Genomic DNA, 72089 nt, shown 5'->3' with positions numbered 1-72089 from the left:
AAAGACCAACACAGTTGGAGGCCTGCTCAAGAGACTGAAGGAGAGCCTGAATGTATTCCAATGAGGGTGGCATTCATTGTTCCTCAATGTAGTGGAAATGTGTGTGCATTTTGTTCAAAACGGGCCACACCTGCTAAGTAGGCCTAACCTCGTCAACCTGGTCCACCAACCCCAATACTTTGTTTGTAGTTTCTACAACATGACGTAAATTTCCACTACCGACCAGATCATAAACCCAAATAGCTATGCCTCCCCTGACTGGAGGCTACACACCTACAAACCTTAGATGTCAGTCTTAGCCAACCATGACAGAATATAAAATAAAACACAGATCCATCTTGATCACATGCTTTAGGCCGAGGTCGCTTCTCGCCCTCAGGTGTCTTACTGGTTGTATTGTTATGTGATGTTATGTTGTGTTGTACTTATGTGTTGTCCTGCTGATGGTGTATCGTCTTGACTCGTCTATCTTCTAGAGAGGGGTATGACCCTACACGTTGAACTGGACATAAACTACAAAACTGTACAATATACAGTATTTGCCCAAAATACCTTCAGACAGGTAGCACAAGTACAACCATACAAATAGGATATTTCAATCATAAACCTACCATAATTATATTCAAAGGTTTACCATCGATCTTCCATCAGAGAACATGAGGTCTGGCTGAGCCTAAATAGATAATTTTTGTAATATTAATATTAGTCTTATATGCTATCATTAGTATTTTTATCAGGTGACTGAATATTTCAATAAGGATCTGTCAAATGTCCATTAATCACTTAAACCCCATAAAAAATGTTTAAAAATAGCCGATCTACAAACTCATAACCTTTGGCATAATGGCTTGTATACAGTAGATGGTATGCGCATGACATCATCATCATGCGTGTGTGTGGGTGTGTGCGTGCGTGGGTGTGTGCATGCGTGTGTACAGTACGTGTGCGTTTGTGTGTGTGTGTGTGTGTGTGTGTGTGTGTGTGTGTGTGTGTGTGTGTGTGTGTGTGTGTGTGTGTGTGCGTGTGGGTGTGCAAAAATGCAGAAAGACAAGTCATTTCCTTCTTGTAAATCCTGTTTAATTACATACAATACATTTTAAAAGCAGGTACGTAGACAAACAAGTGCTCATCAGGCAAACAAGGTCAGCAGTGACCGAAACGTTGCTTCTTTACTGGAGTCTCACATTGCACAGGTGCAGTAAATGGATTTTGTACCTGTACCGTGCAGGTTGGCACTGTGCAGGTACAAGGTCAGCAGTGACCGAAACGTTGCTTCTTTACTGGAGTCTCACATTGCACAGGTGCAGTGAATGGATTTTGTACCTGTACCGTGCAGGTTGGCACTGTGCAGGTAGTGGTACATTCCTTTTATTGTTGATGTCTTCTTCTAAATCCCTAAATCCAAAAGTAATCTTAAAGATGGAGTGTTGTGGCCCGGGCCGGCCTAGCAGTCCAGGCACCTATGCTGGTAATACTTTCCTCTTCTACCCCAGATTTTAGTGCTGACATTAGAGCTCGGGGGATACATTTAATCTTCCCTTCCTACCTGACGAAGTCCCCTGAGGCCGAAACGTGTATTGTTTTCCGCTCTGTTGTCAATAAATAATTTTGGGAGCTTTTAAAATGGTGTGCAGATCTCCTCTTTCCTTCCTTTGACATGTACTCGTGACACATAAAAATTGGTCAAATGTTTGGGAAACCCCACAAGGAACACAGTTCCACACACCAATGGCTGAGTCACCAGGCACCCCTGTTAAAGGATACATTTATTTTCAAATAGGATAATCTTTTGTATCAGGCACTACTCGATGTCAATAAAGTTATCAGTGTCTCTGGCCATGACTTCCTGATGCCAGTGCATGATTCTCTAATATTCCTCCTACCGTAAGTGATTCATTATAGTCAAGACAGTCAAGACTGTTTTCCCGAATATTTGCAGATGGGATTCTCAGATTATGATTGATCATGTATTTATGCATTACTGTAATCTAGATTATGTATTTATGCATTACTGTAATCTAATTCCTAAGAGCATTGACAGAGCAAGAGACTCAAATACAAAATTATACTTGTGGTCTGCTTTTGATATGGTCCAGGCATGGATAAACAAAGGGAGGTCGACTTCCATATGGAGCTGACTTGTTCTGACATTCCATATGTTGATCCTTACCCACCTGTCCTTCCTCTTCGATGCCTCCCTTTTGACCGATACCATGTCCATCCAAACTAGTCTAGACAAATGTTTTGATGTTTTGAGTACGAAAGACACCAATGGAAACAAGCCGTAGGCTTTCTTGGGTTTCTAATCCTCTTAGAAAACCTTGTATTGAACTGTACTTTCCTGTGCTCTTTTTTGCAAAGTATTCAATCAATAAAATTGATGAGGAGCTTCCCTAATTTCTTTTGATAAAAGCAAACAAAAACCTACGGTACAGTCACATAAAATAAACAGGTTCTTCTCCAGTTTTTAAAAACATGCGTGTTGTGTTTGTCCCACTTAAGCCTTGACTGCATGTGTGCACGCCTATAGCAACGTGAACTTTTAATGCAATGCCATCGATGAAGAGAAGGCTCAAGGCTGTGCTCTCTCCTTTGCGTCCCAAAGTCGATTAACTCGTTGTTAAGTGTGTATGTATCGTTGCTGTCAGGAGGAAACCACCTAACTCCATTTTTGAGGTTTTTGCATTGTTTTTGCATAATTTAGTGCTATTGAACACCCTCTACGTCTGTGTGTTGGTTAAAAAAATATTGAACCAATGAAAAGTAGTAAATGCAAGTAATTGACAATATATAAAGTCACAACGCCAACGTTGATGAGGCAGTATTGCTTTGTTTTCAAAATATAAGGTTTTCTCATTTCCTGAAAAAAATCTATTTTTCATTTCCTGAAAAATGAACATTTTGGAGTTAGGTGGTTTCTTCCCGACAGCAGAGTTATGTAACAAATACATGTTTAATAAGTATGTTATACAAACATAATTTCACATAGGACCAGAGAGAGGAGGGGAATGTGATTTATTATACTGGAAGATTTGGCCTGGTGGCTGAAGAGTCCAGGCCGTAAAAGTGAGATCAAAAGTTTGATCTCTGTAGCTAAAAGCCAACATGTCATGATCTAATGAGACTGCATTAAGTCACCATACAGCAGATTAAGGTAAATGTTTAAAATGTCAATGTAGGTATATAGGACAAGGAGGGGCGAGGAGAATATTACTTAACATGTATGCCCTAAAGGGGTTTATTAAGAAGTCACAAAACTGTTCAGTTTGCAGAATTACAGTACAATTACAGTACATTTCAAGCACAAACTCAATACAAAGACTGTTAACTGTGAGTGGACGACCTTGTTCAATTCATCAAAACATTTAGAGACGTACAAATAGACACTTCTATATAGTCAAAGAACAGAACAGGAATTCTTCATAAAGGAGGTAAAAAGGGAAAAGAAACATATACAGTGAGGGGAAAAAGGATGCAGATTTTACGGGGGCCAGTTTCGAATTGCAGCCGTCCGTAGGTGCCCTTTGAGAGCGGTTTTGAAGGAGTCAAGGGATTCGCATGTCTTAATGACTGTTGGTAGGGCATTCCACATTTTGGTGGCATAGGAGCGAAAATAATTTAGTCCCTTGTTTGTGCCGAATCTAGGTTGTACATGGTTTGTTGCACTCCCTCTGGTGTTGTGGGTATGGACTTCGTTAACATTAAGAATATTTGGTGAAGTAGACAGGCATGTCACACACATCTAGCAGCAATGCTGTTAAATAATCTGAGGTCAGCATACCCTTAAAAATGACATACTGTACCTTGTAGTGGGAAAAACTCAACGTGTTTTTAAAACAAGGGTTTTCACCTGATGGTCTGTAAAGGTATCGTGCGTGCGTGCGTGCGTGCGTGCGTGCGTGCGTGCGTGCGTGCGTGCGTGTGGTCCCTGACCATGCATTCAGTAATGTAGGAAAGTGAAGATAAAAATAGATAGATAGATAGATAGATAGATAGATAGATAGATAGATAGATAGATAGATAGATAGATAGATAGATAGATAGATAGATAGATAGATACTAGGTGAATGTATGAAATTCAATTCAATTCAATTCAATAGCCTTTATTGTCTCCGAGGAGAAATTTGTCTTGGGCACCAAGAGACAGCGTTATACATTACATACATACATACATACATACATACATACATACATACATACATACATACATACATACACACACACACACACACACACACACACACACACACACACACACACACACACACACACACACACACACACACACACACACACACACACACACACACACACAGTTCATAGTACAAAAAATAATTATCCTACCCACACTGTGCAATTTGCAAATATATCAAGGTTCAAGTATTGCAGTATTGCACTCTCCCAGTAGTTAGTTATCTGTTATTGAGTGAACTCAACTCATATTCCTTATGGAGGATGTGGTTCGGGTCTCGGGTGATTTTGAGGCCCTGCTTCCTCACTGTACTCTCAAATATCTCTTGAAGAGAACATGGGGGCTGCATGCCTATGATTTTCCCAGCCCTCTTGACTAGGTTTTGAAGTTGGGAATTGGCTGTGGCAACTCCAAACAGACCCAAAGACACAATGCCAACACTATTTAATCCCAGTCATTCTGAACATTATAGTATAGATTTGCCGACCCCCAGGGGTCATTGAGGACTAGTTCTGTACAACAAGAATGTACAAATTTATAGTGTAGATTTGGGTCCCAGTCCCATAGATCTATATAGGCCTATTGGGGTCCCAGAGGAAATGGCATCAAATGGAAATGGGTGCCTGTGGCTTTATGCATATGAAAGCGGGGGGAGGGGGGTCCTTTATTTTGACCACTGCAGTGCACAGTCTGCACTACATAATCAGAATCCAGGATATCACATTAAATTGTTAAGTGATAAGAGGAAATACCTCTACGTGCCAGGAGGTGGCAGTAGTCTGCAGGAGTCTCAGCAAACGGGAGAAAAACCCATAGGAAAAACCATAGGGCGAAACCATAGATATTAAGAAATAGATGCCTCATTTGCCGCTGCAGTTCATTGGAGCGACGTGTATCCCAATGAAGGCGGAAGTGCAGTGCTGAAGGCTTTTTTTTTTTTTTTTTAACAAATCTTTATAACAGTCATGACAATATACATTACAATACAAAACAAGACAAACAAACAAACACAAACAACAAAGTTATTAACAATACAACATCAGAGCCAGGGGGGATTAGATTACTAACAGAAAACATTAAAGAGTGAACACAAAGCAACAGTTCTCCGCATCTTTCTTATTTAGAATTGCTGAAGGCATTTGCTGAAGGCGACCGTCGCTACCCAAGTGACGTCACTCATGTGACTCGTCTCTCGCTGTCACTCAAGTGACTACTGGCCAATCACAGCGCGTCTTTTCCGGGACTTATGTTACGCACGCGGAAGCTTGACAAGCTTCCGCTTTGCTTCCGCTGTTCTTCGCAAGGAATGTCGGGAAAATAGTGCCTTCAATGGTGACACACCAAGGGGGCAGGCAGGCTTTCCAACGTTGAAGCTCTGGGTCCTAGTGGTACGAGGAGGGACTACAGGCGGACCCGTGGATTCATGACCGGGAAACCCCGTGCAGCTGGGCTTTAACGTTGAGCGCTCAGTTGCCCTACGTCACTCAGGACCTCAAAGTTGAGGTCCTGGGAGGGACTTCCGGCAGTCTTCCGGGTGCTTCAAAACGCCACTGAGCAACTTCCACTGACATGAATAGCTGGGGGGGCGGAGCTTCGCGCTAGTTCAGTCTCTATTATATATATACTCTATGTGACACACGCCTCAGAGCCGGAAGGGGCGTCTATGTCATAGAGTATATATATAATAGAGACTGAACTAGCGCGAAGCTCCGCCCCCCCAGCTATTCATGTCAGTGGAAGTTGCTCAGTGGCGTTTTGAAGCACCCGGAAGACTGCCGGAAGTCCCTCCCAGGACCTCAACTTTGAGGTCCTGAGTGACGTAGGGCAACTGAGCGCTCAACGTTAAAGCCCAGCTGCACGGGGTTTCCCGGTCATGAATCCACGGGTCCGCCTGTAGTCCCTCCTCGTACCACTAGGACCCAGAGCTTCAACGTTGGAAAGCCTGCCTGCCCCCTTGGTCTATGTATATATGTCTATGGGCGAAACCACCCGGAACCTCAACCACCACCAGCTTTGTGGGGGCTCCGTCTTTTTGGCAAATCTAGACCTTCCTGTTTGAGAGCTAGCAAATTTAAGACATTCGGTTGCTTTCAGAATAAAAGCGTGGTTAATTAAATAATTATTACATTACATTATTAGTATTATTATTACATTACAGTTATTGTGAAGACACACATTATGTTTCTGTGTAAAAATAAGTAATTAAATAATGTAAAAAAGTTATCTAAATGGATAAATGCCCAAGTCCATGCACTGGAGTGCCCAAGTCCATTCACTGGAGTGCATGGACTTAATAAAGTGGATGCTGGACAAAATCCCTGCTATGTTTCGACTAGTGTGACATGTACACGCGTCCGGGGAGACCTCCTCTACAACGCCACACTGTCCGCTAAGCAGCAGAGGTGTAAAACAAAAATTGGCACCAGGTCACAGGTCAAAAAATGTCAAAAAACGTCCCATTTCCAGACTACAGTGGACTAAAGTGGACACTGGACAAAAATCCCTGCTATGTTTCGACTAGTGTGACATATGCACGCGTCCGGGGAGACCTCCTCTACAACACCACACTGTCCGCTAAGCAGCAGAGGTGTAAAACAAAAATTGGCACCAGGTCACAGGTCAAAAATGTCAAAAAACTTCCCATTTCCAGACTACAGTGGACTAAAGTGGACACTTGCCAAAAATCCCTGCTATGTTTCGACTAGTGTGACATACGCACGCGTCCGGGGAGACCTCCTCTACAACACCACACTGTCCGCTAAGCAGCAGAGGTGTAAAACAAAAATTGGCACCAGGTCAGATGTAAAAAAACTTAAAAAAACTTCCCATTTCCAGACTACAGTGGACTAAAGTGGACACTGGACAAAAATCCCTGCTATGTTTCGACTAGTGTGACATACGCACGTGTCCGGGGAGACCTCCTCTACAACACCACACTGTCCACTAAGCAGCAGAGGTGTAAAACAAAAATTGGCACCAGGTCAGATGTAAAAAAACTTCCCATTTCCAGACTACAGTGGACTAAAGTGGACACTGGACAAAAATCCCTGCTATGTTTCGACTAGTGTGACATACGCACGCGTCCGGGGAGACCTCCTCTACAACACCACACTGTCCGCTAAGCAGCAGAGGTGTAAAACAAAAATTGGCACCAGGTCAGATGTAAAAAAACTTAAAAAAACTTACCATTTTCAGACTACAGTGGACTAAAGTGGACACTGGACAAAAATCCCTGCTATGTTTCGACTAGTGTGACATATGCACGCGTCCGGGGAGACCTCCTCTACAACACCACACCCTCCACTAAGCAGCAGAGGTGTAATTGGCATTGGCATGCCATACAGCGAGGTGAAAGGTCAAAAAGTGGACTAAAATACAATAGAATATAAAATAATACAGACAAGGCTTTGAAAGTTACAAAAAAATACCTTTTAATTAATCATTGCTAATATAACAGTGTACACTTTCAATGGAAAGAAAAAGGCATACAGTTTGCTTACGGTGTTTCTCATTCACTGTTACACAGAAGAAGAAAAATTCACTCTGCAAAAAAAGTTTGGAAATGGGAAGTTTTTTGACCTGTGACCTGGTGCCAATTTTTGTTTTACACCTCTGCTGCTTAGCGGACAGTGTGGTGTTGTAGAGGAGGTCTCCCCGGACGTGTGCGTATGTCACACTAATCGAAACATAGCAGGGATTTTTGTCCAGTGTCCACTTTAGTCCACTGTAGTCTGGAAATGGGAAGTTTTTTTAAGTTTTTTTTACATCTGACCTGGTGCCAATTTTTGTTTTACACCTCTGCTGCTTAGCGGACAGTGTGGTGTTGTAGAGGAGGTCTCCCCGGACGCGTGCGTATGTCACACTAGTCGAAACATAGCAGGGATTTTTGTCCAGTGTCCACTTTAGTCCACTGTAGTGGACTGTAGTCACTTCACCATAAATTGAATGCAGCGTTGGGCCTCAACTTTGCTGTCCTACGATTCTATGCTGCCATCTGCTGGACAAGTTTTAAACCTCTACCACTTCAAATAGCAGGTAGCCTATCTGTGTAATACACTTGGGTCTAATTGTGCAACACTAAAGATGTAGTAGATGTAGGTAGCATAATGAAACTACTGACTGTTTAAAAATCGATAAAGATACCACACACCAGGCAGTCAAACTAAACGTACAATTCAAGGTTAAGTTTTCTTGTCTGGAGCAGCTGTTATTTGTGTCATTGGGTAAAAAAAAAATCTAACTACAACCCTCAAGGGCCACCTTAGACCTAGAAGTACTGTAATTTACACTTCCCCCATGGAATGCTGAGTAGTAGAAAGTCAGATACAGCAGAGCTGAGATTCACTCCACTATCATGCATCCTCAGGACAAGAATGAATAGAGTGATTGGGGGATAGTACTACACACAAACACATTTTTAGGGGACAAATCTATGCATGCAAATTGTAAAATACTGTGTCTGCAAATAGGCCGTGTTGGGACCCCAGAAAAAGTGCCTAGAAAATGAATTTCGTTCCCGCGTCATGGGCACTACTCATTCAATGCATTTTTTCATAGATAATACCCTTCTGAACTTTGGGTTAAAAGTTCTACTCATAATATCCTGTAGTATTTTGTCACAGGCCAGAAATGTATATAAAAGTATATAACCAAAAAACGAAAATCTTGTGCTGCTGTTTTTGCTTGTAAAATGTGTTATATTGATTTTGGCAACACAAAATCTTTCTCAAATGTCATAAATACTGTATATACCTAACATCTGAAACAAGTACTGGTGCCTTAGTTTACTCATACGTTGATCTAGATCATGAAATGTAGCAAATTTGTTAAAAAATAAAATACTTCAACTAACGTTATTGGCACCCAGCACAATGAAACATACACATAGCTTATGAAACATACACATAGCTTATGTTTCATACATTAAAAATGTCACAACCTACTGTGTAATGATAGGTAGAAAAGAAAAGCAGCACACCTTGGCCCAAAATGGCTGATGGTCTATCAAAATGTTACCACGCCCCCCTAAATTGGAATAATGCAAAAAATGTACAAGACTAAAAAATAAATGCAATAAAGGTCAGAATTATGTCAACATATCATATGCAACATTTATTAAAGTACCCCCCCCCCCCCACAACACCATTGTGAACTCGGACATGTTGAGTACACCAAAGTTTTAGAAATGTTGAGTATGGGTCCCCAGCATGTAGAAACTGCCGGATGCTAGCTTGCATATGTTGAGCAATTTTCACAATTAGCATAATTAACTTTAATTACCATAATCACCTATATGAACAATATTTCAGCAATAGTCCCGGGCCTTACGGATATTTCCATGCCAATCAATATTAAAGGGACCACATTTGTAATACCTATGTATGGGCGATTGGGCGTACATACTGTAGGTGGTTCTGGACAACTACCTATCCAATCAACTCGACAACGGACATAAAAATGTCCCTGGGGTCAGCAGCAATGCGCATGCCGATTTTGAAGTTGGTCGGTTGGACGATTTTCGAGATACGTCTACTACAGGGGTTCTCAACTGATTGTGAACGAGGGACCACCAGCCTGACTTAGAATCAACCTGGGGACCACTATTGTGTTGGGTGGGGATATGGGCTAAGATTAGTGCTTTTGTAACTTAACACTTGCTATGCATCCCATGTGTATACATCCCACTGTTTCTCAACCGTTGACTACTACTGGTAAAATGTCCTAATAATAATGACTCAACCAGACAATCCGGTGCACTTCCCCTTTCTTGAGATTCTAACTCCCTTTTTCTGTTGAATTTCTTGAACTCCAACTTGTCAGTAAATTACTACATGGATGGACTCATCATAGGTCACCAGGTCATTCAGTTCACGGTTTCTCAACTAGTGGAAAGAACATTTAAAACAAATCAACAAATCCTACATTACTAAATGCATGGTCAGGGACCACATGCAATACCTCCACGGACCACCTGTTGAAAACCCATGGTCTACTAGATGGACGTGCACGTACAGAGATTTTGTGCATTAATTATTTAATACTCCTATCTGTATCAATATGAATGTGTATATTAGAGTGTTCTAGATAGATGTAATCATACATCAGAGCATTTCAATGTGTGTCTAATGCTTAAAAATAAAATAGACACCACGTTTGTCAAAAATGTCAAAAGTTCACTCGTTTTCACATAGCCATATGGTTCCAGACACACCCAATCATAATGATAAGCATTCCAACGTGTTTGTAATGGTCCAAAAACATGACAGACACAAAGTTTGCACGTGTAGCTCATCTGGTTCAAATGTTACAGCCAAAACAGTTTTAGTTAGCAGCCATATTGGATTTGGCCGCGATGGCGACCCCAAAGGTCGCCAGCTGTACATTAATGTCAGATGCTGTGACACTTTGTGATCCTTGAATAAATGTTTCATACCATATGTTGTAATAATTCTGACCTTTATTGCATTTGTCTTTAGTCGTGTCCATTTTTTGCATTATTCAATTTAGGGGGGCGTGGTAACAATTTGATAGATTTGTAGCCTTTGTGGGCCGAGGTGCTCTGTTTTTCTTTTCTACCTTTCATTACACAGTAGGTTGTGACAATTGTTATGTATGAAATATAAGCTTTTGGCAAAATTTACTATGTGTATGCTTCATGTGCTGGGTGCCAATCACTTAAGTTGAAGCATTTTCTTAACCAAATGTGCTACATTTCATGAACTAGATTCACATATGAGTAAACTAAGGCACCAGTACTTGTTTTAGATGTTAGGTATATGTATTTATGACATTTGAGAAAGATTTTGTGTTGTCAAAATCAATAACACATTTTACAAGCAAAAACAGCAGCACAAGATTTTCGTTTTTTGGTTATATATATTTCTGGCTTGTGACAAAATACTGCAGGATATTATGAGTAGAACTTTTAACCCAAAGTCCAGAAGGGTATTATCTATGAATAAATGCATTGAATGTGTAGTGCCCATGACGCGGGAACGAAACTGAACGAAAAGGGACCTCACAATATGGCCTAAAATAAGTGATCAAAATTTGCAGTCATATAAACATTGTTCTTGTTTTGTTATTAGTTCAAGTATATATAAAGATTGCTAATTTACATATTAACACAAGTAGCCAGTCTGTCTGTATAATGTGACTTCAACACTGAACACTGCAACTTCATTCACCCGCTGCAGATAAGCTACTATTCTAACCCTATAATATATACAGTATATACTGTACATTGGGTCGTGACGTATCTGCTATTTTTGCCATGTAACACACAGTGTGTCAACTAAGCTAGTGGTTCTCAACGTTTTCAGACCACGACCCCAAAAATAAACATTTAAACCGGGGACCCCCCCACCCTGATAAACACTTGGAATTGTAGTATTTGAGACATTACATTTTGTTTGACTCTGTTCTACAGATGAATATTGTGAAAATAGCCGATCTACACTTTTTCATAATTTTTGCCTTTTTATATTTTTTGACAATTTGATTACTTCTGATGCAGTAATGGTCTTTCTAGTTTATTTTCTTTCTTTTTTTAGGTAAAGGACTAAACACTAAAGCGTCTTACACAACACTCATCTGGAGACCCCCCCCCCCCCCAAAAAAAGAAATCATGTGGGGGGTTGAGAACACTGAACTATAAGCAATGTTCACGGGGCCTAGGAATCCATGGATGCTGCTCCCATAGTTGCCAGATTAGAGACAATGTGGTACAGTAGCACAGTATGACTATGGTATAGTATGAGTTCCAGACTCCTCAGGTTTGTGAGTGTAACGCCCGGGATTCAAACTCCCGTCTCCAATATCTTAACAACTACAGTAGACCAAGGGATATCCCTATGATCCACATATCTCCCCCTATGGACCAGGGGAGATATTAGACATTTGAGGCCATCAGGCTGAGGCTCTGAGCCACTGCTACATGAGCGTGGTTCCAGCAGTCAGATCTGTTGCTGGAATCTGTGCACACTGCTGCTCCTTCAAGTCTCTGCGAAGTGTGCTGCTGGACCAGCGCTCTGTGACTCCCACCCACATCCTCTGTTCTGCAGGCTAGAGAATGTCTATGTACATTCATATCCTGACTGAGCTCCAGATGCGTGCGCGCGCACGTGCGCAAGTGTGTCAAGAGGTTAGTGTGTGTACATATGCGTGACTTCATATACATTGGCAACCTGTGTGTGTGTGTGTGTGTGTGTGTGTGTGTGTGTGTGTGTGTGTGTGTGTGTGTGTGTGTGTGTGTGTGTGTGTGTGTGTGTGTGTGTGTGTGTGTGTGTGTGTGTGTGCATTCATGTTCTCCAGATGTTCCTTCAGTCAGGAAACTTTTCGTGAACTGTTTTAACAATTGGCCCCTTTTTACTCAGAGGGAAACACCAATTGCATTGCGTGTGTGTGTGTGTGTGTGTGTGTGTGTGTGTGTGTGTGTGTGTGTGTGTGTGTGTGTGTGTGTGTGTGTGTGTGTACACACACGCACGCACACACGTGTGCGGGATAAGAAGTCACGTGATTTGGGGTTGAAGATGCTAGTCTACCATGAGATCCTTTGTTCTGCCAAGACAACAGCACACAACAAGGCTATTATGAGGGAACACGAACACACACACACACACACACACACACACACACACACACACACACACACACACACACACACACACACACACACACACACACACACACACACACACAGAAATCCATACTATAAATACGGCTGTCAACTTTCATAAACTTTCTGAAAATGCACAATTGACAGTCTTCCCTCAAAGTTGCAATGTAACACAGCTCTGTTTACACATTTATTTTATTACTATTTATATTCAATATTAATTTGTACATAGGCCTACATTGTTTTGTTTTGATTGTTTTGAATTGAATTCAAGACTTTTAGCTCAAATGATCCCTCATTATCTTCTTTTGTATTAGCCTAGAAATGCAGCCTCCTAAACTCTGTGTGCACATCTCAGGGTGTCTCTCTCTCTCTCTCTCTCTCTCTCTCTCTATCACACACACACACACACACACACACACACACACACACACACACACACACAGTTCCCCCGGGCCGAGATGCAACATAAAACTTGTATTGTGCGTAGCTTTCAGCAGTGTTGTCATTATTCTCTTGCAGTAAAGAGTAGACAGATTAGCCTACATACAATTAACCAGAAATTAACAAACATAATTATTGTTGTGTATTTGTTCAAGAATTTCCAGCACATACTCTGCAGTGGTAGGCTTCGGCTGTAATAATAAACATATACACATACACTACACACCAACTTCAATGTAACCTGCCCCTTCTTCATAGGATATTGTGCACACACACACACACACACACACACACCCACACACAATGTGAAGCTCTCGTTTTCAACCAGCTTTTGTCGGGTGAATTTGATATATCTCCCTCTTAGCTCGCTCAAGCTAACTTGTTTAATTGTTCTTTAGAGGCATGAATCGCATTGGCAAACATCAAAACAAATTCATATAGCCTACTCTACTGTACATTTCATAAATTAAAAACTCTGCCACTCTCTATCTCTCTCATTCTCTCTGACTAATCATTGTGTCCTTTCCTTTCCTTTGAATCCTTTCCTTCACTATCTGCATCGAGTGCTGCTGCTGATCTCGCCATCTCGGTATAGAAATGGATTTATTGGAGATTTGAACTTTCAATATTGTACTTTTTTAATATATTGTTCCACTTTTTGCTTTGGCAATGTATGTTTTCCCATGCCAATAAAGGGCCTGAAGTGTGTGTGTGTGTGTGTGTGTGTGTGTGTGTGTGTGTGTGTGTGCACACGCGTGTGCTTGAATTAATATGTAGCCTAGGTATCATTATTATTAAAGAACTCTCCCTGCACCCCCCCCTATCGCTCTCTCTCTCTCTCTCTCTCTCTCGTTTTCTCCATACAGACTAACGGTCCCTCCCTCTTTAAACACCATAACATGAAGGCTCGCACAATGGTGCTGGTGCTGTGGACACTCACACTAGGGAGCACAGGCTGTTTGTGAACATTCTCATAGTATTCCTTTTTAAGTTTCCTTCTCTTTACTGAGGATATCGGGTCACTTTAAACTTTTTTTTTTCCTGACCGCTAATAAATCATGGGGACAGTGAACGTCTGTCTTAAAAGAGGGTTCATTATCTTGACCAGTTTGTTCGGGGTAAGTGCCAAGTGGTCTCGTTTATTACTTATGAATATATGAACTTTGAAGCCATGCAAAACTGACCAAAAAAAAGGAAAACCTGAATAACAATGCTAAAATTGAATAAACAGCTTCGAATCGGACACATGTCGTTTGTTTTCGTTGCGACAGGCTATCCTGTCTTTCATTCTGGAATCATATTTCATCCAGACTTTCTCTGCGCGGTGCGGGACCCCAGGCGGTACACCAACATTGGTGACGTATCGGATTATGTGACTCAATCACAACGGTCTTTCATAAGTCATAACGGTCTAGAATTAATAATCGCCGTCAGGGTGTGGCCTAACAGGGGTGCTTTTACCACCCATCTTCTCAGGTTGTGCGCCGTTTATGCTATAGTAATACTACTGTAGTCACGGAATTCAATAGGTTACCAATTCCAGTGTTACACCGGTCAATTTCTGTACTGGAGGGGGTGGGGCCGCGTGGGCACGATGTTACAAGACGAAACCGGTACGTCGTTGAACTTGTAAACATAAACACCACCAGAAGAAGACCGTAGATGTATTTAGTAGTGTGACTCTGTGAGTGTGGATGTGGATCTTGGTCAGTTCGGAACTTCGGGTTCAAAACCCCGACTTGAACCAAAACGAACGAAAGCGTCGTTAACAACATGTTTTTTTTGTTTTGTTTTCTCGACATAGTCTCCGCCACACACCTGTTCGAGTCACAGGCATCGATAGGCCACAATTGTCCGAGTAACGTCGGTGACGAGTCGTAGCTGTAGCCTACATGGGCGGTGACCGGGTGTTTTTAATTATAGCCTAATATTAGTAGATGACTAATGCTCAACATAGCTATATAGTCTAGAACATTCATTGGTTCTCAACCTTTTGAGTGCCACTTAAAATATGTGGAAAATATATAGGTGGTACATGTAGGCTACTCGTACGGTACAGTTCTAGTAGATGTTGAGAGGTTATTAATAAATAGGGTGGGAAAAAAAACATTTTCAGCTTTCCCCCCCCTGTATTAATAAATAGAGTCAAGTTGTGGAATCTTAATAATATCCATTTAAATTAATTCCTTAGGTACACATTGTATGGTAATATATGTGCTCATTTGTCTCTGTGAGTTGTTTACTTAAAAGGTTATGCATTCTCTGGGCTTTGGTAATAGTGTAAGAAAGGGTTAAAAAGGAACCCCTTGGGAAATGTTTTCAGGTTGGTACCTTGTAGAATCTGAAAGAAAAAACAATCCACCCCAAAAAGTTACTGAAAATAGAAGTATAGATGTGATCTGAACATTCTCAGCTATTCTTTGGCAGTTTTTGCCCTATGCTTGAATCTTAATAATAACCACTTTAATTAATTCTCCAAATTGTATAGAAAAGTTGGTTAATTTGTCTCAGTAGGTTGTTCCATTCAAACAAAGATTAAGAAAAAACAGGTGGCGTTAAAAAATCCACCCTATGCGCGTAGACCCCTGTTCCATCTAGACTAACATAAGCTATATGACTATGCATTTTCGGCTTATTGAACCCTTTCAATGGTAACCCACTATAGTGTCAAATAAGCAACCGTAGGCCTATAGCCTACAATGTTTATAAGTAGGCTATTTGGGTATATATGGTGGCACTTTGTAGTTTGTACACACCTCCAGTACTATTAATCTAACCAGAGAATAACAGCATGGCCGACTACAGGCCTAAGCATGACCAACATGCATATTGATTGATTGATTGATTGATTGAGAACTGTACAACCAGGAACCACCTACAACTTCAACAGCCTATTTATCAGTGAAGCATAATTTAAAATTAATTTTTCTGTTTCCAAAACATAGGCATATTCAAAAATTAAAACACTGTGCTAATATCTGTGACAGTAGAACACAAAATTTAAATATTGACAAATCAACCTGCCTGCCGCTTCAATCCTTTATTTAGTCTCGATGGGGATACCTGAGTGAGTCTGATATTATTAGTTTGTGCATGTGTTCAAATGTTATAAACGATCCTACTGCAGACACATATATCTGCATAGACTAGTATGCCGGCCCTGCCAAAAGGTCCTTGTTTGAGATAGCACTACACAGTAAATCCATCAGTGTCCATTTATCATTTGTTACTGTGGGGGAGTTCCAGGGGGTCCCCAGCTAAATTAATGATAGTTAGGAACCGAATGGACAATTATGGGTCTTTAACTACAGTATGAGGCTGAACCAATGTAACCAAATTGACCCGCGGTTACATTTGAACACTCTCAGAGTTAAATGAGCACATGATTTCATAGTGTTGCTCATTGTAAGTCACTGAGGATAAGAGCATCAGATACATGGCTTAAACTAAATTGTTATTGTTGTGATTGTTGTTGCAGGCCATCAGTGCTTTGTTGCTGGCAGTCACTCTGTTTAGTCATGGATACCTCCACGGAGCTGAGGAGGTAACGCCAAATACCTGGATCTATCTATCTATCTATCTATCTATCTATCTATCTATCTATCTCTCTCTCTCTCTATCTCTCTCTCTCTCTCTCTCTCTCTCTCTCTCTCTCTCTCTCTCTCTCTCTCTCTCTCTCTCTCTCTCTCTCTCTCTCTCTCTCTCTCTCTCTCAAAATATAATTGTTATCTAAGTTGTGGAGTAGAAGTATAAAGTATTGAAAACGTGAAATATTCCAGTAATAATACGTCAAAATTGTTGACAAAAAAGTAGAGTAGGCCAGTGCCCTGGATGGCAGGGTCAGCTGAGAGTGACAAGCCAAGGTGGGGTGTTTCCTCACATTAAAGACAGTCTTACCACAAATGCAAAACTTGAAACCAAATCTTACAATAAATGCACCACATCTCTGTGTGTACGTCTGTAATCCATGTAACTCGAGAACCGTTTGCCCCACCGAATTCAAATTTGACACACACGTTCCACACCACCACAGGGAGTGCAGTGTCCGGCCTTGAGTTTTACTAGACTGGTCTACTAGATAACATATTATGTGTCGAAATGAAATGAAATGAAAAACTCTTGACAGAAAATAACAGAGGAGAACACACTGTAGATATATCAAACGAACAATTGCAAGACAAAATCACCAAGGAAGTGGTGGCTAATGAAAAGGATTGATAGGTTTCATTTAACACCCCGAAAGCCTGGGGTTATTTAATCCATTAAATCATAGCACCCAGCGATTTATAGCAGCGGAGCACATTTAGCGACGGACCGGATGTTATCCCGGATGTGGCTGAAGTAGCTTGATGTAGCCAAAACTCTCTCGCGATCGACAACAACGGGAGGTATGATTCATTCTAACGTAAAACCGCAGTGGGCCGTCTAACACATAATCTTTTCTTAGAATTGGACGGAATGATTTAGATCAAGAGTAATTAACGTTTTAAGATTTTCGATCTCGTCGGCTAAAATGGGGGGGAACATTTTCGATGACGTCCCACCGCAAAATAACATTGAGTGTTGCGCAACAGACACTCCCAGCCTGTGGAGCGATGCGATCTGTTTTGATATCAATAATTTCTCCGTCCTTTTGATCAATCTCCGTCTTGAGCGCTGGGCGTTACTAATTGATAGGGTGGAGAACTCCGTCCTGTGCACTCAGGGTGTTAACATTGTATGATACACAGGTATGAATTTCTTTGTCAGATAAGTTTTATGGCAAAGCATACTGCCCTAATGGGTAGTGTTCAACTGACCCACAGGCACATGTGACCACAGTTCCCTGCTTAAAATCTAATCAGATACACACTCTGGAACATACAGTTATATATCTTTTATTCACTGTATCTTCTTGGCATTGAATGACGAGACCATGAAATAGATTATAAGTTGCTGAATGAAATCTGCCTTAGAGCCAGATTGAAACATCTGGCTTCAACCCCCGCAACCGCCAACTTCCGCATGTCCCTGCGGAAGGTTCCCGGAGCAAGACACTAAATCCCCCCCAACAAGTCACTTGTGGGAAGTCGCCCTGGGTGACAGAGTCAGCTGAGAGTAAAAAGGTGTTGGTTAATTCTCACATTAAAGGCGGTCTTTTCCCCAAATGTGAAACTGGAAACCATATAAACGAAAGCAAAGATCTGTCAAAAGTTTAAAACTCAATGCAGTACTCTGGACATAGAGAAGAATCATGAACTGTGAACACATGCTATGCCTATGTATAGACAACACAAAAACCACCAATGTGGCACTGGTGACTAACCACAATTGATTGACCTTGGGCTGCAAAAAAGATAGAGGAAACAGAACTCATGCACACAGTCCGTTATTCCTTTTCAGAAAAGCAGGTCAAAACGACCTCGGCCGAGCTAAACAGTTCGGCCATTTTGACACAGCGTTTGTCAAAACAAACTTTCACTTGCAAAGGCTTCCATATGTGTGTCATTGCATGGGTCACTCAACAAACTAAATGATACATAATGGGGAAACGGTTAACTGAACTCCTTATAGTCCCAATGGGATGTGTCTGCCTCTCTCCATCCCTTGACCACCATCTGAACCCGACCCTGCCTGCCACAAAACTGGATTTATTTACCTACAAAGGGGGGTACACAGTCCACATTGCATTGCTGTCTCTTTATTGAGCGAGACAAGTTGAGATGAAGGCAAGGTTTACTAGTTTAGTTTTAATTTTCTTACTTTCCGTTTGGTTTTCATTCGTTTTAGTTTTTAATTGTATTTGTCAGACTCATGATCAAGCTTTTAAAAAGTCAGAAAAGGTTTATTCAAAGCACAGCTACCACTTTGAAAGATAGTTTACACATCCACCAAAAGTATAGGCTTACGTATGAAATACACAGACAAAGACAAAAACTAAGGTATATGGTTATAATTCTTCGGTAAAGCCTCTTATACAGTAAATATATTTCTGTTAACTAAAATGTATTTTATCAACTGTATATGTAGTTGTAAATATTTCATTCATTTTAGTTAACTATTAATATAACCTTGGATGAAGGCATGTGAGTCGGCTCTCTTTGAGGATTGTATTACCCTACTGTATATAATCATTACATTTTGTCGCTGTCAGGTGGAAATGTCCAAAACCGTTACTGTACAGGAAATAGAACAAAAATATTTCCGAAAGGGCGAAAATAGCCGTGAAACTCAATGTGAGCTTATAGATAGGCTATTTTCACTACTTTTGCTTGACACTCTTGTATGACGAAGCAGGGCATTGATTGACCAAAAAGAAAAGAGAAGAAAAAAATGTGATGTCTCTCCCCCAGATGGATGAGCTGATCACAGGAATAACGATCCTTTACGCCCTGGACATTGTCACCCTACTGTTGGCCATAATCGGTCTGTTTGGAATCTGCAAAGAGAAGAGATGGGCTCTCGTATTAGTAAGTCTCACAAACATAACCTTTCTCTCATTTGGCCAACACAAACCCATGACACAGTGTGCTTCTGTTTGCCTCAGCTAGTAATTTGTTGATTGATTGAAACGGAAAAAGCCTGTCAAGCCAGTCCATATGAATTTATAACATGATTATGATGGGTTTTGGCATGCAAGAGAGTGCTGGCTTTGACCCCAGTTCCTGCTCTTCTCATTGCTGTGATCTATAACCTTCATGTTCTACACAGGAATTTAACTCATAGTTCAACATTTTTAGTGTTACCTCTTATCAACAAGTAGTGGTCCTACCCAGCTACACGTGGACCTAATTGTAACATAGAGATTGGTTAAAATAATTTGTTAGATTTGTTAGAATAGTTTGATTCACAAAGAAGTTATGTATTGTATCTTTATCTTTTCTCTTTTGACTTATGACTTGCGTGTACTGTGTGTGTGTGTGTGTGTGTGTGTGTGTGTGTGTGTGTGTGTGTGTGTGTGTGTGTGTGTGTGTGTGTGTGTGTGTGTGTGTGTGTGTGTGTGTGTGTGTGTGTGTGTGTGTGTGTGTGTGTGTGTGTGTGTGTGTGTGTGTGTGTGTGTGTGTGTGTGTGCGCGTGCGTGCGTGCACGCGTGCGTTGTGTTTTAGTTCACAGTCGGAATGGCCTTGACCAGTTTCATCTTGTTCGTGGAGCTCATGAGAGCACTGCCGGCTCGACATGAGGTACACACACGGTTACGCTTTAAATGAAAAACAAATCCATAAACAAAACCACAAAAGAAAACCCACAGACCACAAACTAAACTCAATGCTTCATTGATTTGGTGAATAAACGTTTTTTTTCCCCCACAGGTCGGTGAGGAGATCAAGCGGGAACATCAGGCCATGATACCGCTCAGCGAAGCCAGCGACTCTTCCAAAGCTTTGCTCTACGGCATGCAGTACAATGTAGGTTGTCGTCTACTTGTTCTTGGGTGTGACCGAGTATGTGTTCGTTTTGCTGAGCCATTTCTAGAGTAAATAATGCCTCCTTATCACAACCTTATTATGATCCTATGGTTGCTGCCTGATTCCATTGAGAACCCGCACCATAGAGCTTGAGGAATAGAGCAGGGCGTCACTTCTCCATTGAACTCAATGGACATGGCCGCCCTGTTCTATTCGGTCGCCCTATTACTTTGAATGGTGTGCTTGTTCTGTAGTATGCTATTGTTAATCTTAGATTTTTGTGTTTGTCTGTCTCTGATGTATATTTGATGTATACAGTATGTCACTGTGTCTGTGCGTGTGTGCATGCATGCACGTGTCAACATGTGCCAGTGCGGTGTCAGTGTGTGTATCCTAATAGTCCGCTCTGTGCCCTCGTGTCTCTCAGTTTGAGTGCTGTGGACTGGAGATGGGCTACGAGGACTGGGGCGACGATGTCCCTGAGTCCTGCCTCTGCAACGAGGACGAACTGAGCAACTGTGTGAGTATCAAAAACTAACCCAAAAGTGCTCCTTCTCATTTATTGTCTCGCCTCCTAGTGGACCGGAGGATTCTATTGGCTTTGTGTTTCTAACTGCAGGTTTATAGCTTTGTGTGATTAGGCTTAACCACTTCAACTGTAGCGTCCTTATTTTGTCATTATAGGTGAACATATTCAAAACTATTCAAAAACAATATTCAGAAATATACAAAAATTGCGACAATGGTTAACACATTCCCTGCAGATCACGTTATTCCTGACTTTTTTCCATTGTCTTTCCCCGCGGAACACGCTATTCTCGACTTATGTTTTATTCGCCGTTTTTTGATAACTTTTAAGACATACAGTGTTTCCGTCGGACATCCGTGACACCACGTCACGCGTTTGGATCACGTGACTGAAAACAAACCCACTGATGCTCGATTCCTAGGGCTTCTGGGAAATTGAGGCTCAATGCATACCTGCCTACGGTGCGTAATGGTGCGTAATCCATCTCGCTCTATTCTGTGTTGTTGTTTCGAATCGCCGCGGTGGTGGATTTTTCAACTCAAACACAAACGATGGGACTATTTTCAGGCAGATTTTCATGAAATGGAGGTACAATTGCGACGGCGTGATTCTTCAAAGGTTAGTGAAAACCCCGGCTGGGAACTGGAGTTAGAGATTTATTTATAACGCAGTCAACGTGTTAAGCAGGGCTTAAGTGGTTAAGACATTCTATTTCATCACACCTCATCATGTTGTACTCATTTATTCTGCTCATAAAGGTTGCAATTGGCTTGTTGACTGGTGGTTTGGTTTTCTTTCTGTATGCTTGTGCTCTTTCTTTCTTTCTTTCTTTCTTTCTTTCTTTCTTTCTTTCTTTCTTTCTTTCTTTCTTTCCCATGCTTGTTGCAGGTGGCGGTCCCTAGGAACAGCAGTTTTTCTGAGGAGAGCACAGATGAGCCCATCATGATTTACAAGGAGGTCGGTTGTTTTTCTTTTTGTTTTTGTTTGTTTAAAACTGCTAGATTAGTGGCTTAAGTCCTATTTGCACAGGATTTAAAAAAAAACAGACGTCCTTCATGATTATTACAAATGACCTGGGGTCCCTATATAATACTAATCATGTGCGAATAGGACTTTGGTCTTTGTTAGACTTTGTTAGATCAACTGGAAATTAACTGATTCCACAGTCCACAGTCCGAAAGTGTTGATGGGAAAGGGAGGAACGTGAATAAAAACGCTCTTGAAGTACCAAACCATGCCTGCACCAGTGCACCAATGTCCCAACTTTTGTCACATATGACACATATGACATATGATTATGTAACCTTGACCCTGATCTTGATTGTGACATTGTGCGTTTTGACCCTTTTTGGGCAGCCTACTGATTATATCCCTGGTGCATGAAAATCCATCCATCTGCTCTGGAGTCATTTTGCTAACACACACACTGGACTGATTACAATAGAATTCTGTTTCCTCTAATTTGCTATGACTGCAACAACATGACCTAACATTAGATGTATGTCGTGTGTCTGTGTGCAGACAAGTGTGTACAGTAAGTGTAAAGCCCAAACCACACAAATGCAACTAGAAGATGACAAGACGTACAGTATGAATCAGGCTTTAATGCCATTTTAATGTTTCTTCTTTTTCAGCCATGCCTTCCGATCCTGATCGCTCACGTGATTCTGGCCATTAATATTGTTATAGCAATATCACTGGGACTCATGTTGCTCTGGGTATGTCTGTCTGTCTGTCTGTCTGTCTGTCTGTCTGTCTGTCTGTCTGTCTGTCTGTCTGTCTGTCTGTCTGTCTGTCTGTCTGTCTGTCTGTCTGTCTGTCTGTCTGTCTGTCTGTCTGTCTGTCTGTCTGTCTGTCTGTCTGTCTGTCTGTCTGTCTGTCTGTCTGTCTGTCTGTCTGTCTGTCTGTCTGTCTCAGTTCAGTTCAGTTCAGTTCAGTTCAGTTCAGTTCAGTTCAAAGTAGTTTTTAGAGTCAAATAGTATGTCGTACAGTCATATGTAGAAAGAAGTGTTGGTGCTGTGTGTTTTTAGAATATCATAACGTTAGTCTCTCTCTCTGTCTCTCTCTCTCTCTCTCTCTCCTGTTTCTCCACACTGGGAAGGTTTTTCAGTATGTGTTGTAACATTAGTATTTCACAAGTCCATGTAACATACCGTTTAAATGACTTTCTCCATCTATCATCAGGCTTGAGTCCATCTCTCACGCACATACTGTGCAAACAAGAAAAACAAAGTCATATTACATTGTACTACATCATCAGAACACATGAAGAGTAATGTGTGAGTCATCAATAGATAGATAGTCTTGTATAGAAAGTAGGTCTGCTCTTATGTCTACAGTATCACTTCAGTTTTATTGTGGCATAATTAAGCTGACATTTTGAGCATTATTTCGGCCGGTGATACATTTTGTCCGTCCCTTGGGAGATGAGATGAATGAGCCTCTTCTGTTGGCATCTGAATGGACAGCCTTCATCCAGATGTGAAAGGGAAGTGTCAAGTGGCCAATCACTGACTACAATGGGAGTGTGTGTTTGCCAGGAGGCAGGCGAATGACATGTAACACTTTGCCCCACATAGCAGAAAAAATTACGTTTGGCAAAGCTTGTCGAGTTGGCACCTCTTTCAGTTTTGCAGAGATTTAGGTTGTCCACGCGCTCATGTTGTCACAGTGGTTCTCAAACAGTTTTTGTCTTCAATACCCCTTTTTCCTCATTTCTGAATCAAGCACTCCCTTTACCCGACTACAACATTTTGCTTAAAAAACTGCAAGTTGCAACTGCAACTATTGATGCTATGAATCTAATTATTTATTCATAATTATTTATTATTATAATTAGGCTACTAGACAGGTGTCCATTGGGTACCGGCCTACTCGGGAAGCATGCAAGTCGGGATACGATGCAAATAGGCAATGCATGCCCCACCCTGTTATGCAATACCCGTTATTATACCCGTTGTAACGTCTGTCTGTCTGTGTCACCTTTGTAGTAATTTTATACCCATGATCCTGTAAACCTGTCTCAGAAAATCTGTTTATTTCAACATGTTTTATTGGTGACGTGACTAGGTTATGTAACAATGACAATGTATGGCAGCACTGTAGAGAACAATGGATGGCTCTACAGTGTACTATACTGCAGTGGTTCCCAAAGTGGGGTCCGGGGACCCCCAGGGGTCCTTGAGGGAGTTCCAGAGGGTCCCAAGCTAAATGATAGTTTGGAACCAAATGGACCCTTATGGGTCTGTAACTGTGAGAGGGTACAAACGGGTCCATTTGGTTCCATTTGTACACTCTCAGACTTCAATTAACATTGATTTTACAATATAAATTGGGGTCCCAGAGATACAGTAGAAATGCCTTTAAATGAGGGCCTGTCTGTAGACTAATGCATGTCAAACTGGGGGTCCTTGAAATTAAACGGGTTCAGAATCACTGCTAGAGCCGTAAAAATCTTCTCTTATGGCGGTCCCTGGAATATCTTTTCAAATTGGGTACCACTGCTATACTGTACGTCTCTCTCCCTTCCCTCTATAGGTGGTGTCCACAGGGCTGGCTGTTGCCATCCTCTGCCAGATGAGGAGAAAGACGGATGTCCCTACAGTGGTCTACAGCATCAATGCCAAGGCAGGAAATTACACCACACTCATAACGTCTGCAGACGCCTGAGCCTTCGCGTGCACGTGTGTGTGTGTGTGTGTGTGTGTTTGTGTGTGCGTGCGTGTGATTTTAGAAGAAGGCTAGGGTCAGTGTGATGTTGTAATCGGAGAACAGTCAGCAACAATACTTTGTATTTGTATACACAGTAGCTTCACAAAATTTCAATTTTCAATTTCAAAGTCATAATTAACCAAACGTCCTTAGTCCTCCTATGGTGATGAACAGAATAAATAATATACAGAACAGCATCTGCTTGTGTACGGAATAGCTTTTCAAAATGTCCACTGCTGTCATTATTTATGAACCACAGAGGGCAGTTCCAGTTCGTCCAACCAAACGCTACAGCTGATCCCACTCACTTTCAAACTGGCATGCCTACTTTGGGCATGTACTATACAGTAGGTAGACATTTCTCAAAATTCTTCGCAAAGAGCCAAAGTATAAATATACGTTGTTTAAAGTGGTTGATGCACCATCAGCTGCTGCTTGTAGCTTATGAATGGAAAAACCTGCTTGAGTTTGGTCCTCCGGGGCACAGGCCTGGACAGGGTGGATCTATCATAATCAAACTGCAAATGATGGCGATAAACAATGAGAGGAAGAGCAGGAGGGCAGAACAAGGACATGGGAAGAAAATGATATATACAGAGCCTCACACTTAACGTTGAAGGTTTACACGGACATTTCTGAAACCTAATATACTCCTAGAGAACAATTTGTTTGATATATGGTACAGGTCAGTGGTTTCCAACCTGTGGGCCGGGGCACGCTGGTGCGCCGCCAGAGTATTGCAAATGGGCTCCCAAATAATTGGCATAATACGATTTTAATGATAATATAACATTAATATATATTTCTAAAATTCTGGTCTGGTCCACTAGCACATTGGTTCTTAAACGTTTTTAATTAAATGTCAAGGACCCCTAATTTGGCCGTGGACCCGCATCTGAAAATATTTTGTACCAGGGACTCGCAGAAGAAAAGATTTGACTATTCTAACTTGACTTCAACATTTTTCAAAAAGCCAAAGTATAAAATATGGACAAAGTGGTTAAATTGATTGTGATATTTTGCTGGGGACCCCCTGGAGCCACCCCAAGGATCTCTGGGGCTCGAGCACCCCACTTTGAGAACCTGACTAACAGATATGAAACCATAGTGGGATCCAAGCTGTGAAATCAAGTCTTCTTCATTAAGCTGTCAGGATTTAATATTATACACTACCCTTCACTGACAAATATTCACAAAGACTTAATGATAATAGCAATGTGATTGAAATGTTAACATGCAGGAATAAAGACTCATCGGAGTGAAGTCAATTGTAACTGTGGAAAGACTTCTCTTTCTAATAAGCTGTTTTTGAAGATATATATTTTGAAGAAAAAGCACTGATGGAGACATGACTGTAAAAAGAGGTTTACACACATTCACGCAAATGTCAGACTTTTGCATTTAGTTGTTTAGCTCCTGACTAAACATATTCAGCCATATCCTGTGACAAATGGAGCGCACTGACAACGGAACTCATGTAATAACCAAATACCATGACATTATTTTATACAGTTGTTTTTCTCCCTTCCTAATTGAATGTACATATTGTAATTATACATGGGATGCAAATCTCAGAAATATTCAAATGTTTCTAATTGGCAACCAAATACTTCCAGAAGAGATAAAAGATTTTAATTTGTACTGTAGATACTACTACAAAGCAACATGATTTTTGCTGCTTTGATCAAATGTATTTTTTATGTTAGTTGCAGGTTAGTCTCGCGATGCCAGACAACTATTCCACAATCTCTGAATGCTATAGAGTCTGGAACTACACCTCCGAGTAAGGCGCGATTCATACTCCTATTTTAGAGCCGAATAAAAGTCGGTTCGGCGCTGTAGAGCCTACAATGTGACGTCATTTGAGGTTCGGGGGGGCGGGTACCGTCCTAAAGTCGGCTTTTCGGTGCTACTGAAAATTTCTGACGAGCCGAAATCATTTCGGCACTACAGCGCCGAAACAGCGGTAAAATAGGAGTATGAATCGGCCCTAAGGAAGCTCGCATTTCGGTTCACAAAAGTATTTTTCAAAATATCTAGCCTTTTTATTTCCATTTCTGCTAAGCAGCAAGTTATATTATGTTTAGATGATTTCGATTTATATTAGGATAAATTTGCGCGAAAAGACGAAATGAGGAGGAGGGGGCTGCCGCTGGCCCGCTGCACTTCCACTTTGCTCATGATCAGAGCTTCCGTTCTCCAGACTGTATGACTGTATTTGAAAATTGTGAGAGGCAACAGTCTGGCAACGCGAGACTACTGCACGTGAAATGCCAAGGGAAAAAACGTATAATATCTGTAAATGTAACTTCCAAATAATGTTTTCTCCATTTGTTATCATTTGTTTAGTCTTGTTTTTCGGTTTGGATTTGTGAACATACTTTGTAATTCACCACTCTGATTGGTGTGTAATAAAATGAGTGATGTTTTGTTATTGTTTTTAATGATGTTCTATTATATAAATATAATAATTCTCCATAATTTGTTTCAGAGATTTGATAGTTAAATTATTTTTATTTTCATTTTACATTATTTTACTACTTATGGGAAATCAAATTTTAGAGGACAGCACCTACCCTGCTTCTTCTAAGAAATTTTAATGGGCATGAATTATTTTTTTTAAAGGTTGCTGTAGTCCACTACAGCAGGTCCAAATACAGAATCTCTGCCAGGAGATTCTCCTGTCGCCACTCGCCACAGACATAGATCTTAGCTCCGCCTGGAGTCTGGCGACAACTATTATTATTAGGATAATCGTTTTTGTGTGGAACAACTTATTATCAATTTAAACTAAAGTAATATATATCATGGAGCCTGTCAGAGACCACCCTGAGGTTCCTCTGACCCTGCTTTTACAAACTCATGCAAGCTGAATTCACTTCCCTTGATGTTTGAACGAAAACAGGTCCTCCGTGATGAAATCACTCTTGATGTTCTAGTCTCAGGCCAAATTAGGAAGGGACTGTCATCTTCAATAAAACCCACAGTTTACCTCCCCCGTGTCTGGCAGACAATGGTGTACAAACTACTACAAAGTACTCAACCCCAGCACTTGAGTCAAAGAATAGGTAAGTAAGTAAGGCCTTGCCGAGCCATGAGGCCCATAGGGCTCCTGTTTCTGTAGTGTGAGGCAGCTTGATTACAATTACACCCCCTGGACATGACGCTATAGTATATGCCCAATAAATACAAACCCTTCAGTCTTTGACAGTATATGACCCGGCCGGGGATTGAACCCCAACCTCCCAGTCTCAGGGCAGACACTCTCTAACCACAAGGCCTGAGCTGGTCAAAGCATACTGTGTAGTCCTGGTCAAATATTACTCAACTACAAGTGAAAGTTGCTCAGTGAAATTTGTACTCGACTTAAAAAGTTGCTTTTAAAAATATTTAAACATTCAAAAGTATTAAAAATGACAAATGACAAAATACAGTACTCAAGTAAATGTATTCAATGCATTCCACCACTGCTCGCGGAGGTCATTACAGCTAATGAATAGCGTGGAACCCAGTCAAGGCAAACAGCATGAAAGATAAACATTTATGAGCAGAAGGTTTAAATGAGCTGTCCTGACAGCCCAGGTGTCATTTTGTTAGTGCTACTAGCTTCATTTAATAAGACAATACTCATGTGCCGAGCAGATGTAGTGTGCGGGTGTACCTTATTGCTTTCATTGATGGCCTACGGACCTGTGCATAGTTGCATACGCCTGATTTCTGGGTGTGTGAAAGTTTTCTCCTACAGTTAGTGCTACTGGGAAATGGGCTTGGCTCAAGGCAACAAATGGTGATGGTCAGTAAAGAAGTACATTTACTTCTACTGCAATTAAGTAATCATTTTTGAGTAACTTTAGTCATATTTGAGTGATATTTGTTGAACCTTTCTGGAAAATCTTAATTGTTTTCATAGAAAATGTCAAAAAGCATGTCCAGTTCAAATTTGATAGACCAATTACTATTATTCACATACTGGTGTTGAGTACTTTGTCCATCACCGGTAACACATAAGGAAAAGAGAAAAAGGGAGTTGAGAAGGTTTTTATTTTCTCTTTTATTCATTTGTTCAAAAACAAGTATTCATTCCATGAGTTCAAATAATCATAATCGAAACATACTGAGATTATGAAATGCACATAACAAGAGTTAACATTTTTTTTAAAGTATGTAATTCTTAATTAATTATCAAAGTGCAGATGTGGGTGCAAAATAATTTCCGTCAGGCTGAATTCATTTGGATAAAACTCGTACCATGCACAGCAAAATCATCACCATTTAATTTATCCATTGTTAACTCAGAGAGTGCACAAATGTAACCAAATGGTCCCACGTGGGTCTATATCATGCATGGGCAACTGGCGGCCCGGGTGCCACATGCGGCCCTCACCTTCACTTAATGCGGCCCGCATGTTAATATCAGAATACTGATATAGTATTGATTTCAGCTGTTACAATTCCAAACCCACTTTAATTACTTAATGACTAGTATTAAAATGTTATTGTCTTTTTGTGTCCAATGTCTTTTTATGTTCATAAAGTTAACATAACTAGAACAATGCATTTGAAATTAAATACAAATGTTACTTTTCAGGATTCCAATTAAAAAATAGCAAAAAAATTACTCAGGTTTTCAATTCAAATATAGCAAAAATAGCTGATCTACAAGCTCAAAACGCATCGCACTGCGACGCGTATTTTTTGCTACGACAGTAATATGCACTGTGGCCCTCTGGAGTGAGTGTGGAAATATAGTGGCCCTCGCCATCGTCAAAGTTGCCCCACCCCTGGTCTATATGGTTACATTTGTACATTCTCTGGGTTAAATGAACACTGAGGATTTTACAGTGTAGCCTACAGTACATAACCCAGTGTGAAATCAGGACAAGGAGACAGTTCATGGACAGCTGCTGTATGTCATAATGGGCAAGTTGGCAACAGTGTTACAGGTTAGGTCATGATTGCTGGGAATTCCAGGCAGACACAAATTACGTAATGCATAGCCTGAAAACAATAATACAAAAAAAAATTGCGATGATCTCACCAAAACTCTGAACACATTTTAAAATGGCCTTGAAAGAATAATTGTTTTTTTGGGAGTCTGGGAAATCATGATTGCTTGGGTGTTGAAGCACCCCCTATTGCATAACTGACGTTGATTAGGATTGAAGCGAGAATGACATGAAGGGTTTCTTGATCCAAAATGAGATATCCGTAATTTGTGAATGAAAATAAAATAGAATATGGCACAAATTATTGTACCTATCGACAATGGAACAAAAACATAAGAAAATAAGTAAAAGAAAATAAATAAAACATACAGTAGGCTTTGTCAGAAGTCGACCTCAGCTGACAAAATAATACATTTACAGAGTGTAATCCTCGGGTAATGGCTATGAACATGGAACGAGCCTTTTAGATTCGTACATTCTGAAACTACATAAAAATGTTTTTTTTTCACCCAGTACCAATGAGTAAGCTGTAATGCTGGGCGCTACTCTACTCTAAGCTAGGGAGAACCCTGAACTGCTCATGCTTCTTTCAATGCATGAGGACTGAGGAGTGAGCAGGCCGCTTCTTATCACCTGACGGGGGAGTTTTCCTGGGAGGACGTAGTGCATTGAAGTGGAAGGAACACGTTATTTAAACCAGTACCTTTCCCCTCCATCAGGGGAGGCAGAGACCAGGATTACTGCATGCTTTTGTGAGGGTACCTACCCTATAGGGGACACGGGGACAACATGCAAACTCCACACAGAAAGGCCCTTTCGTCAACCCCACAAGGGCTGCTGATGACACGGAGGAGAGAACACGCCCCCAGTGTCCCCGGCGGGAATGGAACCCGGGACCTTCTCGTTGGGGCTCACACAAACAGCTGACAAACAACCCTGCAGTATACTGCAGGTCAGGAACTGTATAAGCCCTAACATTCCTTAATTGGCTTGTCAATTTATCCAGGTGGTTGTTATGGGGATACAGCAGGGTGTTTTTTGTGTGTGTGTGTTTTTGTTTGTTTGTTAGTTTTACATGCGCCAACACAAAAGCTGAACACCTGAGCATCCCAAAGAATATTCAATTAGTAATGCGAGTGTGATGGTCACTTAAGACATGCTTGGAGGGCAGTATTTGTACGTCTGGAGAAGTTCCAGGAACGCCTTTTTCTTTTTCATCTGAACCATGAGTTTGATGCTCAGAACGAGTAGAACCCCCTGCAAGCAAAGTAGCGAACACACATGCATGCAATAATAATAATTAATTATTATTCATATTTTCTTACAGATGTAAGGATCTGTATGTATGTAACAATGAAATGCATAAACATACCCAAAACATGGCACTTCCAAATTTGAACCCTGTCACGATTGAGAATGCACGTTTCACAGAAGCCATGTAGATATGCAGACAAGGCTGTAAGCAAAAATGATGGGTGTTACTGTTAGTTGATGGGTATTAGAAAATTAAGTTACAAATTAAGTTAACGTCTGCTTTCTCACCCACCTCTTTTCTAGTACCATCCAAGCAAATATTCCTTGTGTGTTAGCACAAAATATAATTAGATATATCTATAATGCATTATTTTGCATTACTTTTAATGCATTATAATGTGCTTACAATACTGTATAATTATATCTATAAGCACTAACAAAACAATCACATACCATTATAAAGCATTTTATAATGACATACCAGCTCAACTATCATAATAATACCGGTACTTCATAATTGTTGGTCTGGTCATAGACTTTTGACCAGGGAGATTGGCTATAGCTATTTTCAAACATTTTAGAAAACCTTTCAATCTTGAATTGGTTGAAAGTGGTTAACTGACACTATAATCACTATATCACTATAACAAAAACTCTCCTTTCAATTTGGCCCCACTGGTGGCCCCCACTTTGAAAACCACTGATATAAAATATGTTGTCTTACCTCTTGATAAACAAACTGATTCTTACTCATTGATGTGCCAACAGTGACATTTCCCCGAAGTCTCACCTGAGGATGGAGAATTTAAATGTCATAATGTTCACACAGAGAACATTGCTCTTATCTTGATTCACTGTGGTACTGTAGATTTAAGACAAATAGAGAAATACACAATCAAAACATGACAAGACACTACATGGCAGAGCATCTATGGTCTGTTTCAGTTCATATTTATAAGGTAAATGTACCATGCCAAAAGTGCCATACCATTCAAAAGTGTCTTTCCTGATGAAACGGCACTGAATGACTACAGAAGTAAGCCGGTTCTGCCATCAGAAATGTTAAATGAGTTCTAATGGCATGGAACCAGCGGTCTAATGATTTTATTGTACAAAGCAAACTCCGGTGTTAATTTAACTCAAAGACTCTTGTTAGTTAGATTATCACTCAGGCTCTTGCAGCGCAAATGTGCACGATACTTACGCAATTCCTTCCTGGGTGCTCACACACACAGGTGAATGGAATGGACGAGCCCCAGTCTGCGTAGCCTTCCACTAGACCACAGCACTTATACTGCACGCATGCACGCACGCACACGCACACACACACACACACACACACACGTGTCATCATGTTCCCTCAAGTTAAAAACAGATGGCAATTAACACATACATTACATTTTAGTATGTATTAGTATCATGAGATGATTTAATGTTCATTGTACAGAAATGACGCTGAATACAATTCAGAGGTAATCCTCTTGGCTATAGGGGAGATATTAGGCTTATGAGCTTCAGGCAGTACTTGTCAACAAGTACAGGTACGACGTGTCCAAGCCCCCAGAAGGGCTGGCCAACGTTGAAGCTGCCACTACCTACTGGCCAAACGTGGAACTGCAGCACGGTCATGGAGGTGGATGGACGTTCAGTGACGTCATGTGCCTAACGTGCATCAACCCTGACCTCAAATTTGAGGTCCGCTCTCAACTTCCATTGAGTTATAATGGTACCTCCGGCAGTCTTCCGGGTGCTTCAAAACGCCACTGAGCAACTTCCATTGAGCTGTCGCTCCCGGTCCTCACTCTATCCTTTATGTTTATAACTCTATGTACTTGTCCTATACCTGACAAATCTACATTTCTCAATGGAAGAGTAGCCTTACCTCCAACCACTGCAGGTGTGCTCGTTATATCGTATTAACGTACTCTGCCATACCGATGTTTTACTCATGAAAATAAATAGTTTTGTGCTTACATATATTTGGATTTCGTCCATTAAGGTGCGGTTGTTTTTGCTGGCTCCACTCAGAGGCATCATGGACAAGAATGATGCTTCCCTGTTCAGCACCTCCTTCTGTAGACCGACATCACAACAACCATGTCAAATAATAATGATTCACTTCTGTGCTTTGTTACAAATGAATACATTATCAGCAGTGGCGTGCACAGACATTTAGAGGGGCAGGTGCTCAAGTGAAAAAAGGGCACCTTGTGCAGCGCGTGGAACCGGCCGGTTGCCTTAATAGTGTGAGATTTAAAGATTTTGGGGCATAAATAATATATTAGAAGCTTTTTATCAAGAATTGATCAATGTTTTGTGTGCTTTAAAATGATTGTACTGTGTTTTTGCTTGATCAGAAAACAAATAAAAATTGAATGATCAAAGAATTGATCAATGTCACCATGGTCCACATACTGTACAGTGTACACTGCACAAAAACATTTTTTTTCTTCAAAAGGGCACATTGCTGTCCAGAGGGCAAAGGGCAGGTGCTCTAGCACCACCTAGTGTATCTGTGCACGCCACTGATTCTCAGGGTTACAAATTAGTGGATATCACTCAGTTACAAATGAATAAATGAACACTGATGATTTTAGTGTGTACAATCCTTTTAAAGGAGTTTTATTGTAATAGGAATACATAGGCCTATAGTGGATTGTGATATACATAATGATCATAGTTTTGTATAGAATTGATGGTGAACGTGAACGCACCTCATAAACAGGTTGGTACTTTACCGATGTGTTCACAATCATCATTTGACTGGCTGCTGCCATCCCAACTGCAAACTAGTAAGCAGGCACGCACACACACAAAGATCAAAAAGTAAATACAGTTACAGACTCATTTAATTCATATATAACATTGTAAGGCCAACCTTGCATGCACACGCTCGCGCTTGCACACTGTGATGACCCATCCTGTTTGTGTGATGTTGCTGTGTTCTGATAGTGTTGTTCTCTGTCCATGTGTAGGAGGAGGGGACCAGCCTACCGGGGTGTGCCTAGAGGAAGAGGCACACCTGACTCCAATCTGGCTAGGAGTATCTAAGCAGGCTGGTCAATGCCATTCTCCCTCTCACCCCTACACAGGAAACATTGTTTGGTTTTGGTTCTTTTTAGTTAGTTTTGTCCTTAGTTAATGCACCTGCACATACACTACATTCTCACACATGCTACACTACTGATACAACTGACTACTCACACCCCACTCTAAAAGTAAAGTATAAATTGGCATTTATTTCTGTGTGTCGTCTCCTATATTTGTCATGATTTGAGTCAGGTCATGACCACACACACACACACACACACACACACACACACACACACACACACACACACACACACACACACACACACACACACACACACACACACACACACACACACACACACACACACACACACACACACACACACACACAGTCTCACACACACACACACACACACAGTCACTCACACAGTCACACACACATACACCGCAGATCTTACCACAATCAAGCACCATCTATTCTCCTTCAGGGCTCCACACACTCCGACGAAAGAGAGAATGAGACAGGATGAGCCAAGGATGTAGAGCTTCACCACACCAGACAAACCAAACTCCTCCAGCTGAGGAGGAAAATAAGGACAGTCTGGTTGGTTGTTTGTCAGTGTTATCAAATCTTTTTCATGTCAAGGAACCCCAAATTAATTTGTATTTGGCCACACAGACCCCCATCTGAAAATATTTGGTGCCAAAGACCCCCCATGCAATATATTTTCTTGAACTTGTAGCTGATGTTTATAGGGTTAAAGTAGTTAAACAGATTTTGATGATTATGTTAATGGCACCCCTTCAATGACCCCTTTATGCAAACAGATGAAGTGAACAGAACATGACCAACCTTATTCACTAAACACACAATCTAGTCTTACTTTGTCATTATCAGAGATGTGTCGGTGGGCAGCTACTGTTATCGCCAGCAGGATGAAGCTCAAGGCCTTAAGGAAACAAAAAGGCAAATTGTTTCTTTTCAAAGTCATAGCAACATGAAGTGATTGTAATGTTATATTTGGCTCAACCAGGTACAATTTGCACCTGCACCTGTGCACCATGCATCTCCAAGTATTAATTCAGAAGATGTCGTTTTGTTTGTCTTATGGGTGTTTTTTGGTTATTTTCATTTCGTGTTGTGATTTGTAAAAAAAGAAATACAATTTTAAGTGACAAAAATAAGAAGTAAACTACTCATTATGCAGAATAATAAATGTACATCAGGGGTTCCCAACCGTTGTGTTATAGTACCACTTACCACGGATCGGCTTTTACACCACTGAATTCTCCACGTGCAACCCAGATTCGGCTCAAACAAGGGGTTAAATTGGCCCCTGTAAAACTCCCCCTCTATTTTTCTATACTGTTCACGTATTCCCCTTTTTTCTAACTGTATTTGATGTGTATTTGATTATTTTTAGTTCAATTTTACATAGATGGGTATATTATTTGTATGTCTTTAAATGTCTTGATGACTTGAAACTGGAGGACCCTGCTGTAAACATGTGTTAGTGCTTTTTCTGGTTTTATCATAGCAGATTTTGTATTGACCTGTACTTTCTTTGAAATGTACCCATTCTACAAACTGTTAATACATTTTCAATCAATCAATCAATCAATCAAACAAGTGGCAGCGGTGGCCGAACGGATTGCGGAGCGGTCTTGATACCGGAAGGTCGCCAGTTCGAATCAGCGGTCCGACACGTTACAATTACCACCGCTGAAGTGCCCTTGAACAAGGCATTGAACCACTACGATGAAATGTTCTATGAGCAGGGCCTGGCTGGAAACAAGTTCTTGAGCTTAGCCCAGATACCCTGGGTAAATATAGTAATCATTTCATTTCATTTCAGTTAAGCAAACTGCTTACACACCCAAATCTAAACCGCAAGCATCATTCAATTTGAAAAGCTCCTTTCTTATAAGATAAGTTATTCACTTATCATAATTCAATGTAGGCTATCTAAAACATAGGTGGTTTGGTCTGTAAATTGTTGTTTTCTTTATAAAAGAAGAATGCTATAACAGACCATCATTGTCTTAATGTTCAAATATTGCAAAAAAAATATCAGCATCGCCATCTACTGGCAAGCCTGTTTTAGTACATTTAAAACGGAACAGAATCAAAGCCTGACTCCCCCCTCCAGCAGGAGGGGGGAACCCAGTGTACTCTCTGCTGCCCCATCTGGCGGAGTCAGGTTAGACTTGACTAGCCTCGGTCGGTACCCAGGCTTTCAAGCCTGACTGATTCCTGGCATAATAATATAACAACACTGTAATGCTATTGCTGGGGAATAGCTTTTGAACTCCCATTCCTGTAGTTGAATAACTTGACTTGCATTGGCTGAATGTCACTAAATCTAAATCAACCATCACATATAAAGGATGTGTATTGTTTAATTTTCATATAAAATGAGCAGCACATTATCTAGTTTTCAATAGATGCTGCAAATACCTATTTTCATTTATTTATTTTCCTTAGACGGCAGTATGGAAACGTAGTAGGCTATACACATCGAATAATGTCATAATGTCATGATACCTTGTCGATTAATTTCAATGTATTTCTTGTGGGCACTATAAATGCTCAAATGGAGAAGCTAAATAGGTTAAATTGCAAATGATAGCCTATAATGAAAGGTGTCCAAAAGGCATATTCCCCCATTATCAAAGAGATGTCCGTCAGATAGCTGGCCTCCTGGTAAAGGCTGGTACTGAATTTATTTATAGCAGCCTACTCACCATATTCACGCCATTGAAAAAGATGAACGGCCGTTTCAGGCTTGTTTTGTCCGCCACCACTATAACGGTTGTCGGCTGCATGATCGGCTGCATGATCATGATTGATGCCCCCAAATCACCACTATGAATTATTATTCTTATTATAGGTAAAGCCAAGCTTATTTATGCCCTTGCGCGCACGTCAACTCCGCCCCATCGCGCGAGTGTCGCTGGTCAAAAATGAACAGATCTGCAAGCTCACAATGCGGGGGTATTCGCCACGCGATGTGAGCTTGTAGATCTGTTCTTTTTTGGACAAGCACTTTGTGCAACAAACGCATCACCCTCAAGACAGATTCAGCAGAAAAAAGAGAAAAAAAAGGTTTCCTTTTTTTCTGTTGACCCTAACCGCAGTGCCATACAGGGGTAAATTTACCAAAATTTACTACTACTATCGTTAATGTAATGTGTTCTATTCAAATGTCAAATAATAATAATAATAGTAGTAGTGGTGGACGTAGTAGGCGTATTTTTGGATTATTATTATTATTATTTCATTTTGTTTCCTCTTCTTTCTAAAAAAATAAAAAAAATAAAAAAAAACGTCATCACGTGACGCGGAAGTGCACCAACCCCTTTTCCGCGTGGTTTTGTTTACAACATGCAGCAGCATGGGGTGTTTTACGCGGTTTTACGTAGTACCAGAGAACTATTAAGACAGAGACTGACTCGATAATGACTCGGTTCTGATTCAGGTTAGCACCTTCTTAGCTTCTTAGAAATGTATGAGATAACTGACGGACTGACACTGACAGTCTGACTTTCGTTTCTGCAGTGGGTTTACTAATACTAATACTAATACTTTACTAATACTTCTAGAAGAGTGGGACTGGGGAGTGGACATTGCGCTTTAAGAACGTTGCGGGGAAGAATTGTCACGGGTGGGGTTGGGGTACACACAGTACCCCAACCCTTACCTCGTGTTTACTAAAAGGCTTAACTAGAGCAAGTGCATGCAGGCTGCGGCCATTGGATGTGATGGCAGAGATGGAACAAAGTGATGTTGTCACCGTCCCCGAGTGTTTCATATCAAGCCACGAAGGTTTCTGTGGGAGCATCAAAAACTTCACCAGGGACTTTGTGGTGACAGAAATAGATATCGATGGACATCTAATCAGTAAGCCAATAACGTCCTCCTCACAAGAGGAGAGTCCCAGGTTTCCTCCTCATGTTAATGAGTTCGGTCACTCTATCCCCACAAAACCTAGTGACAACACCAGCAACGAACCTAAGCAGCGCAGCTCATCCAGAGTTGCACAGGACATGGCCATGATCAGTGTAGAAGACTATGATACAAATGGGGATGTCACTCCTTCGGTGACAACTGAAAATCTTGACCTGAGTGTGATTTTAGGCGCCTCGGTCTGTGATGCGATTGAACAGTTTGCCGTGTCTGTCAGAGACCCATCAGGCCTCCCTAAAGAGACCAGGAGCGAGAAGAAGCAGCTGACCGGTGTAGAGCTACTGTCCCTGGGCTCCTTCCCAGAGAAACACCAGCGAGCCAATGTCCACCGTGCAGTACGACATCGCTTCCCCTTCCTCACGACCATCACCTGTCAGTCAGAGATCAAGGTAACACCTAATACTGGGCCTGTCACAATTCTTACTTCTATCCTGTCTTGCCTCTCTCTCTCATGCCTGATAGCAATTATTTTTGCATGATCTTCATTCATCTGTATAACCCTACAAGGTGAAGGAGTGCCCGGACTTCAGGGAGCTCGCCGGGATCGTCACAGAGGAGGAGGCGGAGGACTTCTTCAGGTTCATCGACGCCAAAGTGCCGGGGTCGTCGCACACCTTCCTGCCCGATGCCGACAAGGACCACAGGACGGCGGTCCACCACTTCCTCAGCCGGAGGTTTGGGAAGCTGGTGGAGACCAAGAGTTTCGGCGAGCAGGGCAAGACGGCTATCACTGTGCGCCTGAGAGACCGAGGCAGACCCAGGAAGAGGACCGCAGAGGACTGCAGCAAGGACGATGTTTATACGGGTATGGGCATCATTTAATTGTCAACCACATGAACCCTAGCGTCCCCAGTCCTGGCATGTTGCCGGGTGAAATTCATGTTCGTGCAGGCTCCATCATTTAGTTTGTTTTTTCCAGGAAACGAACATTCTGTAAATCCCCGATCGACAAGCTCACTCTTGTGTAGATCGCCTATTCTCTGAATAGATTTGGTGTATAGGGGAAAAAAGGAGGGTACCAAGTGTAGACCCCTGCGGAACTCCGGTCAATGAAGTATTAGGGTTTCGTCAAGGTCAACCCAGTGACGGTAGTTGATGTTATTTACCTGTTAATTTGTGTGTGTGTGTCGGCAGCCTTCATCTTGTGTAAGGAGAACCTGGAGACTTTGGAGGCTATCAGCTACATGGCAGCAATGCTGGGTGTCCTGCCCTCAGATTTCACCTATGCTGGCATCAAGGACAAGAGAGCCATCACCTACCAGTCCATGGTAGTCAAGAAGGTTTCTCCACAACGGTACTTGCTGCTTATATTTTCTCGCTTTTATGGACTACAGTAGAGTAAACTGCAAATAAACACCAGCTTTCACATTGGTGTTGCCTTTATTTCATTCCATTGACATTATAATTGATCTAGTTTCTTTTTTGATGCGATGTCAGGCTGCAAGAGAAGACGTCGGCATTTGAGAAGAAAGGGATGGTCGTGTCCGGCGTCCGTCTGGTCAGCGAGCCCCTGAGGATGGGTCGTCTGCAGGGGAATCACTTTGACCTGGTGGTTCGGGATCTGAGACTGCACCGCAATGCTGACATGCTCCACCCTGCCCCCGAGACGGAGACGCACACCCACTTGGTGGAGCTGATACAACAGGCTGTGGAGAATGTCAAGGTACAGGTTTAGGTTTCCACCCGACACCGACAACTCCTATTGACACGAGAGATGTTAAGTTACACTACGCTAATACATGAATGTTATGGATTTATATGCAAAACAACTATCAAGTTTTTAATGTTTAAGCTTCAAAGTCACATTAACATTTTCGGGGGAGTGGGTCTTTGATGCCCAATGATACAGTCTAGCTTAGCCAAAACAGAGGAACAGGCAAATCTATAAACAGTATTGCAATTGTCAAACAGAGGTAGAAAAAGCCCAACAACTACACGTAGTGTTTTCTTTGCAGACATGCAGAAACAAGACGTCATCCTGTACAAGAAACAGACTTTAAGCCTTTAAAGATATTTTGATAATTTAATGAAACTCAATATTGGCACTGATAGGAACAGCATCAGTTTGCTCATGCATTGTTTAAGCTTGATTTTTGGTGCTTCATTACGTTTGAATGTTTTCTTCCCAGGCTAAAGGCTTCGTAAACTACTATGGGCCTCAGAGGTTTGGGATAGGCCTCAGTGTTCAGTCGGACAGAGTAGGACTGGCCTTGCTCAAAGAAGACATGGTAGGTTTTTACAAATAAATGAATGATAATTTAAGGGATGCTGCTGTTTATTTACACTGGTATCATTTGAAGTTGTTGTGGATGTACTCTCTCACCCAGTGCAATGTGATAGCTGGGTATTGAAGAACAATCTTCAGCTGTAAAACAATGTGTTTTTGTTGACATCATTACACAGCCAGTATCAGTTTATTTCACATTCAACATTGACCAGATTCTGCAAATCCTGTCAGAAATGGCATTTAGTATGGCAAGTTTACTATTTCATACACAAAGAAAATTAAAATGCTTTTCAAAGGCATACAAAGTCTAAATTTAAACACAAGGTATGTAAAAGAGAGATCTAAAGAAATAAGACAGACACCTATCAAAAATAAAGATCACATCACAGTGCATAGTTTAACTTATACACTATAGAGTGCTATGTCTTACATAAAGTGCTATTTAACTAAGTTACATAAGTTGAGCCTATACATACGCCTGTAGGAGGTTGAGGCTAGGGGAAGTACTACGGCAAGTGCTATGGGCTAAGATGGAGTCTGAAGAGGTGCGTTTTCAGTCTGCGGCGGAAGATTGGGAGTGAATCTGCAGTTCTGATTGCAATGGCAAGTGCATTCCATAGTTTTGGAGCCAGAACGGAGAGGAAGTTGGGACGTGTGGAGTGTTGTCCGGGCGTTTTTAGCGAGGCATCGGTATAGTGAGGCATCGGTGGCATCTGTGATAGGTCACTGGTTTTTGTGACCATGCTTGCTTGCCAGCGACATTATTAGCCTATTAAGGCTGTTTACAAGAAACGTTTTGACAGAATAAAAGCTGTATTCAATGTGTATTTAATGTCGGCGGGTTGCGGGCGGGCTGGGACGAATCAAATTATTAATACATGCGGGACCCGCGGGTCATAAAAAACCCTGACCCCCCGCATCACTACAGTATATGAACCCATCTCGATATGTAAAATCGATTACAACGCTTGGGACTCTCTGACCCACTCGTGCACCGGAGGGACTCAAACCACTGGTTAAGTTCAACAGGCCAAGAAAATGCTTGACATTTTGAATCAAAAGAAGTATTTTATTGAAGGGCTGATTTGTTATGGAGCAAGGCAGTGTAGACAAAAGTATTTAGTTTGAAAGTAAAAGTAGTCCCTGGAGGCCTGGACCCTACTTTGAGAACCACTGATGTAGATTGATGTGTGTTGGTGTGTTGTTGGGTCAGGTGAGTGCAGTACGTTTGGTCTTCACTCCAGAGGAAGGTGACGACCGTCAGAGCCAGGCTAAAAGACACTTCCTGCTGACAGGTAAGACTTTTCTGATGTAAACGGGGAGAGAGAGTCGGGGGGTGACATCAAAGATGCTTAATTTAGGAAGATAGCCCAACCGTTGCTTCGCCACCAGAGGTGAAATGGTACAGAAATGGTCTCCTAAGTGGGCGCAATCTGACTGCAGATCTTGTGGATGTCCTTGTGGACGTCCTACTGTTTACTGGTGCTAGATTTCGCGTGAGTGTTCCTGAGACAGAGAAAGGTCGATAACTAAATAGATTTTTTCATGATTTGTGATTTTGGTATCAAAATGTTGGGAAGATTGTGTGCTTGTGACAGTTGAGTCTAATGTTTAGTTGAACATCGAGCTAAAGAATCGTTCTGAAGGACTGAAGCTGTGTTCACGTTCACTCTCCCGTTGGAATGAATAGACTCCTGTTTCCGGTCTCCTAAACTGGCGGCCACCTACGCCACGAAGCGAGAAGTAAAAGCTAGTTTTTCTTGGGTCAGTGACATGCAGTGAACCCGCCACTGGGCTCAGGAATCAAACCCGGGACACACTTGGCTACCAGCACCCCCGAAAACGTGTTCTGTTGACTATAGTGGGAACTGAACCCCACTGCTTAATAATCCCACATAATTAAACTGAATAAAGTTCTATAGCACTGATTCTCATTCTCAATGTTGGGATTTGGTTCCATTTGTGCAGACTTAAAGAGTTAAATGAACACTGATGATTTTACAGCTGTGTACTATAGATTGGGGTCCCTGAGAAACAATTGATCAAATCATCAAATGGGGGTCTAATGCATATCAAACTTGAAATAAAAAGGTTGAGAATCACTGTTCCACAGTTATCTAATGCACCAATGTGAAGCCTGTATGTCCATGTACCTTGACGTTAATTGAGTTGTCATGCTGTGGTAGATTCCTTTGCATGTTTCAGAATCAATATGGTGTTTCAAGTTCTGATTGGTTCCTCCTATGTGCTTAACCAGACAATGCCAAGGAGAGCCTGGCCATGATGCCTGTGTACAAGGCCAGGGAGAGGCTGATGCTGCAGGCCCTGCACCGCTACGGGACCGGTCCGCAAGGCTGTGTCCGTGCCTGGCTCAGCCTGCCCCATGGCATGAGGGTCTTCTACCTCCACGCCTACTGTAGCAGGTGAGCCCTTCTGAACACAAAGTCCAAGTGCATACCGTTGCTCGTCGGGTGGACACGACACGTTGCATTGTGACACGTGAGCTTGTAGATCAGCTATTTCCGCTCCTTTTGTCTGACACTGTTGTATGACAAAGTAGCCTAGGGCATTCTTTTTCACGCACAGAACAAAGCTGACATGGAGATACAAGGTTTCTGCCCGGCAGCAACGATATCATGTATTGATCCTCCATTCCCCCTGTGTCTTTTTTTTTTAAACAATATATTTATTGCATTTTTCTTTTTTTTGTACAAACAAACAATACAACAGAACAATACATAATACATCAGACAATACAATTACTTTAAAAAACAAAAAAACAAAAACATACAGTACATACATATTTAACCCATTCTGGGCAGGAACCCCTTTTGGTATTTTAACTAAGCATTATTTATGTTATACTTTAGCTATTGAAAAATAGCAGATCTACAAGCTCATAGCGCGCCACCGAGTGGCGCGCTACGAGCTTGTAGGTCTGCTATTTTTGAAAAATCGTAAAAATGCAGCACAAATCTTTGAATATATATTCTTTCAGAGCGAACGCTTTTTTTATTTCGACGTCAGGCCTAAATGGGATAAATACAATATAATAAAATAAGGGCACTTAGACTGGTAACAACAACAGAGTCCTTATGGCCTCAAGACCAAACAGCTGCAGAGAATACAATTAGACATTTTCAGTTTCCACCATTAAATAAGATAAATCATTAACCGTAATATATTGGATAAACCGTCAATTTGTAAATTTGTCATCCATTGTATATTGTAAATGAGTTCTTGACTGAGTTGTTGATGTTCAGGGTGTGGAACGAGGCCGTGGAACACCGGCTGTCTACTTTGGGTCACTCAGCCAGGGAGGGTGACCTGGTGTGGGAACAACGGGAGCAGGAGGTCACATCACAGGACACGGCAGAATCCAGCCAGCCTCAGGTAAGCCTGGCTCCAAGATGACGGAATTTGATTTTAGTCCGCTGTAGGGTTTGGGTTTTAACCAGGGACTAATTTAGACCTATTTTGGAATGGAGCTAGCTTTTACTGGTAGCCAGAAATACACTACACGTACGTAAGCAGAGACGTTCCAGTGTACATGTCTTCACTTAAAACACCATTAAAACATTCTATGCAGGAAATAATTTATACAATGTTGATGATTGAAAGTGTTGATGATTTTCTTTACGTCTAAGATGCTGTCTTTTTTTCCTACTCCAGATCCATGTGGTGACAGACCAGGAAGAGAGAGAGGGAGTCTACAATCTAGGACAGGTGAGGATGTCAGACTGCAAAGCAGACATTTCGTTCTTTATTTATTTATTATTATTTTTTTTAACAGGGACAATACAAAAAATAATGTATCAAGTTATAAAAACATGAAATCGTTGCGTTGTACATTATAGCCAAGGCTAATTTGCAACCCCAGTCCCTGGTTAGGACTTTCTATACAAATATGATCTACCTATACTAAAAACAATCGTTTACAGAAAATACATGCAAATGCATCTGATCTAATAATATACTATAATAATAATAATATTAACAATAATAATAGTTTACAACAAAATTACAATGCCTATTACAAAACAGTACATTGCAATTAAACTGCTGACACCATGTTCGCATGATAGAAAAATGGTAGACAGTAACAAAGTACATTTACTTGAGTACTGCTTGAGTATTTGAGGTGTTGATGATTGCAATAATGACATGCAAAGGAACAAATATGAACAAGTTCTCTTCTAATGTTCTCCCTAGTACGTACTGTAGTACATACCCCACGAAAGTAGTCCTTTAAACATCAATAGCAGACATGTTGGCACCACTGCTTGCACAGCACCTGTTTTACTCAAAAGCTTGAGAGAGTGTTTTAAAATTTCCCATCTTCATCATTCATTTTGTTTCTTCATGGTTTTTATGTGTTTTTCCTTGTACAGTATCATGTCACACAAGGCGCAGTGGGATTGTTGTATTTGAATGGAGAGAGGGCATTGCATGACATATGATAACATCCTTAATGCAAACAAATCACAGCAAGCCTCTTTTGTGTTGTGTTTGTCAGCCAAGTTGAAATTGCACTAGCAAAAAAACTAAAAACATTAACTTGGCATGTAGGGTGGCAGGTTGTTAAAGAATGTCTCTTTGCCAGGTTGAAAGGGGTTACGTCGCAGCGTAGGGCTGGCCCTAAATGACTTCAAATTAATATCGTCATCATATCAAACCTTTTCCTTGTTTACGATAAATGAACAATTATCAAAAGGAAAATTGTGAAAATAGCCGATCTACAAGCTCATGTGTCAATGATATGTTCACTATAGCACTATTGTAGAACAAAGTATAATACAGGGTTATGTGGTTAATCAGACTAGTAGATTTAGTCAATTGTGAAAAATCTATTCAAAACATTTCCTGTCGATTTGGTGATATAATTATAAGAAACAAAACTGTTTCTCGATGAATCGATTAACCTACATCAGCAAGATTACGTTGGTTATTGGTTATAAATATTGGTTTTGATATATTTTCTGTGAACTGCCCAGCCCTATAGAGCGTCGCAGTCCCGCCTCCTACCCTGGACCAGGAAATGAAACCCAATGCATTATTCTCATAGACATTTCTTAAAGTATTTATTTAAAGACGGTTACGCCGCGGACAAAGCCAACTCGAGTCGTGACAACTCATGACAACACAAACAATATTTTGGACCAAACAAATAATTACAAAGAAGAAAAACAACAAAAAAAGTGTTGTAACCTGCCGTTTTTTTCTTCTTTCTAATTATTTGTTTGGTCCAAAATATTGTTTGTGTTGTCATGAGTTGTCACGACTCGAGTTGGCTTTGTCCGCGGCGTAACCGTCTTTAAATAAATACTTTAAGAAATGTCTATGAGAATAATGCATTGGGTTTCATTTCCTGGTCCAGGGTAGGAGGCGGGACTGCGACGCTCTATAAAGGCACGTCTAAGGTTTTGTGCCGTCTATGCCAGGTTATGCTGCCCATGCCGGGTAATACAGTCAGGTACCCAGAGAACAGCATTGGGGTCTGGTACCAGAAGAGACTGGCCAGAGATGGCCTACAGTGCTGCCGATTCCGAGTCGGTGCCCTCAAACTCAACGTGCCTGGCTGCTACCGCCACATGCTGGCCTTCCCTCGTGACCTCACCTACCGACTGCACGGCCCGACAGCCGGGGAGGGGAGCGGAGGTGGAGGAGGAGAGAGTGAGGGAGAAGAGGGTAGCAGAAGAGACTGCGATGGAGGGAAGAGTGAAAGCGGTGAGCAGACGCGCAGTGGGGCGTCAGAGATGAAGGGGGACTCTGCCTCCCTCGCTCTCACCTTGAACTTTGACCTGGACAAGTCCTGCTATGCCACAATCTGCCTGCGAGAAATCATGCAATTTCCACTTTGCCACAAGGTGGAGCCAAAACACAATGAATCTGCCAGAGAAGATATGGGTTGTGCTGTAGCCCAATATTGAATAAAGACTAAATGTTTTGAAAGTCACTGCTGGTAATGATTGGCATTGTAATGAGCTACTGCTGGGCTTTACTTTTGAGAATAATGAGTATCTCATCGGAAAAGCTAGAACAGGACCAGTACCACAGGTTAAAGGCTAATAATAATTCCATCCTACTAACCTGTGACATATAATGTTAATTCACATGATGATGTCTTTATAAGGAGCTGAAAATAACTATTTGGAGAGTTAATTAAAGCTTAAATGAAGCATAAAATCCCCAATATATAATCATGATGTAGGCTATGTATCCATTGCCTCTGGAAAGCCGCATTCAAATTTGAATCAAGTTCAGACTGAGTTTCTCCCCCTCCCTTCCCCTGTAACTAATTTGTGGAATTTGAATTAGAATCTGTATTAAACCACCTGCAATTTCCATCCCCTATAGCTTTAAGTGATGAGCAAAGTAGTTGCTAGTTTAGTGTGCCTCAGCTGGAGTTAGGAGTTAGGTTCTGACTTGTCGGTTGCCTTGAGCCCAGTGCACGTGTTTGATGAACTACTTTAACTTGTCTATAAGGGGAGACATGTCTGCCAGACAAGCATATTGGTCATATCACATTTATACATTTGAAAATAGTTGATGTACAAATTCAAAACACGTTGCCAAAGCAACGTGTTGTGAGCTTGTAAATCGGCTATTTCCGCTGAGCTACACCAACGTACGACGGAGCATGAATTAGGCAATACTTAACTAGAGTATGTATGTCACCCAGGGCAGGGAAATAAATGAGAATGTTTCACTGCCAATGTTTGGGAAAATCCAACAGTTACTCGAGTCGTACATGATTGAGCCATCTGGTACTTATAAAAGACCAGTGAGAAACCTAGTCCTTGGCTGACAAAATGCAAACACTCTTTACAGAATGGATTCTATATACTTAAAAGATTTCTTGCACCCCCCCCCCCCCCCTACCCACCCCAAAGAAAGTGGCTCTTTGGAATATTGTCATATTTCATACAAATTACTCTATGCTACTGCCACGCTACAAGCTAGTGATATTTCATAGCCTACCCTACGTAATAATCTCTTTGTTTGGAATACCTTTCAAACATTCAGAATACATGAGAGCTATAATAGGAGTCATATGTTGAGTGAATCACGCATTCCCCCCTCAAGGTTGGATAAAGGCTGAGTCTAACTAAGTGGGTCCTTGACCCCTTAGGGTCAGAAATCTAGAGTCTACAGTTTCTCCCTGAAACCTCTTATACTTTGGTATTGACTAGGGCGTTCCATAAGCTGTTATTCAATACGTTTATCACTCCAGAGAGAGAGAGAGAGAGAGAGATTGAAAAACAGTGAGTTGACAGGCAGTCTGCTAAACTATGTATTGTTCATTTAGACAGAGTAGCAGCAGGGCTGCATTATGGTTTCTGAAGTGGGGATTTTAAACACTTAAACCCTCTAGTCTGAGTCTGGTATTTGAACTGCTTTTGTCAATCTACACCAAATCTCTTCGCCAAAAATAACTGATCTACATACAAGCTCACAACTCGCTGCAGTGCTCCTATACTGCCTACAATCTATCCTGAGGAAACCGAGTTGCACGTTTAGCATTAGATACATGCAGTTCTGTATTGTTGGCCCAATTCTGTGCATGTCATAATGGGTGAACATTTGGTGAAAATAGCCAATCTACAAGCTCAACGTGCCGTGATGTGTTGTGAAGTTTAACCACTTCACAAGCTTCACAAGTGAAAGTTTACCCACTTTCAACATGACATCACTATTTTGGGCATTTCATTCTTCTTCTCCAGAAATATATAAAAATATCTATAAGCTCACAACTATATGTTCCAATACAATCATGTTGGATTCTGAACATTGCTAATAATTTCTGTCATGTTTGCCCTACTGGAAATGTTATATGTGGCTAAATAACTAAAAACCTATGTAGGCCTACTAGGCCTTTGTAGCCTACTTGACTGTGGACACCCATATGAAAATATGCATGGTTGAAACATCATGACATCTAAAATTTTCATATAGGCCTACCTATAAGCATACACAAATGAAAGTACCACTGTTAAGAAAAGGAACTCCACACATATGCACTCCTCACAGAGTGATTAGCCTACTAATGAGTGACAGGTGCTGCCACTTTTGTGGCTGAGGATGTCTGTTGGAGAGTGTGAGTGAGACGGACTCCACGGTGCTTGTACAGTCCAGCGCAGTACATTCTCATCAGACATGATTTTTTGATAAAGTGTAAGCTTTTTCTTTTTTTGGGTGGCCATCTACAGGCCGGCCATGTGTACTACAGCTCAGGTCTCGTGTAGGCCTATACAGCATACATAATTAACATAACCGCAATTTAGACGGCCCGAGCCGTTCTCGTGTGGCAAGGCCCAAAGACTACTTCTCCAAGTTCCGGCAGAGGTCTAATGATGCGTACTGATACATGTACATTATCACACACAGTACTGTCAGACAACGGTGTGACCAGCTGAGAACTCCCCTGTCAGGTGGGGCACTTTTCATTTCTCCTGATTGAGTCATAGGCCTACTACTTTATTATAAGTAACAGTGACACATGTCTTCCTATAGCCAGACAGTACTTTACATTGATATAGTTGGCAGCCATGCACTAATGCTTTTTATTTGATTCTTTTTAAGGTTTTTGCTTGATGCAAGCCGCCAAGCCAAGTCGACTGGTGAGTCATGATGCTGATTTAATAATTATGCTAAAAGTGTGTGTGTGTGTGTGCGTGTGTGTGTGCGTATGTGTGCGCGCGTGCGTGGTGACGAAGCAACACTGAACATATATATAATACTATTCTTGCATAATTTCATTGCCTAGCTAAGTAGCAGGTTAATGCTACATCATGTGCCTAAATTCATGAAATGTGTTCCAAAATCTGATAGGATTTTCAATAGGATTTTTCTATTAGGATCCTATGGGATCCTATGGGACATCACCATTGCAAACTAAACATGAAATTCTGAAAGTGGTTAAAAAAAAAAGCACAACAAGCTTAGAAAATGAGGCACTTCTTCTACAAACTATACCACTCTATTGCTGGGTTCTACAAACTGTACCACTCTATTGCTGGGTTCTACAAACTGTACCACTCTATTGCTGGGTTCTACAAACTGTACCACTCTATTGCTGGGTTCTACAAACTATACCACTCTATTGCTGGGTTCTACAAACTGTACCACTCTATTGCTGGGTTCTACAAACTGTACCACTCTATTGCTGGGTTCTACAAACTGTACCACTCTATTGCTGGGTTCTACAAACTGTACCACTCTATTGCTGGGTTCTACAAACTGTACCACTCTATTGCTGGGTTCTACAAACTGTACCACTCTATTGCTGGGTTCTACAAACTGTACCACTCTATTGCTGGGTTCTACAAACTGTACCACTCTATTGCTGGGTTCTACAAACTGTACCACTCTATTGCTGGGTTCTACAAACTGTACCACTCTATTGCTGGGTTCTACAAACTATACCACTCTATTGCTGGGTTCTACAAACTATACCACTCTATTGCTGGGTTCTACAAACTGTACCACTCTATTGCTGGGTTCTACAAACTATACCACTCTATTGCTGGGTTCTACAAACTGTACCACTCTATTGCTGGGTTCTACAAACTATACCACTCTATTGCTGGGTTCGCAACAGCACTGAGCAGTGGAACCTGCACAGGCAAGGGACTAAAAAGTTGGGCATAATGAAAAAGGACAACTCTTCACACCGTTATTTACCCATTTTATATAGCCATTTTTATTTTAGGTCTCCAATTAAAGGGGATTATTTGTTTGCTGGTTAGATATGACTGTCAGTTAAACTTACTCATTGTCAGCATAATAATTAATGCTGACAAACCGACATTAGGAATAGGCCTACCATATTAGCACAGCATTGAAATCACTGTTGTGTTATTATAGTCAGAGTGCACCAGATAATCCTCAGACTAGAGTCATCAGAGTTACATTTACTGTGTAGAAGTTAGTTTCCTCTCATTATCATCATTATCATAGCCATTAGTCCCTCTAGTGCAATTATCTGGCTATTCTCTGCGTTTTCTCTGACCCTTGTTAATAGTTGCGTCAAGCAGACAGTGGCTGTTGAGTGTTTTTGTCTGTGTCCTTTGTGACAATTAGATGTGAAACATTTGTGAGCTCTCTTGAGATCATCCCAAGTCCACTTCAAGTTCCAGCACATTGCTCAGCCACTTCCCCTTCCCGTTAAAGTTAATGCCTTTGTAACCCATGGATGTCAAAACCTGTCTAAACACTTAATAATACACACTTAAACTCAGGCGTCACATCTATGGTGGCCCTGGAGGGTCATATAGTGCATTGGTTCTCAAAGTGGGGACCCCCAGGGGTCATTGAGGTGGTTCCACGGGGTCCCCATGCAGCTAAATGATTTAATATAGCATCAAATTCAGTTTAACTACTTTAAGACAGTAGCAGATCTAAAGCTTGCAATACATCATAATGCGATGCAGTGTGAACTTGTAGAGCGGCTATTTTCATTTGAGAACTACAGAACTGCTCAGATACGAGCATTCCCATTGCATACGTGATGTGTGGGACCCATACCGTACTGCACTACTGTACGGTACCGTTGTTTTGCAGCTGTGTGTGTGTGAAAAATTATATATATATATATATATATATATATATATATATATATATAAAAACACATGAAAAATGTGTGGAGGTGCTGGTTGTCTACTTCCTTCACCTACTGGCAATGTGGTTGATCTGATCTGATCGGTCCAGCGGTTTGCGAGATTATCCCCAGACGGACTCGATGATGTCTTGCGTCCTGCAGAGCCATGCCGTAAAAAAGCAACCTGGATCTGCAACAATTAAGTGTGCAGCACTTCCTGTGTAGGACTGGTTGTTCTCTGCATTGCTGAGGCACCAGGGGCAGAAGGACAGCCTGCCCTGCTCAGCCATAGCCTGGCTAATAGGCCAGACTCAAATCACACTGTCGTGTGGTATTTGAGTGGAGATGCTGTGTATGGATCTTGTTTCCCGGGGGGCGGGTTCAAACATTTTCTCTTTGACACAATTGGTCAGAGCTACTGTCAGTCAAAGGTCTCAAGCATTGAACGTCACTGTACCAAAGCCCGCCCATATTGCATACCGTGTCCCGATTGGCCACACCAGTTCTCTGGTGTAGGAAATTGGCGTACAATTGAGCCTCTCCAGACCGTAATCCGCCGGCAGGCAATTTCTTTTTGCCAACGGCTGATTCGGTCTGGCTTATTAGCCAGGCTAGCTCAGCCACTCTGTGCAGTAGTGAGACACGGGTGACTGACTTCTCCACGCCACCGCGCCCATTCCCGCTCGTTCGCCATGTCCGCCCTACCCTGGCCAGCCATGGGTAAATGTTGACCCAGTTCACTACCAAAGATGACAACTTTCCTTCATGTCTGGCTTAGATAACTGGATAACAGGTCTGACAGAGGTACAGTAGGGAGAGAGAGAGATGGGAGTAATGGAGGGAAGGGTTATGGGTGATATTGACCATGGAAGGAGAGAAATCGGGGTTGCATATACTTAGTTTAGACTAGTCATTGGTTAGACATGGGTTAAGGTTAGGTTTAGGTGTGCTGCCCCGTGGGAGGTTAGGTTTAGGGTGAGGGTTTGAGATAGGTTGTAGTTGTAGGACTAATGACTGGTCTAACCAATGACTAGTCTAAACCAAAAACTGTCTAAACTAAGTACTGCACCCGAGAAATCCATTTTTGCGCACTTGCAGGCTTTAAAGAGAGCAAGCGCAAAAAGTGAGGGAGACGTTTAAGGGAGCTAGAGCAAAAACATGCGATGAATGATGGAAGTCGAGGGTTATGAAAGATATTGACCATGAAAGGAGTGTGATCACATTTTTCTTGCTTGCTTGTAAAGCTGGTGTAAAGCTTTAGATAGAGTTACAATCACAGTGCAGGGAAGGAAGTCAAAGCTTACAAAAGGAGACCGAGGAAAGAGAAGGAAAACAGCACACGTTTTTTCCCCTTTCCTTGCTTGTTTAGGAAACGGGGCAAAAGCTATAACGAATGAGACAGACAACGAGGCATGACACGAGCGGAGGAAGACGACTTTATGACGGACATGGGCCGTGGAACGAGACAGCGATGTATTTTGGCTGGCTGAGCGTGCTCGATCTCAGCGTGTCATCTCCTCTTAACTGTGGGAGTCGTCTCACATCCACAAGTGAAGTCAAACTAGCTGCTATAGTGGTGCTATGAATCCATCGCCTCAGTGCTAATGTCCGGACACTTAAACACTTACACCCTGGCCTACAGTATACTTAATTTGACCGGGGTCCCCGTACTCTGTACCACAACGCGCCGTACCGCGTTGTGCGCTTGTAGATCCTCTATTTTCAGTTAGCTGAAGTATAGACTAGTGGATTTGCGTTAATACAAATCTTCAAAGTAACTTGTAACTAAACGTTTTAAAATAATTGTAGCGGAGTAAAAAGTAAAATATTTGTATTTTGAGGTGTAGTACAGTAGAATCAGTAGTATCAAAAAATGGCAAGTAAAAGTACCACAAAGTTGCACATTACTTACTTACAGTATTGAGTAAATGCACTTTTCACCATTGCCTGAGTGTTTAACGGTAGGGGAAACTCTCCATGTACGAACACAAACTGACTGGTCCTCATTCATGAATAGACATACACATACATTTCACTGACCTTTGCCCTGTCTGCACAGTCTCTAGACTATAGTCACACATTGTGTTGGTCGAGCGGTTCTCACAAGTCACTAAGCATTTAAAAACATTGTGGCTGACGTGGGAACGGGTTCGTGGAAAATAAGGGCTCTGTGCTGATCATGTAGCATTATCTTATTTGTCAGAATAGTCGACGGGTTTGCAATCTGTGTTCGATAGACGATAACGCCATGATAATTAATTTAGTGTGTGTGTGTGTGTGTGTGTGTGTGTGTGTGTGTGTGTGTGTGTGTGTGTGTGTGTGTGTGTGTGTGTGTGTGTGTGTGTGTAGTGACAGCTTGTGCTCGTTTCTGGTGTGCACTCTACTTCCTTATATTAACCATGGGTTTCAACTGTCAAGGGACGAATGCCTTTGTGCATTCTTGTGTGTGCATGTATTTATATAGCGTCGCTGTCGGTTGGAAACCTTGTATGTCCAAAACAGTTACTTTTCAGGAAATAAAAAAAGATAACCTGTGTTTAAGTTTTAAATATGGAGGTACAATGTTTCTGCCTGATAGCAGCGGCGGTTCTTGACATTTCAACAGCATTTCCACTGCATACGCGATGTGTGGGACCCATACCGTACTGTACTACTGTACGGTACCGTTGTTTTGCAGGTGTGTGTGTGTGTGTGTGTGTGTGTGTGTGTGTGTGTGTGTGTGTGTGTGTGTGTGTGTGTGTGTGTGTGTGTGCGCGTGTGTGCGCGTGCGTGCGTGCGTGCGTGCGAGATAAAGACAGACATGTTGTCTGTGTTCTGTCAGTCACATTGTTGCGGTAGCAGCGCTGCCTCTTGGCCTGGATGTGACAGTGTACATGCAGTACACAGTGCTGCCTCTTGGCCTGGATGTGACAGTGTACATGCAGTACACAGTGCTGCCTCTTGGCCTGGATGTGACAGTGTACATGCAGTACACAGTGCTGCCTCTTGGCCTGGATGTGACAGTGTACATGCAGTACACAGTGCTGCCTCTTGGCCTGGATGTGACAGTGTACATGCAGTACACAGTGTTGGCCTCTTGGCCTGGATGTGACAGTGTACATGCAGTACACAGTGTTGCCTCTTGGCCTGGATGTGACAGTGTACATGCAGTACACAGTGCTGCCTCTTGGCCTGGATGTGACAGTGTACATGCAGTACACAGTGTTGTTAAACAGGGTCGAGTGAGGTTGGCGGAGCCTAAGTGACCGTGTTGTTCCTGCTGTCAAAATGCATTCAGATTAGTGTGAGCTGAAAAAAGCGATACTCTCTCTAGCTGTTTACGTACAGTATAGCGTTTTCCACCATGTAGCCCTTCTGTGCATGTGTGTGCGTGCGTGTGTGCATGCTTTTTTGAAGTCGTGTGTAAATGCGATTTATTTATTTTGGACGCTTCTGTGCATTCTTTAAAGTTGAGGTTTTACGTTCCAGATGTTAAAATGTGGTAGTAACAGAGATTTTGAAATGCATATTACACATTTATTATGATATCTTATTAGTTTAGATATTTCAACAACTGACAAGTGAGGAACACTGAAGTGCCGACTGCAGTAAGTTCAGTTGTGCTGAAAAGTTTACGCGGGTGATGTCACACGGGGTAATACCCATGACCCTTAGGTCTTCACACATTGTGTTTAAGCTTTACAACAAGGTATAGCTTGTAAGGATCGAGCGTTCGTGCCTTCGTGGAATGAGTAACACAGCTAAATGTGTGGGTAGCGCCTCCAAAACAATTGCCATAATGGCAAGTGGTTGGTATTCACCCTTGCTTTGAGTTGCTTAGTGGATTGGATCATTGCACTCTCCCACAGTAATAAGGAAAAAACAACACATATTGGTCATTTTTACACTTTTAATATTATATTTTACACAACTCAGCGGGTGGAAGATCCAAATGCAGCTGCAACAGCTTGGCACCTCCTCATGCTGGTCATGCACCCATTCCTCAACCAGATTTAGTCAGCCAACGTGGTTCTGTTGATCACTCTAGATTAGAACGTACAGCATGCCCAAGCTGATCCCACATGTGTTCAATTGGGTTGAGGTCTGGACACGGCAGGCCATTCCATCCTCTCCACTCCCAAATTCTCTTCAACGCTCTCTGTGGGGGCGAGCGTTGTCATCCTGGAGGATGGCATTAGGTCCCAGATTCTGAAGATATGGGATCGCCACTGGCTCCAGAATCCCGATATCTCACTTGAGATTGCCTTCAATGATGACAAGTTCTGTCTTGCCTGTTAGAGAGACACTGCTCCATACCATACCAAGCTGTTGTGGCTAGACGCTACTGAGTTCCCTATCACTGAGTGTAAAATTAATAAAGTGTATAAAATGGCCAATGTGTGTTCCAAGCCGCTAAGCAACTCAAAGCAAGGGTGAATACCAACCACTTGCCATTCTTGGAGGCGTCCGATCCTTACAAGCTATACCTCGGTGACTTATTCTCACGTGTGTGTGTGTGTGTGTGTGTGTGTGTGTGTGTGTGTGTGTGTGTGTGTGTGTGTGTGTGTGTGTGTGTGTGTGTGTGTGTGTGTGTGTGGTGTCAAGGTTAATTTAGTTCGATCACAATCAATTTGGGAAACAGATTCAGAAAATGAAACCTCCTAACTTCTTCAATGGAAGTGTAAAATGAATAAATTGAACCTTTTTGTGTTTTGGGATTTTGTTTGCAGGCATTTTGGCTGGAATCCAGCAGGTGCTGTTCTTAAAAGAAAAATACTGCTGAACTGTTGAAAACTGTATACTGTTTTGTTTTTATTCCATCAGCTGCTGTGTTTTTGCAACGTTTTCCTGACCTTGTTGAGAAAGTCACAAACGTATGCACACACCGACACACACCGACACACACACACACACACACACACACACACACACACACACACACACACACACACACACACACACACACACACACACACACACACTCACAGTCATCCTACACAGGACAGGGCTCACTGCAGCGTCTGTACCATGTACTGTAAATGACTTGCTGTCTATAATTGGAAATTTCTCTCACACTGTAAATGTTAAGAAGCTGTTAAAACGCAGCCTGCGTACAGTGGGCTTTCTGTCCGCTGCGTTGGAGCTGAGGAGTCCGTTGGCTGAGAGCTCTCACAAGGAGGTGAAGGAAAGCTCATTATTTTTAATGGCGTCCCTCCCTAGCACTCCATTCCTACCTCCTTCCTCCCTCCTCCTCCAACTCCTCTTCCTCCTCCAACTCTTTCTCACTCCCCTCTCACACACACACACACACACACACACACACACACACACACACACACACACACACACACACACACACACACACACACCATTCCATACCTTCCCTCTCTTTCTCCCCTCGCTCCGTTCCTACCACCACTTCCCTCCCTCCACCTCCTCAGCCGTGTAGGCTCATTAGTACAGTGAACATCTGTGTTGGGGGGTGTGTGTGCGTGCGCGCACGCGTGTGTGCAAGGTTGGCCTTACAAAGTTATACTATGAATTAAATGCGTCTGTAACTGTGTGCGCGTGTGCAGAAACACTCTATAATACAGTGTTTCAGCTCGCTCACTCCAAACTGCAACATTCAAAACTACACGTAATGGTGAAGCAGGAACAAGTGACTTGGCCGGCCAAAGTCAGTCGGATGTCGTGTTATGTTATGCACACTGTTGTAAGAGGAGCTAATTCTTAGCTTTCTAAACACGCCAATGTTTATTTTGTACTGAAGATGTTGGGAACGACCAAAATACACAATGACTTTAAATTTGCACTATGCAAGGTTTTTAATAAAAGTCTGTTAGCAAGCTATATCCGTAAGGGCTTGAAAACATAAGATCGGCCCATTGACCTCGATTAAAGTGCTGTGCAATTACTAATTACTTAATTGAACATATAGAGATGTTCACGATTCTTGTTTTTTCTGTTTCCTTCTCCTGGAAATCTGTTGTCTTCATGTGTGCCGTTGTCAAATGTTTGTGTTAGTTATACTTGCTGCTCTAGTTCTGTAATGGGATGACATTTACAAGCTGATTTATCGCAGCCCGACAACACCCGGGAGAAATGTACTTTCAGCTTCACTCAGTCAGTTGATGGCTGATCAGCGCTGAGATGGTATGATGAGACCTCAGGCGGTGGGGGGGGGGAAAGCAGTTAGGGATGGAGTGTCTTGCTCAGGGACATTTTGAGATAGACAGGAGCCGGTAAGTGAACTGGTGACCATATGATACTCTCTACTGCTGTGGTTAGTTAGTCCCTCACCAAATATATTTGGTGTAGAGGAAAAAGGAGAGGGAAAATATAGAGCCCGTCACGTAGGATTTAAAGACGAAGTGAATGCCTTCTTGACATTCACTTTGACAAGACAAGCTGAATGTTTTGTCCTGTCTTCCTCCATCCTATTTTCTCCCTCTCTCTGTCCCCCAGGATCAGTGCAGCTTTTAACCTCTAACACACAGACACACACACACGCACACACACACACACACACACGCACACGCACACACACACACACACACACACACAATGAGGTTGGGTATCCGTTTGCAGTCAGACTATCTGATTCACATCAGTCAGTGTCTCGGAGCTCCTGCTGCTTTGGAGACCGACTGAACTCCAATAATTGCATTTGTCTACAAGACTCTACATTGTAGATGTTTTGTGTGTGTGTGTGTGTGTGTGTGTGTGTGTGTGTGTGTGTGTGTGTGCGTGTGCATGCATGCGTGTCTGTGTCTGTGTCTGTGTCAGTAGGAATGAAAATGGGAGGTATAGGCAGGGAACGGGAAGCCTGCATATAGCAACTATACAGATCAGTCAGTCTGAGAGAGAGCGGATGAAAGTGAGAGAATGGAGGAGAAATAGACTGAAAGTGAGTGAGAGACAGACAGACAGACAGACAGACAGACAGACAGGAACAAGAATAGAAAGAGAGGGAGAAAGAGAGAGAGCAGGGGGTCCTGGCTGTCTGGATGGTGATTGATGAGCTAGTTTCCTGTCCTGGTTGGGGTTATTGAGGAAGTTCTTAGGGTCCTCTGTGATTTCCCCCCTTCCTCTAAATAGCCACATCCTTTTCTCCATCTGTCTGTCTAGCTATCTGCTTCCTCCACAGTACTAACTACTGTATATATGCATCTAACAGTATAGACTGTAACGTTGCTGTTGCTCCTCATTTCTCTCACTCTTTCATCACTCCTTTGTCTTTTCTTTCCTCCATCCATTTCACAGCCTTTAACTTTTCTTTCTGTTTTTCTTTTTTTTTCTGTGACCATGCGCTGATGTAGGCTATCACAACGCTGTATTATCAGGCCGTACATCCGGCCATACTTGCTGTATTAGCTAATATGTGTTGAGAGAAGTAATTTATCATTGTGATTTACAATGATAAATTACTTCTCTTTCATTCACATGATTCACAATTTGTGAATCATATGAATGCACGCACGCACGCACAGAGTATGTGCATGCCAACACTCAACATTGTTCCATCCCTATCCATACGAATGTAGTGCTCACACTTGCTGTATACACAAGACGCACAGCATATTTGTGTTTTTCTTTTTGCTCTCTTGCTCTCTTCTGCTCTGTTCTTCTCTATCTCTCTTTGACTTTTCATTACTTGCGTCTAGCCCCCAGGTCTGCCAACACAGTCTTAGCAAGTGTGGCGTTGAGGACACAAGGAGCTACTGTTTTGCCGCAGTGAGATTAGTTAAAATTGTCTTATTCTTAGAACATTTTGTAAACAAACATGTATTGTCCTTGTTTTATATACTTCGTGACTAGGGTCTTGCAGAGGTCTGTAACTCTGTATTTGGCTCATCCTTTTCCCCTCCACACAAAATCTCTTCGGGTATTTCTGGACATAATGATATTTTAAGATTCAAAGCTAAGATTTTAACTGTTCCTCTCCTCCCCTCTCAAGACAGCTTCTCGTCAAGATGGAAATATTTTCCATTATAGTAGAAAAGCAAGACAGAACAGTTGGAAGTAAAGGGACACAGACAGAGAGAACGAAGCGGCGACAGTGATGTCCTGGAATAACATTTGTTATTGTGTATCCGACGACCACATTACTACTAGCTTCAGTTACACACTCTGTGAACTCAAGGAGGGCAAGAAGTAGGGGATGAAAACAACGGAAAAAAGGATGAATGAAGGAGTGGATGTGGCGCGTAGTAACCGACTGATTAATTCGATTTGTCATGTCATTTGTCGGTGAAGAATGGGGCCGTGGTTATTTTGGTGGAGGCATCTGGGTAAACCCTGTGTGTGTGGTTGTGTGTGTGTGTGTGTGTGTGTGTGTGCGTGCATGCGTGTGTGCGTGCGTGCATGCGTGTGTGTGTGCGCACACGTGTGTGTATAATTAAAATGTGTGTGTATTCTGCAGAGAAAATGGGCTTGACTATGTCACAAGGGGATGGTATTATTAGTGTATAACCACATTCAAGGCATGACAGGTTAACCGGCATAAGGGTGGCTGCCGGTCACAAGGTTTCAGAAACATAAATCATCTTGACTTGAATATAAAACTATTAAATTAGCTGAGCATCAGATGCATACACCACACCACCCGTGAGAGATCGGTGGATAACACTGTCAGGATTTGGGGGGGGATGAAAGTCGAGCCCTTTCTGGGCCACACAAGGAGACAGTGGTGGAGAGAGAGAGAGAGATACAAATATTGCACTCTTTATCAGATGCCCTGCCCTGATTACTTGCATCCACATTGTAGCAGCGCTACGGTGAGCCCCGTACCACGGTCACTTTCCACCACTGGCAAGTTTTGCCCTCACCTTATCGTCTTCATGCTGCGGTGCCTCCAAATACAAGCCACCGCGCGTCTCTTCTGATTCAGGGACATGGCACTTTGGGAGAGCACAAAGGCACACGAGAGATAGAAGAACCGACAACATTCTTTGCAGGCGATCTACAGTATGCTGACTAGATTTATCTCCAGTGTCAACGAGGCCGGACTGTCAGAAGGAAACTGGGTGGGGGGTGGCGGCTAGCAGTGGGCTTTTGGGGAGGTAGTAGTTGACGCAGCATTGTCACGCAAGTTTGTGCACGTGCACAGGATTTTCCTGAATGCCTGTTTTGCATTGGTTGCACTTGTGGGTGATGCCGCAAAGAGAGAGAGAGAGAGAGAGAGAGTGTGCGTGCGCGCGTGTGCGGCAGATGCAGACAGGGATGAGACATGCTGTTGTTTTGACTAAGTTGGAGTTCCAATTTTCACGGCGGTAAAATATTCATCGTCAGCAGATTACATCAGCTGATAACTTGCACTGACTGCATATTGGATCATAAAAACATCTTCTAAACTGTCCATGAACTAATAACCTTGTATGAGGATGACTCACTTTAGATGAATTGTACTATAATTGTAAGAATAAGTTATGTAATACCTTCTTAGTGGCAAGGCTCCTTCCGCTCTATAGTCTATAGCCTAAAATGGGGACTTAAAAAGCAATCTGTAAAAAGTGTCTATTTCTACAAAGTAATTGCTCTAAATAGAAACAAGTTATCAATTTATCATACTGTTTATAGTAAAGGATGGCAATGTCAATCCGTCCTTTTGTCTGTCCAACATTTTGGTCCCAAACTGGCTGGAATGCCATGACATTTGCTGTGGACTTTCATGCTCCCTAGATTATTTTGCCTTACTCTGTTATAAAACATAATTGATTTTTATCATCATTTTTTAACTTGCTCGTGTCACAAATCCCTCCTGACACCTGAAACCATCTTTCACTTCTCCCCTCAAAGCCTTTCACTTCACTCCTCTGCTGCCAACTTAGTAAACTAAGTAAACACTGCCGACAGTCAGGGGAGACGTCATTTTGTTATACTGTATGTACTCAATACGCCCATATATAGGCATGTCACAGCAGAACCTGTGCCCCAAATGTTTCACATTGGCCTGTTATAGTGCCAACAGGAGGCATATTTTAAAATGGGCGTGGCTAGCAATTCAGGGGCTGGAGCCAGGCTACATTATCTCTATAGTCATGTGATCAAAACTGATCTGTCAGATTTTTCATATTCCATCCTGATTTGCCAATTCCGAATATTTCTGGCCCACAATAAACTAGTTGACCTGGCGGAGGCCTGTGCTCCGAGGAGCAGTTTTTCTTATATACCTGTATATGTTTGGTAATGTTTAGTAACATGCAAGAGTCATGACAGTAAGGGGTTTAGCTTGACACAAGCTAGTATAATACTGTGCCATTCTTGTTTCAGTGTTTGGGGAAGAAAGGAGCAGACCTACTTCAGGGCCCTGGGTAACCCCGATCAACTAAGTACATAGGGTTAAGTGGTCTATAATATTAAAGAAAAAAATAACCTGCACTATTAGCAAAATAATATATTGTAATAATTTCCCAGGATAAATAAAAGTGAAAACGGGAACGGGGAATGACTCGAGGCATCTGCTGCACAGATGAACTGCCCTTTTTCCAGAGCAAGCTGGGCAAGGAGCAAAGTCAGTGTGGCTTATTAAAATAACGGCCGACAAGTTTTGGCACCGAAGTTGATTTCTAAGGCGAGTCCCCGGCAGCAAGGTGGTCCTTTGTCTTTGTCTCTCTCTTCCCCCCCCCCCCCCCCCCAGATGCACACAATCTGTGATCAAGGACACATTCCTTGGCTCAGGTCTCTCAGGGGCGTATGCAAGCTTTCTGAACACACACACACACACACACACGCACGCACGCGCGCGCGCGCGCACACACATATATATATATATATATATATATATATATATATAGTGGGACATATCTGACAGTCACTAGTTCACTGGAGGCAGATTCCAGATTCCTCTTGTCTCGACATCTCCAGGGACGCGTATAATTGAATGTTTCCTCGCCAATGTCACGTCTGGCCGCTTGCCCGAACGTTTATCTTCGTAGTTTACTGTAGATCTGCAGGGAGGGGGGGGGGGGGGAGAGAGAGAGAGAGAGAGAGAGAATTGTATACTGTCGGAATAATGACAATAACATATCATAATATTTGGCAACAAAGTTGTTGAAGACAATCAATCACATTTGAAGACTAATTCATTCAAGAGGATGACAGGGTGATCGAGACAGAGAGAGGGAGGGGTGGACCTTACTTGGGTATATTTAGACATAATGGATAATGAAACCTTATCTGCACCATGTGGCTGATAAGGACAGAAAAGAAAAAGGTGCTTATGAGCGATTACGTAAGCCCTCTGTCAAAGACCCCCCCCCCTACATACACACACACACACACACACACACACACACACACACACACACACACACACACACACACACACACACACACACACATTCTCCTTTGAAGGTTTCACTGTGGATTAGGAGTACTGGCTGCCTCACAGGGACCACCGGGGACAAGAACTTCCAGGGAAAAAAATTTTTAGCCACCCAACGCAAACTAAAGTCCTATTCACTCTCCACATCTCTCTTTCAAATCGGATCAATTCAGTTTCAATTCATTTTATTCAAGTCAAACTTTTTGGGGGGACACCAGGGTTTGAAAGAATCACACTCGTGTGAAGTGAGCGGCGCCTCTTAACATGATGATGATGTATGATGATGAGAATGTCATCATACATCACATTACGTGCTCAGCCAATCAGCTGAGCACATTCCGTGCTCATACGGACAGACATACACACAAAGCTGTGCTCAGGAGCGGCCGGCTATTGCCGCTTCAAAAAGGAAGAAATCTGAAATGGTCAAGAATAGGGAAAATAGCGCTGATCGTCTCTTTACCCTATTTGTCGGAGGATGAAGTGTATAGGACTTGTACAGTGTATAGGACTTAAAGTGAGATGTTTCGTTGAAGAAGAATAATGGACTTTTATCATGGTTTATCTCCAGGTGACAGACTCTGAGTAGCTGCTTCAGACGGCCAGGTTCCTGTAGCTGTGAGACGACCATGCAGGGGTCATCCAGGGTGGAGCTCCAGCCATCGCCACGCATCATATGCGGTATGTTCCGCCGTATGCAGCCAAATGTGGAGAATATGACTCCTCTGAGACATCCAGAGAATATGAAATGTTTGCAGAGTTTGATTTGCTTACTCAGGAGTCCTACACCTCCTTGCCAAAATAAAGGAAACGCATGCATGAAGCGCATTAGTGCGGTGCATGTTGGGATGGCGAATCCAGTCACTACGTCTATGCCCAGAATCATATTGGAAAAACTGTACTCTGTTATTGGTGTTTATGGATTGTGCCCTCTTATGAAGTGAGAAGAATGTAATTGCTAATTTGGAACTATAAGGAGTGCCAAAAATAAGGGGACACCTACATAAAGTATCTTAATAGGGAAGGTATGAGGTGCCAAAACAGCATCGGCATACCCCTGCGCTGATTCAACTTAAAATTACATGAATGCAGAGAGGCTAATTGAGGGTGTAAAAAAGAAGGAAGCAGGGGGTGGGGGTGGGGGGGGGGGGGGGATGGGGGGATGGGGGGGGGGTTGAGTTCAAGGTAAGAGAAGCTAGCGAAAGCCTTTGAAACATTGTATTGTCAACACAAGAGCTTTCAAGTTTTATTCTTGTTCGTAGGTATTGTAGCCATTCCCAAATTTCCCCTCGGGAACTAGTGGAGTTTTGTCCCCGTTGCACTGAGGGAATCACCTGAGCATGGTGTAACTGCTTAACGTTGCAAAGACTTCAGCACTCTGTCGGATACTGTTACAGTACATTAGTACATTAGTACAATAGCGTTTGTATGCAGTACTGTACGTCGCTTTTCTGCACTCATTAGTGACTACTCTCCTTGAGAGACTTCCAGTTAAACGCTCTTGTCATTCACGTTGTTGTCGTCTGTCAGACACGCCCTCTTCCTCCTCTCGTTCTCCGCCGCCTTTCTCTGTCTCTCTGTGGATTTCTCTTGCACTCACACCTCCCGATCAAGGTATGATATCGGATGACACATTCCCACACTCTGGAGTCTGCATGTGGGTGCGTGTGTGTATGTGTGTAGACTGTAGATGTGTGTGTGTGGGGGTAAGAAGGCACGATCCCAGCTCACACGTGCCCTCACTCCGTCTGCCGTGACTGTCCCACATAGATAAATGACACGGACACAGAGATAGCGCACCTACGCAGACACCTACGCACATAATACAGACATACCGACATGCAATAGTCACGTGTACGCGCACATGTACACACATAACTTGGAAGTTTCACACATCATATTAATGTTTCCAAGAGGTTATCACACACATGCACTACTATACATTGGGGGACATTTGGCCCCCACAAGTATAGCAATACACACACACACACACACACACACACACACACACACACACACACACACACACACACACACACACACACACACACACACTGCAATCTGCCTAGCATCTTGTGACAGGAGACATGCTGAGGCTGTGGAGCAGGTTAAGGCGATTATCAGATCCCTGTGAGAAAAAGGCCATAGAGGTCTCCAGAGAGAGAGTGAGAGGGAGAGGGGGGGTGGAGAGAGATAGAGAGATGGAGAGAGAGGGTTCCTGCCGAGGTCTGGTAAAGCAGTGGTTTTCAACCTGTGGGTCAGCGCTGTGAAGAAATTGCAAGTGGGATATTGCATGCCAATCTGTGGGCTGCCGTGTTAAGTGTTCAGATGGGCGGGCTGCGAACGCTTTTGAGATTTCCAATGGGCTCTGATCCAGAAAAGGTTGAGAACCACTGTGGTAAAGTCTGTTGAAAAGCTGTTGCTGGGTCCCATACCAATATGACCACACATGTTTCACAGACGCGCACCCTCCATCACTTCCCATATTGCCTTCCCTTTTGGTCCCGAGAGTTGTCGACGTTTGCAGGGCAAAAGATACAGCTGTGAAACGACGAGAGAATTCCTCCGTAGCTCTGAAAAGTCTGGAAAAGTATGCAGGGCAAATAAAAAGCTGTCATTGTGTCACGATACACATGACTACACATTTGAGTTGAGAGGCCGCATGTACTCTCGTTTCCTCCATATTGTTGCAGCTGTTCCGAGGAATATCAATCGCTGTAGCGTGATATGGATTAGTCAACAGTCGTGGCAAAGCCGCATGGCACGTTGAACCATGTCCAAAGTCTTCAGATAAAGTCGAGACGTTTACAGGCCATAGAACATATGGACGCTTTGAAAAACGGCAAATCAACACTAGCTGTGAGACATACTGACACAGGCGAAAAGAAAGAGCCAAAGGGAAGGGCAGAGATGATGGGAAGATGGAGAGAAACATTTAGGAGAACAATGCTGAAGCCATCTAGGTCAGTAGTGACAGATGTGCAGTTTAGGCGTGTAGCGAGTGACCATGGACGTTTTTTGACACAGACAAAATGTGCAAGCATTTACCGAAATAGCAAAACGTAGCAGATCTGTCGATTCGCTATTTTTTTTATTTTTGTACAGCAAAATAAAATAAGAAATGAAAATAAAAGGTAGCTGTAATCAAGCCTAAAATCATATCTTTAAACAAATCGTTTTATTTGATGGTTTCACTATAAGTAGGCTATCAGTATCAAAACATTGGGGTTGGACTGGATGCCTTTGATTTATTGATTGAAGAATTTATTAACAGATTGGAGAATTACAGTACATTTCAAGCACAACTCAATACAAAACTGTTGACGACACCATAAAGCATTACACTTGTTTATAATAGGGTCCACCATGTTCAATTCATCATAACATTTAGAGACGTACAAATAAACACTTCTATATAGCCAAAAACAGGAAATCATCATAGAGGAGATAAAAAGGGGTGGGTGGGGCATTCAGATTTTACGGGGGCCAGCTTCGAATTGCAGCCGTCCGTAGGTGCCCTTTGAGAGCGGGTTTGAAGGAGTCAAGGGATTCACATGTCTTCATGACTGTTGGTACAGTAGGGCGTTCCACATTTTGGTGGCATAGGAGCGAAATTAATTTAGTCCCTTGTTTGTGCCGAATCTGGGTTGCACATGGTTTGTTGAACTCCCTCTGGTGTTGTGGGTGTGGACTTCGTTTAGACAGGTAAATGGGTATCTTGGTGGTGTAGCGAATCTTGTGGACCAGACCCATTGCAAGATGCTGTGCTCTGTCGTCAACCCTAAGCCATTCCAGCCTGTCCAAATGGGCAGGGGTGAGGTGAGGTGAGTTCGGGGAGTGAGTAGTAACCTGACCAGTTTGTTTTGGGAAGTCTGGAGCCTTGTTTTAAGGGCCTTCTTTTATTTGATTTAACCAGTAAAACCACATTGAGACTGAGTCTCTTTTTCAAGTGGGAACTGGCCAAGAGGCAGAAACTAAATTACACTTCAATGCTACATCGTACATGTCAAATTACACAACAGCCAAGTAATACATCCATGACATACCTCAAGAAACCTATACAAAGTATACAACAAATCTCCAACAATGGTACACTAACAGTGACCGGGCGCAAGAAATTGTGCACAGAGCACATACACAATGTACATTTTAAACAGGAAAAAATAAATATATGGGCATATGCCAAGGCTAGTACACATCCGAACATGTACAAGTGTTGGACTGTACATTTAAGATGATCCTTTTGAAACTTCTCAAAGGAACTTTCAAGGCCAATTTTAGTCACGACCAGGGGCCAAAGAAAGCAAGACACTTTTCCCCCCTCAGATTTGAAGGCATGGCACTACACACCGTAGTCAGGCATTTGATCTGAGATTTAGACCATTGTTTTACCAAATTAAAACCAATTGCTTTTAGCTTGTTAACCAGTATGGAGTGGTTCACAGTGTCAAAAGCCTTTTGGAGGTCCAGCATGACCATGCCGCAGTATTTGCCAGCATCGACCTTGTGTTTGATGTGGTCGCTCAAATAGAGGAGGCATGTATCAGTGGAGTGGGATGTTCTGAAGCCAGATTGGAATTCATACATTAGTTTTTTAGTGGCAAGATACTTTTCAACCTGTTCATAGACAATTTTTTTAAAACACCTAGATCTCTGTAGAAGGTTCTCTTGTTTTTTATGTGCTCTACACCAAAGAGCCCAGAGTGGGAGGGCAGTTTGTTAACCAGCGTTGTTGCTATGTTTGTAAAGAAGATGTTCAAGTAGTTGGCCACATCAAGCTTGTCAGTGATGTAATGAGAGTGTCGTTCGATTTGATGTTTATGTTTGAAAACCTTCAGTTTTTGACCGCAGCCTAGTTGGTTGTTGAGTAGCTTCCAGAGCTCCCCTGGATTGTTTTTGTTTTCTTCAGCTTTATCATTGATATCTTTTAGCGGATTTGGCCATGGTAGTAACAACATTTCTTAGCTTGTTTTGTTGGGTTTTTAGGTTGTCCAGCTTTGAGCTTGGAGATCACTGTCAAAGCTCTTGGCAAGCTTTGACTTGCATTTTAGAAATTCAGAGCATTTTTTGTCTGGCTTTCATTGCAGTCAGTATGTCCGAATTCATCCATGGCTCCGAGCGGGTTTTGACCCTGATGGTTCTCAAAGGAGCCATGTTGTTCAGTACTGATGTAAATTTGGTTTTGAAGCCAAGCCATGCTTCTTCGAGTGTGCTCTTAAGCTCCTCGGACCAATCCAGACTCTCCAATTCTTGGTTAAAGGTTCTCAGTTGAAAGCCTGGTTGAAAAACACACTGTGCTATGACATGTGAGCATGTACTGTAGATCTGCTATTTTCAGTGCACAACACCCGCACGGAATTAAGCATAAAGCAGGTTTTAAGGTTCACTAGGAGAATACTGACCAAACAAATTCATGTTTTTTCCATTGCAATTTCTCAAAAGATATGTATAAAATACGGTCTGTAATCATGGATCTTCAACTTCCTTTGCACCCTATACATCTGTAATTTGTAACATTGCTAATGTTTATTGTATATGTCACTGAAATGGCTTCAAAAACCATAAGCATGAGCTTCTTACACACACACACACACACACACACACACACACACACACACACACACACACACACACACACACACACACACACACAAACCGCAGCCCAAAAGAAAAAAAGCTCACCACCCCAGACTACAATACAATCACTAGCATATCAGTAACACACAACGCGACCAGTTCCGCTCTGAAGAGCCCAACAAAACCCCAGCGCCGTGGGGCTGTTTAAGCAACAGTCGGACTGTCCTGTCATCCATTGTTCCCGCAGCATCTGTCCTCAATCAGTTCGGTACACTCCGAGAGAGGGAAGGCTGTGGGCCTCCGTGATGGCGGCGCGGATTCAATTGTGCTCTGCGGGCTTGTGATGTAATTGCATGCGCAATGGAGAAAAACCTCAAGCCAGGGACAATAAACATCACAAACACGTGTTTGTTTGCTCGCCAGCCAAAGCTAAACATGTGGAAGTGCTGTTAGTAAATGCGCGATATATACTCGGTTGCGCACCGCATCGCGTACCCAACAGATCTACGAGCTTACGCGCTGTGAGCTTGTAGATCGTCCATTTTTGTGTCAATAAAAGGGCTTGCAGTCAGTGGGGAAACACTGCCTCTGAGATCTTGGATGTGAACGAGAGAGCTGCGGGAGTCTGTCTCTTTCTCGTTTATGCAGACTCAGAAACGGACACAGACAGATGAACGTGGGCCATGGGGTACAATGCATGTACAGACGAACATACCCACTTACATGCATGTACACACACACATTTGCGCGTGCACACACACACACAAACTCTTGCTGAGCTCAGCTTCTTTGTGCAGAATTTGTTTCAGTGGCTACCGTTGCTGGCGACAGAAGCCACTGCAAACGTATGAAGCCCGATTGTATCAGCACATGTCCTGCCACAGGTTGGACATGTGAGGCCATGGATCAGCATGGCGTCACACCATGCGTTGTTGGGTACTGTACGTCTCTCCTCATGGCGTCTCTCCTCATGGCGTCTCTCCTCATTAGAGTTCTCATCGGGCCTGAAAATTAAGGCCCGGCCCTACCCTACCCCAACTGGGTCGCCCGAGGCCCGGCCCGACCCTAACAATTACCATAATGTCAGGCCCGAAAACCCGAAAAAGCCCGAGTGAAAAAAAAGAGAAAAAAAGGAAAAATAAAAATGCCACTATATGGCCGCGGCGCCGTGGATTATTGAGACGACCGTGTCAGAGAACGCACTTATAGTCTAGTCGCCGAAATAAAGGATTTATGTAACTCACGTCAATTGGCTGATAATGTTCCATTTTCAACATTCTAATGGTTTCCAGCAATTTCCAGGGGTGAGTAAACATCTTCTGAATCAAAGTAGCAGCGATCCTCTGAAGTGACGCAGTTAATTATGTCCAATAGGCTACTGGCAATATTATGACAACTTGGCTATAATCTACTAGGTTACTGTATAGTTTACATTAATCATTGCCTCTCAAACCCACATACCACGCGTAATGTGCGTTGCCTAACCAAAAGAACAGACATACAAACCATCAACATCAGTCTGTCGACAGCTTGCAGATCTTTTATTTTGGGCAGTGGGCACACAACGAGGCGCGCTGCGCTACGATGGGGAAATTAAATAGCTGTAGGCTACAGCGCGCTGCGATACGATTTGTAAACCAAATAGCTGTAGCCTATACAGTGTGACTGTAACATTGCTTGGTCATCATGTAACTATATTACGTGCAGGCGCTTTCATAGTTATATGGAGCATTTGCCGTTGATTAGGTAGCCTAATTTAGCTTATTCACCCAGCTGGGTTCAACGAGACAGCAGTGTCTCGTTAAGCCCCGACGTTTCCAAAACGAGCTATTGCGGATAAATCGATGGTCTTATAAAATATTTAAGCATATGGCAAGTTGACTTAAGTTATATAGTTGATGCTGAGCAGTAAGCAGCTCATTTGGTTGGCAAACCAGAGGCCAGCCAGCGGTAGCAAGTTCAACAACCACCGTTCTATTCTGTCACTTTGGTGCGCTGCTGCCTGCTGCTGATCATCGCCGCCTCCTCCTTCAGTCACATATAGTATAATAGCCTAAACTGTAAAAGTTAATCGCCAACATTCACCAGCTCAGCCCTCTTCATATTAAATAAATACATTACACAAACAACAGAATTGTTATTTTTGTTATAATAAAATTATATAAAAAAATTAAAAAAAATCACAGAGCCCCGAGGCTCGGCCCGGCCCGACTAATTATCGTGCATTTTGGGCCCGGCCCTACCCGAAAATGTCGGGCGGGGTCGGGCCGGGCCGGGTTCGGGCAGAGATTGAGAACTCTACTCCTCATGGCGTCACACCATCCGTTGTTGGGTACTGTACGTCTCTCCTCAAGATGTCCATCCGTTGTTGGGTACTGTACGTCTCTCCTCAAGATGTCCATCCGTTGTTGGGTACTGTACGTCTCTCCTCAAGATGTGTGACCCAAGTTGTATGTGGGTGTTGCCTCCGCATCACACACATAAACCCTGCATCACCTCAAAATATGTATGTCCAAGTTAGAACCCTGAGGCATGGCCACAGGTGAAGACGTACCTCTCTCTCCCTCTCTCTCTTTTAAATTCCATATTCATTCCATGTCCCATGGTGAGTATTTTTCTCCCCTAAAATAAAATGCGTTCCTAAAGGAACCCTATGGTACTCTTATCTGTATATGTTTGATCCTCCAGAATACTGTTAATCCAAGAGTATGCACACTTTCTCACAGCCACTAGGGCTTTTTGTGTTGTCCTTCTAACAATCATTGTAAACCGTACCTCTGTACATAATACATATTGCAAACTGTTAATACAGTATTCAAAGACTGGACGCATGGTGGTGTGTCCGGTTGCGAGGGAGCGCCTGTTTTGTATCACTCAAGGTCCCCAGCATAGTACTAGTAGTACTATGTCCATTGACTAATGCTGTTTTCAGTGAGGCTCTGATTAGCGTTCATTGCGTGACTTCGCACCTCGTCTGAGTTGCGTGGCCTGCATCAAAGCTGTTTTCATAATGCTACTCTGAAGACCAGACTTTGGTTGTAAAACTATAGGAACGCTTTTAGAGAGCGCCAACCAAACAAAACGCATGGCTTTTGGGTGAGTGAATCTTTAATCACTGTTTAATATTCCAACTTTGGAGCATGCACGCACGCACGCGCACGCGCATGCACAAGCCACTTAATGTATTATCTCCTTGTGCAGATTTGTCCTTAGATGCCCATACAGAACCCACCATTGCCAATTGTACAGCTCACTTGACTGGCTGCAGCCTAAGGCTAGAAGGCAACACCACTGGTACCTATTCCTTTTCAAATGCATCCACCTCAACTGCCCTTCATACCTGAAACAGTCCCTGAAACCATTCACATCCCCATACCCACTTAGACACACACAACACCCCTATCTCATGGTTCCCAACAGAATATTCTCGGTATCCGGACGCAGGTCATTCCACTTCAAAGCTCCATCTGACTGGAACAACCTTCCACTTTCACTCAGATCAACTACCTCTCTAGGCCGCTTCAGGACTTCCCTATATTCACATCTCCAAACAACCTGTTCATGGTTCTAATACTACTTACTCACATGTTTACTTCTTACTGGTTATAGTACTGTTTTTCTCTATTTCCATATATAAACGAGTTGGGGGTCAGGGGTGGGGTGGGAGAAGGGGAGCAAGCTAACTGTACCTGTATGTGTATGTCCTGTGTGTTTGTACTGTATGTCATGTTGTGTCTTTAGTACTGTGTACTTGCACTGCTGTATTGTTTGTATTTTGTATGTATAGGACCCCCTCGAAAACGAGATGCGACATCTCAAGGGGCCATCCTCTCAATAAAGTTCAAAGTTCAAAACCCTTCAAAGTTCTGCACATTAAGCCATTCCTTCCTAGCGGTTTAATGGTGATTGTCACATCCAGTCACACTGACTGTGGTGAACTCCGACTCCGACCCTCACCTTTCACTTGTGTCAAACTGGGGGATATGAGCTCCCCGGGGGATGTCGTAAAAGCCACAGAAGGAAGAGGGTTTTACAGTGAAGTGTCCCGATGCGACAGTTAACATCTCAGATGCCACACATATAACTTCACAATATTGCCGAAACGCCTCGCTGTCTGCCATGGAGGTCTCATTCGGACCATGCAGCGGGTTGGTTATATAGTGCAGGACAGTATATCGTTACTATTGTGTTGTAAAAAGCGATCCAGAACAGAATCAGATAATGCATGCTTCTTGTAGTTATAGTAGTAGTTAAGCTATTTTCCCACTTAAGCCGTATATATATTTACTTTATTTAGTTGTA

The 72089-nt window shown here is 42.3% G+C and overlaps 3 protein-coding genes across 3 annotated transcripts; 2 read left to right on the top strand and 1 right to left on the bottom strand.

Annotated features, from left to right (window-relative positions):
- Positions 1–14138: 14138 nt before the first annotated feature.
- On the top strand, positions 14139–27312 carry LOC306916175 (tetraspanin-8-like). Its single transcript, XM_079493938.1, has 10 exons — positions 14139–14371; positions 16732–16797; positions 19586–19702; positions 20339–20413; positions 20543–20638; positions 21066–21158; positions 22056–22124; positions 22802–22885; positions 24705–26666; positions 26874–27312. Exons 1-9 carry the CDS (start codon positions 14312–14314, stop codon positions 24834–24836), a joined length of 792 nt encoding a protein of 263 aa, XP_079350064.1. The 5' UTR covers positions 14139–14311; the 3' UTR covers positions 24837–26666; positions 26874–27312.
- A 3505-nt stretch (positions 27313–30817) lies between these two features.
- On the bottom strand, positions 30818–34655 carry LOC306916623 (tetraspanin-8-like). The gene is made up of 7 exons (XM_079494578.1): positions 34570–34655; positions 33793–33867; positions 33053–33151; positions 32283–32372; positions 31803–31868; positions 31197–31280; positions 30818–31081 (listed from the first exon to the last, which is right to left on the bottom strand). The coding sequence occupies exons 2-7, from the start codon at positions 33853–33855 to the stop codon at positions 30974–30976; spliced, it is 510 nt and encodes a 169-aa protein (XP_079350704.1). The 5' UTR covers positions 33856–33867; positions 34570–34655; the 3' UTR covers positions 30818–30973.
- A 2802-nt stretch (positions 34656–37457) lies between these two features.
- pus7l (pseudouridine synthase 7 like) lies at positions 37458–46261 on the top strand. Its single transcript, XM_079493828.1, has 10 exons — positions 37458–38467; positions 38586–38883; positions 39213–39372; positions 39516–39741; positions 40208–40306; positions 41519–41600; positions 42563–42728; positions 43569–43698; positions 43978–44031; positions 45747–46261. Exons 1-10 carry the CDS (start codon positions 37874–37876, stop codon positions 46233–46235), a joined length of 2298 nt encoding a protein of 765 aa, XP_079349954.1. The 5' UTR covers positions 37458–37873; the 3' UTR covers positions 46236–46261.
- Positions 46262–72089: the final 25828 nt, after the last annotated feature.

Source organism: Electrona antarctica (genome assembly GCF_951216825.1).
Source record: "Electrona antarctica genome assembly, chromosome: 23".
Taxonomy (NCBI): Eukaryota; Metazoa; Chordata; class Actinopteri; order Myctophiformes; family Myctophidae; genus Electrona; species Electrona antarctica.
This window is presented reverse-complemented; position numbering and strand designations above follow the sequence as displayed.

What these genes read in the sequence shown, in the direction of transcription:
- LOC306916623 (XM_079494578.1), bottom strand. Translation starts at nt 33,855, where the DNA reads ATGGCAGCAGCCAGTCAAATGATGATTGTGAACACATCGGTAAAGTAC. An exon ending in AGTACCAACCTGTTTATGAG is followed by an intron (nt 33,152 to 33,792) that starts GTGCGTTCACGT and finishes GTCGGTCTACAG; the next exon opens with AAGGAGGTGCTGAACAGGGA. An exon ending in ATCAGTTTGTTTATCAAGAG is followed by an intron (nt 31,281 to 31,802) that starts GTAAGACAACAT and finishes TTTTGCTTACAG; the next exon opens with CCTTGTCTGCATATCTACAT.
- pus7l (XM_079493828.1), top strand. Translation starts at nt 37,874, where the DNA reads ATGGCAGAGATGGAACAAAGTGATGTTGTCACCGTCCCCGAGTGTTTC. An exon ending in CAAGGACGATGTTTATACGG is followed by an intron (nt 38,884 to 39,212) that starts GTATGGGCATCA and finishes GTGTGTCGGCAG; the next exon opens with CCTTCATCTTGTGTAAGGAG. An exon ending in CTCCACGCCTACTGTAGCAG is followed by an intron (nt 42,729 to 43,568) that starts GTGAGCCCTTCT and finishes GTTGATGTTCAG; the next exon opens with GGTGTGGAACGAGGCCGTGG.
- LOC306916175 (XM_079493938.1), top strand. Translation starts at nt 14,312, where the DNA reads ATGGGGACAGTGAACGTCTGTCTTAAAAGAGGGTTCATTATCTTGACC. An exon ending in CACTGCCGGCTCGACATGAG is followed by an intron (nt 20,414 to 20,542) that starts GTACACACACGG and finishes TTTCCCCCACAG; the next exon opens with GTCGGTGAGGAGATCAAGCG. An exon ending in TCTACGGCATGCAGTACAAT is followed by an intron (nt 20,639 to 21,065) that starts GTAGGTTGTCGT and finishes CGTGTCTCTCAG; the next exon opens with TTTGAGTGCTGTGGACTGGA.